This window comes from Sander vitreus, chromosome 23, assembly GCF_031162955.1.
Source record: "Sander vitreus isolate 19-12246 chromosome 23, sanVit1, whole genome shotgun sequence".
NCBI lineage: Eukaryota > Metazoa > Chordata > Actinopteri > Perciformes > Percidae > Sander > Sander vitreus.
Genome location: NC_135877.1, coordinates 16,546,144 through 16,618,232, shown reverse-complemented (window position 1 = coordinate 16,618,232; position 72,089 = coordinate 16,546,144). Strand labels below are relative to the sequence as shown.

Below are 72,089 nucleotides of genomic sequence, written 5' to 3'. Positions count from 1 at the left end.
TAGTACCGTGGCAGCTCCCTGTGCTCCGAGGCCAAACCCTGGCTGTGTGAATCCCAGCGGGACCCACACAAAGACGGCAGATACGGTGCTCACGGCTGGCTGCTGAGCTGGCACAGTTGCACCCCTCGGCCAGCCCAAGAGCCATTTTCACAATGACACAGACACTTCACATACCGGCGCAGTGCCTCTCAATGCGGGACGCATGAAAATCCACTTAAGGCGGACTATGAGCACAGCACACACTAAAGTTCAAAGTAGTAGTTATGAAGGCAACTTTTAGCTAACTGTGAGGAAAAACACGTCACATACTGAGCTGCAACAAAACTAATTCCAGGTATTTTGATAATGTATTCATTTTTTTCCAGTCATTTACTGTATCTAGCAAAGATGCCAATTATGAGAAATTAATCAGCAGATCAATCGATAATGGAGAAAAAAAAAAAATCAATTGAACCTTCAACCTTACTCATCTCAGTAAAAGTGTTATGTTGATAATTTTCCACACAAAAACTAAAAGAAAACTTCCAATTCATCATACTTTTCACTGAACTGGAGAGGAAATCCCCTCAAATTTAAGAAGATAATCCCAACTTTAAAAAGGCGTGCTAATTTTGATGACTTTTCAGTGAACTGCTGCTTAAGTTCAGTGGAATAGAATAATGAGGTTATGTCACATTGGTCGAGAAGTACTTGGATGTTTCACCATGTATCACGATTAAATACACAATGTATGATGAATCGTCGGAATCTACTGTAAATGTGAAAAGTTTGGTAGCAAGTTGTGTCAGAGAAATCTGCCATTACTGTTCATAGTGCAGACCCCTAACGGAAAGGCCAGTTGACAGAAACTGAAACCGGTAGCATAAGTGCTATGGTAATAAGCCTGCCTGTGACAAAGTGTTCCAATGGTCAACGTTGGATGAATACCATAAATGCAGCGTCTCAGTCTTCAGTACAATCAATGAGACGTGACCTCCGTGCTTATGTAAGTGACAGTGGCCTCTCTACACCAGTGATATCATTAGGGCGTGGATCTTGTTAAAGCATCTCGGCAGGAATACAAAACACAGTCGTCCTGATTTTGACTCACACACACAAAGACCTTTAAAGGGTTACATGTGCACCACAGGCCTGACCTATCAGTCCTCGTGCAGAGTCATGTTACACACCCACAGCTTTGATACACCCACCACAAAACTGCTAAAGACTCAAAACCACTGGAGCAGCTGGTTTCTGTTTGTAGCGATTCAAACTATTTTAGGAAAATCCAAGCTAACCCTTCCAGTGAAAATGCAGGGTTTTTTCTTCTTCTTCTTCTTCTTCTTCCACAGAGAACAGAGCCGTTTCTATCTACCAACTGCAACAACAAAAAAAAGAATTCTCTTGGAACTCCCTTCTGGTTGATGTTCGCAAGGCAGCGAGGATGAGGTCTTAGTATAATAATGACAGTATGGAGACAGATGTGATTAAAATGGCTTCCATGCCTGGGTCTTCTCCATTTATAGATTCACTAAGTCGCTGCTAATTCTCTTGGCGAATTAGCGATACGTGCTTGTGTGCCAACCAAAATTAAAAGTTAGCAAAAATGTCTCTTTTTCAGGCTCCAAATCCATGGCGTGAAGATACATTTGTGTGAGTCAGGAGGTTTACAGGGGCCAGGCAGCCAGCCCAACACGTCCCCTTTTAGGTGAACAGTCCAAGGACTGGAGGTGGTTTTGGCACAATGTGCTAACTACATTAGTGATGCCACATTAGCAGCATGAGCCTCTCTATGTTTTTAACTCTTATTCCGTCATACACATCCCTCTTCCTCTTTTACATTCTGTTCCGTACAGTTATTGTCCCATTATGATTTATTGTTCCTCTCATTCACTATCCTAATTCCTCTTTTTTTTTTTTCCCCTCTCCCTCTGGGGGGATTTAAGTATGAGTCACTCATGAAGGATTCCAGAAGCCTGCAAGCAGTGCTACCCGGGGAAATGACCAGAGGGATCGATCCGCCAACAAGTAGATCAATAGCTAAAAGATTGTTTCCCACACACACACACTGGCACAGTCTGATTTATTCACAGAGATGTCTAATGATGCTTACAACGATATTGGAATGCGAACAATTTAGCTACATCGTCCATGTTTATTGTGAGGGCCTCCCCGCCTATAAGATGAGTAACACGGCCATGCTGCACTGCATGTTTGGCAATGCTGGTTACATAATTAAAAAAATAAAATATGGCAACATTACAGAGAGAACAATGACAAATGTTAGAAAAAGGCTAAGGATTATTAATAAGAATCTTCCCACAGTTGCACGACAGCTTTAGAAAGAGTAATTAGGCTGAGGAGATTGTAATCTATTTTAGCATGTAGATATGAATAGTAGGATAATTGGGTCCTGGAGATGATGGAAAATATGTTCAGAGAGCCAGAAATATGTTCAGTTTTTATGGGGGGGGGGAAAAAAAAGTCCACAATGTCACTCTCTACAAAGACACCTGAGCCTGCCAGCTAGTTTGGATATGATGGTGTGCACACTGACTCACAAAGATTCAAATCATTTTCATGCAAATTGGAGGTTTTGACGTCAGCGTAATGATTTCTTGTCAGTGACAGGGAGTGGCCTGTGATTAACAGCACAGCGCTGGAGAACTAGGTGGTGACAACACGAACCTGCCACTCAACCAATCATCAGAGGTTTGCTGTATACACAAATATCGAAACATTTGGTAGGGGTCACATCCATGTGATACAAGCAGTAGATTTCTTCAAGTAGCTTGCAAACACACCTCTACAACCCTGCCAACCTTTTACTACCAAGCCACGTGTTTTGCCTACTTTTTCATCTATGTTGACAGGGTGTGTTTAGAGAAAAGTGTACTCCAGAATTGCTTGCGAATCAACAACTCCAAAACAGTATATTTTCAGGGACTGTAAATGCGCAAGGTAAACAACTCAAACTCCTAACTCAGGCGCCCCAGTCTCTCTGCAGCAGAGCTTTTTTTCATTTTTAATGCTTCAGTCATTAGTAGTGTTCTCATTTTACAGTCCCTCTTATCCTTTCTCCCAGCCTGTGCCACTTCAGGCAGTAACCTGAAGAGGCTGCCGCGCTGAATGAATCAAACACAAATGGCAGGAAACGGTGCCAAGGCAGCCACGCGTAGGGCCATACGGCCTGGCACACTACTGTCACGGGCGCAATACTACCGAAAACAGAGAGTGGTTCAACTAATGCCACACGGTTTGAGTCAAAGCAAAGGGTGATCAAAACGCATATTCCACCTAACAGAAGCATAGCAGAAACTTGACCTAACTTGCTCGCTTCAATCAGCAAGTCCCATCTGGCCTCCAAGCACCAGAGGAATGTGGTCTACCTTTAGCAAGAAAATATGTACGTCCTCGTTCAAGCAAAACAATTCTAACGTCACACAAAATGTTATATTATATAGAATTATAGCCTACATAAGATACGATTATGTCCTTTCAACATGTGATGCAATGTACACTAATGAGAATGTTAAAAAAAAAAAAGTGTTGTTAAATTATGCAAAGAACATGAGGACATGTTTATCTAGCTTTGGCTCACAAATCTGTTTCAAAATATTATTCTGTGTTTACCTGATACTGGTTTTGGCTTCAGATTTTGTGTCCTGGTAACCCACGTACCATGTGTGTGCATGTCAACATTTCCCAAAGCTAGCCACGTAAGGGCTTGATGGAAAAGTTTTTCACCTACAGTCTCTATTTATAAGAACAGTGTTTCCCCACATGTAAGAAATGCCATTCAATGACACATGGCTGCTTTCTAAATGCAAGCAGTTCACATAATTGTGCATGCAGGGTTGTCAAAAGGGCCAATGACGTGACAAAACACATGTAGCATAATAAATGCAAGAAATCACAATAATAAAAAAGGTATAAAAGACTTCTGTGCCATTCATAATACATTTTTGTAAAGGATATCAATTTAGCAAAAATAATATCCCATGGTGGATTCTCAAACACGCAATTTAAAATGGTTTGATACACAAAAGTCAGTCAAAATTGGCCACTGCTGAGAGTAATGAAAGGGTCATGAGGCAACTACAGCTACATCAGATCATAAAACTGCTTAGCTTTTGTTGACACTTTGGTTTAAATGGCCGTTATGTCAATCTCATGTTTATAAGGCTAAAGTACACTTCATTATTGTAATTTCCTGCGTTTGTTGCGCAAGATGTTAGCCCTTTTCAGACATCTCTGTATGTTTCTGAAGTTGTGATGAGAACAAGACAAGGCAAGGTGTGCATATCAAACACAAGAAAACTGTAGATAACACTACAAGAGAGAAAGGAATCCCTTCAGCCCGTCATTAGGCTCAACTTTGAGTTAGAAAACAGGGATAGGACCTTTAGACATCGTAAAATGACTAGACCCAAAGTTTTCAGTCACATTCAGTCAGGCCTGGGCCCCTGATGAGCCATAGGCCTATTTTCACTGCATTGTACTGGACTAGACGAGAGGAAATGTGCCATTGTTGAAAGGATTACAATACAAACGGTCTAACGTTACATAGATGGCTGAATGGATCTAATGTCAACAGCAGGGCAAAAGTAAAGAAACAAAAACTTGTCATGTATGTAATTCTGACTAAAACGGATTCAAACACAAATTAAACACAAATAGACGGTATGTTTTTGATAGTTTGGCCTGTAACGTTTGGGAATTGTTGCATTTAGTGACTAGAGTTGACAGTTGACGGCGAACTAAAGCTACCAAGGAGGGGAGGTTATGCTTGCGATGCGGAATTGAAACTCCGTAACACTTCACAACTGACACCACGTAAAACTGACAGTTAGCCAGAAAATGAACCAAAACTAATGTGTTTTTCGTGGCAGGGTGCGCTCCCCACTGTATACTACAGCTAACAACTGCTGTAGGCGAACGCACAGCGAAGTTCGTCCACCGACCGAGTCCCCCCATCTTCTTCTCCTTCCTTACCGAGCAGCAGCAGCTTGACCTCCCTGGCTGCCTTCTCTCCGTCGTCCCGCAGGTTCCTGTCGATCATTTTACTGCGCTCCACCGCCGCCTTGTCCTCTGTGCTCAGTGTGCATCCCATCCTCGACTGTGTCCTTCAGACCCAGATGGTGTAAAAAAAATGATCTAAAATACCATATATAACCACATTAAATGGTTAAAACTGCCTTCACTCCGCACACGCCCTTTTTTAAATGATGGCAATCGATCTGTTCGGAGGGGAGAAAAGGGAAGCGATTCGACTTTTCAAAAATAAGAGTGGCGTTTTTTCTGCCCGCTGTAATATTGTCGTGTTAAAAAATCCTCCTTGAATCCGAGAGAAAGATATTTCTATAGTGAAACAATTCCTTAGCGTTGTCTCTTCCACCCGTTCACCTCAAGTCGTTGCGGCGGCGAGTGCCAGTATTCAGCCTGGAGGGAGCTGCTCTGCTGTCTCTGTGTGTTGCGCAAACCGCAACAGCAACCACACTTTCGGTCTGATTCTTCACAATAAAAGTGTTATTTCCACAAACTTACTAAAAAACATTTACATGAACATTGTTTGCAATATTGTCTGTGGTAAAACAGTTATATACTATACTATACTATGCTAAAAGCCCATTTCTTCTCTAAAACCCAGAAAATGTTAAATACAAGAAAAATATAAAAAATACCCCTGCAGACCTGTAGTTTAGCAGTACAATAACATTTTAGACCATTATGGATGGATGGATGGATAGATTTACCATTATTTAAAGTTAAAAGTTTTTTTTTAAACACCAAAATGACTTAAATGGGGCCACATGCCTAGTATAACTGCTGTAATGTCACTGGCTTGATTCTGGTCAGGACCTATCATGCATGCCATTCTCCCTTTCCCTCTCCCTTCATTTTCTGTCAGCTATCTTCTGTCTCTTTGACAGTGTTGGGAAAAATACCGAAAAAGTATTGAATGAATGACTAATGGTGACTAAAATGTACAAGGTTTATGCTATTTCCCAAATGACCACTGGTCTTGCCAAATATGGCTTTTGGTCTCGACCGAGTCCAGGTGTCTTTATTATGTTTATAATAATATTGGAGGGAAAGTGAAACACTGACCACCTGATAACGAATCACACACTAGATTATCTTCACACACCCTGCATCTGCGTGCCCTGCTAACGTTATTGCCATTCATTTTCATTGATTCACACACACTGTAACAAACGAAGATGTCCGCCAATTCTGCCATAATCAAATTTGGTTATAGAAATCACCAATAGTTTCTCAGCACTACGCTTTTTTTCTGTCCTGGACTCGGTCTTGACTCGGACTCGAACCTTTTTGGACTCTGTCTTGACTTGGTCTCGACTAGTCCTGGTCTTGGACTTGGCTTGGACTCGACAAAGGTGGTCTTGACTACAGCCCTGCTGTATGCATTTGTCTTATAATGTCTCACATGAAAAGTATGGCTGACTTGAACAGCCTGGTATTTCATAATCAATCATAAATGTTTGACTCCTGAAGTGCAGGCCTGCATGAGTATAATAGCCTACATAATACATAAATACATTATATGTAAGATATTTAGAATGAAGGATGAATTGTTAACAGGGCTTTCAATGGATGATTTTAGTCTAATATGTGCAGTTCTTACAGGTAGAAAACAAACCCAAAACTTATTATTCTGACGCCTTTATTTTGGAAGTAAACGCCCAAACCGGAAACGTCTTGACAGCGGAACGCATTTCAAACCTGCGCACCCATAGCTTTACTCATAGTAGGCTACCATATCCTTTTCACTTTATTGTCTTCAGCATGTGCCTTTTATTTTGATATCAAATAAAGTTAATACATGTTTACTTAGTTAATAGCAAAACGTGGGTTTAACATAAAATTATTTAGATAGCCTGTATTAAAATAGGCTATATTATATTTATTTCCAGTAGGCCTATACACATAGGCCTATATTAACGCTTCTCTGATTATATTACTGTACTTGTATAAGCTATACTGTAACCTACATTTCAAGCATGTATTTTTCCCATTTGCATCAAACAACTAACTGTGGCAGTGTTATTTTTACCATTCAGCTGTACATATCCGTTGTTTGAGGTTTAAATAATTCAGCCTGTCGGACAAAGTCAAGTGTAAAAGTCTTCAAAGTCAACAGTCAGTCTTATGGTTGCTGTCGGTCGCTTCAAAATTTTCCACACAAATCCCCTCAGTAATAAACAACCCTGGCTTTCCATGCAATTTTCATTTCGAACGTGGCTTTTTGTGAGTACATGCAAATTGGTGGCGATGACCTTTCCATTCTAATTCTGTGCTGGCTGGAGGTTTCCCTCTTTGTCATCCGCTCTCCAGGTTTGAGATAACAACAACAACCAGAGGGTGTAGCCTATCACTCAGGCAAAAAAAGAAAAAGGTTATGCCATTTTATCTAACACAAAATATTCCACAAACATGGAGTGCATTCATGTTCTTTGAAAAGGACAATGTTAAAATATGAATGCCTACCTCTATATTATGAGTTTTACTGAGTCTGCTTTGGTAAACTGTATATTTAGTTTTTGTAACGCTATGAGTGCAAATGTAGGCCTACAGATTACATAAGAGGACATTTCAATATCTAGATGGGTATGTGCTGAACAGTTAAGCATACTGTTTATGTATTCAATCATATGAATAAATAAACCATTAAAAAAGATTGCATACTGTCTTTTGGTACAAAGTGACTGTTCCACACAAATAAGAAAACTGGTGTGTTAAACACACATTTAACCTGTAGGAGCAGAGATACAGGAACTAGTTTAATTTCGCAAAACACAACGTATTAAACTTATTTTAAACAGACTAAATATTAATATAAAACACTCTTAAACCCCAAATTAATCATTAGAATTGGAGACAATTTTCTTCTGTTTCAATAAAGGTGGTCAAAAGTACAGTTAGTTTTAGATGGGTGTGAAACAAAAGCAAAAAAAAAAAACCAGACAGATAAATGTAATTATTACGTGTTTTCAATAAAGACATTATGGCTGCTGGCAGAGAAACTGAAAGTCCTGATAGGTTCAGTCTATGGCCACACAAACTGAGATCTAATCCAAATGTTGAAGTTGTACTTGCAAGATCAACAATAAAGTCAGTCAGGTGAGATTGAAACTGTTTTGACAAGACTGTTTGTTTGAATAGACAGAGACAGGTCTTTGGCAGAGAGACTCAAATGAGATGACCCACATGGACAGGCCTGTGTAAACATGCAGTGAGGGAATGGTGGTGCTGCCCTCCAGTGGTGATAACATGTAACCTCACAGTGCTTGCATACCAGTAACTATGGGCTGGGAATACTATGTTCAACTATATAGCACAGCGTCAAACACTGTTAATGATAATAACAATAATCATAATAACTTTTATAAGGGAGGTTGTAGGCTGTGGTGAACAAGTGGTGTTTCAGGGATGTAGCATTTCGAATATCTGCAGGGAGGGTGTTCCAGAGGGATGGGGCTGCAACACTAAAGGCTCGGTCTCCAAAGGTCTCCAAAGGTACAGAGACTGGTGTGATGAATGGAGAGCAGGCCATGTCTGACGTGTTGTAGTGTTTTAAAAGGTTGCTATTTTAAAGGGGCACTCCGCAAGATTTTAACCATGAGGGTTTTCCCTAAAATGGCCACGCCCACACCTGGGATAAATCCATATGTGCCTTCTCTTGTACTGTGGTTCTCAAATACTGTCTTTTTTTATGTTTTAACTCCGCTTGATGTATCTCTGCTTACTTTTGTAGAATATGGGCGCCGTTGTGACTATGGCTACACAAATGGACAATGTGTGTGTGTATGCAGAACAATATGGAGAGAGGCTCTAGTATGTACTGTGAAGATGAAGGGGGGGGCAGTAGACTGGTCAGGACATTTTCCTGCTAAGAATAGATGGATGGCAATATATATATATATATTTATTTATTTTTTCTTTTCTTTTATCTATCTCTGTTACTGACATAATGGCAACATGTATAACTTGTGTTTCTGTTGAAAACCAATACAAATGTGTTACAAAAAAAAAAGAAACATGAGGGTGAGTTTACTTGTCACTTACAGGGAGTACAACACAGCTTGCAAAAGCAGTTGGATTATGTCTTCTGTCATTTTGGAGGAGCTTTGTGAAGTTGGATAAAATAACCACTGATGATGTCATAGTGATATCATGTCATGATCATCAGGGTTATTACGGTTTGGGCGTAAGACTTCAAATTTATAACAGAAAGCCTGTGTTGCAAACTGGGCATGTGGATTTTGAAAGACGTGTGCATTTACCAGGGAGGGGGGGTGTGTAAAGAAAAGTCACTATCCACTTGCATTATGGGAAGTGTAGGAAAAAGCATTTTGGAGCTTGACACAGAGGAACTAAACATTATGGAAGTGCTAAAGTACCTTTTTCAAGTATACCTACATCATAGCCACAACGACTCGCTGATCAGTCTAGTCCTATTTTGTACACTAGTTAAACCAAATGTTAGTGACTTTTGTGTGACACACATTTTTTTGTTTGTTTGGGTGAAGCGATACACAGCAGACAGTGGGATGGAAAAATGCCCCAAAAAATAATGCAAAACCTGAGTCTGGATCGTCACTTTAAATCTTGGCAACGAGTTCAAAAAAGCATTGTATCTATTACCTGATCACCACATGCACAACCAATGTTATGTTGTTGCTGATTAGGTTCCAAAAGCCCATGTGCAAGAAAATAATTTATGTCACAATAATTAATCCAGATAAGCATGGCGAAAATAACTGTAAGAGTGATAAAGAGCAATTTATTTTAATAATCCTAATAAAACACACCTACAATTACAAATAAGCGTGTTGTTCTTTTTTAGCTGACTGTACACAATGAGGATATACATAATCATTTACATGTTCCTGCTTCTCTGTCTCTTGTAAGTTTGGAGCAGAAATTGGAGAGGAGACAAGAGATGAATAGGTCAAGAAGGACGGATTAGAAACATAGCAGGAAAGAATAGAATAAGAATAAAATCTCTATGAAGGTTGTCACCTTCCAGGTTATTAAATATCTAGAGTTGATATCTCACGTCCTGATAAATCCTCTTGAATGAGGATTCAAGTCAATGGCAAATTCATCTTACTACTACTAGGTGTTAGAATCTAACAAAACGAACGAAACAAAACAGAATGACATGGTTCTAGGATCAGAGACAAACTTTATTTCATGCACAACCTAATTATGTACGTGTGCGTGTGTGCCAGCTTCTCTTTCCACCTTTCACCTAAGCTGATTGCAGCTTTTATCGTTTGGTCTGATAGCATTCACTGATACCTGCGGAGACAACTGTCAGCTGAACCTTAAACCTTTCTTGCCATTATATAACTTCATTTAAAGGAGGTCCCTGGGCGCCTTCCAGAGGTGTCTGTGGTGTTACAGTACCTGGCCTCGGGTGTTCTGTCAGCTTCTCTGATGGTACAGCCTGTCTGTGCCACTGCTGCTGCCACGGGGACACAAGCTGCACACACTAGCACAGACACAGAAGGAGAACAGACTGCAAGTCAGACAGACGGAAATACGCACTAACGGAGGGTAACGCACACCACCATGGGCTGCTGTAACAGAAGGTGCGGGCTGATAGCCGGAGCTGTGTTTGGGGCGGTGGTTGCCATCCTGGGAGGCATCCTTATCCCACTGGGAAACAGCGTCATTGAGGGAACAGTGAAAAAGGTATGGTTCTCAGTTTCATAGGGAGTGACAGAGTGTGTGTGTGTGTGTGTGTGTGTGTAGAGATCAAGGTGAATCAGGAGAAAGGAGAGGGAAGAGGCGTGTGTTTTTGGAAAGCTGCTTCAAATGGTAAACAAGAAACTGCAGAAAGCCAAGTGTGCCTTGTTGTTTTGTTTTTTTTGAAGATCAGCATCTATGATTTTATTAGACACTGTCGAGAAAAATTCCGCAGTTTAGACCTTTTTTTAACAGAGCATCCACCCTTTTCAGGTATCAGTGGGGCAGATGGCCTGCTAGCAGTTTTGAGCTATGTTAAAAATAGACTGTGTGTGTGTGTGTGTGTGTGTGTGTCTTCGGGGTTTAGGAAGCTGTCATTGAGCCTGGAACGACAGCTTATGACAACTGGGTGTCTACAGGGGGAATGGTATACAGGCAGTTCTGGTTTTTTGACGTGCAAAACGCCCAGGAGGTTATACAGAATGGAGCAAGTCCAATGGTTGTGGAAAAAGGACCTTATACATACAGGTAAGGTTGATATGTGTACGTCTTTTATAACATTTTGATGAAAAGCTTAAGAAAGTCACTTTATTAAGTCCTAAATTAACCCTTCATCACACTTATCTGGTGTAATATAATATACAAGAATTTCCTCTCTTCTAACAAAATTGAATGTCTAAGTAAGACCCGCTTCCCTTTCAGGACGAGATATCTTGCCAAAGAGAACATTACATTCCATCCCAATCAAACTGTCTCATTCCTGCTGCCTCTGGGCGCCATCTTTGAGCCATCCATGTCAGTGGGATCAGATCAAGACAAAGTCACCACCCTCAACCTGGCTGTAGCTGTAAGTGAGTGTCACCCCACTGTGTGGTGATTCCTGACATGACTCAGCGATACTGTTAATCGTGACTGTACTTCTGTTCCATGGCCAAGACAAGCAGTGCCAAATCAAGCTGTGCTGCCCAATGGTGGGTTGCTTTGGTCTACAGCCACTCGTTTTAGTAGAGGTTCCCAACCTTTTTCATAGTTTTGTCTTGGTAACCCACGTTGTTCCTATGAATATTTTTTTAATAGGGCTAAAAAAAACTATCCGTAATTTCACTAGAAAATCAAGGGGTTAAAGAATATTTTTACAATATACAGTAGACACTTAGTACAGCAGAAATGCAGAATGTTTTTTCTTCCTATCATCTTGTGACCCCTCAGATTTAACGTGTGACCCCATGGAAGGTCCTGATCACCAGGTTGGAAACCAGTGCACTATATCATAAAGAGTTTTTTTCAGAAGGAAATTAAAATAAAATAAAATTTGGCTTGGGCAAGTTAAGGTTTGAAGTGACAGTGGCGAGACAATATCATAGTTTTCGTACTGACGCTAATACTTTCTTTGATTCTATACTTTGAGTAATATAAACACGAGGGACAGGGACTTTCTGATCACAAAAAAGGTAAAAAGAGTACAAATCTGTCTGAGCAAGCAGGCTATTGGAACATGACATGCGAAAAGTAAGGTGTGATACCCAGCTCAATGGTGATGTGGTGTTAGAAGACCTGAGGCTAACATTCACATTGGCGCAAAGATGCTGCGTGAGTTTGGGAAACAAACTGCCAAGTCATAATTTTTCAATGGCAGTCTTTGTTCATGGGTACAGAGTATGGGCTTTCTCTTCTAACTTTGATAAGGCTCAAATGACAAGCATGACCCAGTCCAACTCTGCAAGTAATTGTGCAGTCATAAAAGACTCACTTTCTGGCTCATCTTCCAAGGCAACTGACGTCTATCATTATGGCATCTTTTATAATTGACACAATCACTGATCTTTTTTCAGATATAAAGATACATGTTTCTGATTTCTTTTCTTTTTTTGTCAGGGAGCTTATTCACTGATTCCAGAAGTGTTTCATGGTGTACTGGAAAATCGGATAAAGACAAGCAACTCCTCCTTGTTCCAGAACCGTACAGTCAACGAATTGCTGTGGGGTTACATAGACCCCATGTTGAAAGATAATGTGGGCCTATTTGCACCTGTAAGCAAACAGATATTACAGCCTTACACGTACACATAATTAGAAGAGACAAGATCGACCCAGTAACACCTCATAAATTCTATGATTTTATTAATGTATTAAATGATATGTTTTCCCTAGTACAACGGTACATATGATGGCTACTACAATGTCTACACTGGAAAGGAGGACATCTCAAAAGTGGGAACAATTGACCTGTGGCAAGGACATAAGTGAGTTTGATTATAAGAAAAGTGGAGAGGATTTAAATCCTTTAACTTTTAACACAGGTTCTGCAGATTTGGACAAGTGTGATCTTTTAGGCTGTTTAATCAAATCAGGTTAATCAGGCTGTACAGTTTCTGCAATGTGAGAATTCAGCTGTTATAATATAATAGAATTATTAAATCCAATAGTTTGTCTGACAAAGTGAATTTTGTCCAACAGGAGCTTACGTTTCTGGAACGATAAGTACTGTGACATGATCAACGGGACAGGTGTGGCTCATGCAGCAATGTGTTTTGTAAAAGAAAAAAAAAGGCTTTTTTCCTGAACTCATCTTATAACGCAGCTCTAAATGCAGACAAGTCACCTTCTGACCTCATTTCTTCTCCCCTCTTTCTTAGATGCTTCTTCATTCGCTCCCTTTATGGACAAGAAGAAGCCTCTCTATTTCTTCTCATCAGACATATGCAGGTGATGAAGAGTTTCACTTTGTGGGAGGAATTTCATCTGATGTAGTCCGGCTGTGCTTCGCTAACATTAAGCGGGGCAGTAAGTGTCAACGACGGGAGATTTAACATCTTAATTAAGAACCGCACCTTTGCAATTTCCTCTCAGTGACCACTAGAGGTCAGAGCTTTCCAATACCAAAACCACAGTCATGTTCTGGAGTCAGAACTGCACAATAGATTACTGGGTACATGATGTTTCAGTTTTTTTTTGTTTTCAGGTCTGTGTCAGCTGACTTTGAGGAGAGCATGGATCTAAAAGGGATTGAAGTGTACCGCTACACCCTCCACCCAAACACCCTGGCCTCCCCTACGGAAAACCCAGACAACCGATGTTTCTGCAAAAACTTTAAGACCACCAGGAATTGCAGCTTGGCTGGAGTACTGGACGTCAGCGCCTGTAAAGGCGGTCAGTTTGCATTCATTTTGTTGAGTGTAACATAAATTAAGGCACTTTCTTTGACTGTTTTATCATTCTGCTCAGCAGCTCGGTTATGTCTGTTTCTTTGCCATCTTAACAGGTCAACCTGTCTACATCTCTCTGCCCCACTTCCTCCATGGCAGTCCGTACCTAAGAGAGGATGTGCAAGGCCTCAATCCCAGTGAGGAGCACCATGCCACCTTCCTGGATGTGGAACCTGTACGAACTTCTATCATACATCTTTGTGATTTCTTCTATTTTTAGGGGCAGCAACTCTAATTGTTTTGTGCTATTTTTTTTCCAACAGACAACTGGGTTCACCTTGAGGTTTGCTAAGAGAATTCAAGCAAATATGCTTTATGGACCATCAAAGGTCATCACGTAAGTTCTGCTTCACCATTTTAAAGGAAAAGATTTGAGATAATATGCTTATTTGCTTTCTTCATGATAGTTAGATAAGATGATTGAGACCACTTTCAGGTCTGTATGGTAAATGTGAAGCTACAGCCAGCTTAGCTTAGTTTAGTGTAAAGAATGAGAGCGAGGGAAAAAAGCTCACCTGGCTCTGTTCAACCAGCTCCACCAAAGCTCTGTGATTAACCTGTCAAATATTGTTTATTAGGTTCATAAAAAAAACATTAAAAGGGGCTGTATTCGACATTCAGAATGGAAATATAGCAGCAAACAAGTATTTGCTATTTAAACATAGGCTATAGTGGAGTATTGGAGCCCTGAGCAGAGAATTAAATCACACTCCTTTTTGTGTGTTGTAATCCAAGCTTCTCTGTACTTTGTTTAGCAATAACAGGCACCTGGGTGTCTCACCTGCACCCATAGACAGAGGCTCAGTCCTCGCTGCAGCGGCTGCTGGTTCGGTTTCTGACCTGCGGCCCTTTGCTGCATGTCATTTCCCCTCGTTCTCCCCTTTCACCACTAACCCTAACCCCTAACACTAACCCAAAACAAACGCGTGTGCATATGGCCGTGAAAATATAGGTAGCCTATTTCACATAATGGGGAACGGTCTGTGAGAGCCGTGTGGAGGCAACTCCAGCCTGCTGTTTTTTTCCGTATTTCAAGTACAGCCCCTTTAGGTTTAAAAATGACAAGTTGGGGTTTTACTGAGGTTATATCCTTAACAATCTATTGGCTTTGTGTTCAAATAGCCGCTAAGCTATTGGCTCTAGCTTCATATTTACTGTACAGAAATGAATGTGGTCTCTATCTTTTCATATAACTCTCAGAGAGAAAGCGAATAGGAGTATTTTCTAAAATGTCAATCTATACCTTTAAGAAGGTTTAACATGTGGTGTTTGGCAGAGTGGTTGAGACACATAACACATGCATGCCACCTCCAATCTTTTCATCCCTGCATTTCCTCTCTGTGTCTGTACTGTCACTGTAAAAAAAACAAAAAAAAACAATAAAAAAAGTGTCATGCATTGAATACCAAGTCATCAACTCTTTCCCTGCAGGGTGCTTAAGAAAGTCAAGGATTATACAATATTCCCTATTGTTTGGCTGAATGAGGTAAGATTAAAAAAAACGGAGCCCTGCAGTCATGAATTGTAGAGACTGTTTGCTTGGGATGCATGATAATCAGTCACTATATTTTCCTCTGTCTCCATTCTCGAAACCAGACGGCTGCATTGGACGACGAAACAGCAGACATGTTTAAGAAGGAACTCTTCTCCCGTATCGAGATGTTGGATATTATACAGAAGGCGCTTATTGGCACAGGTGTGTGCATTTTCATCCTGTGTCTCATCTCCTACTGCGTGGTGAGGAGTAGTGATAACCGAAGCAAGCTTGGGTAAAAGAATCATGCAGAAGTGTCTGTTGAGTTGCAGAGCACAGTGCATTTAGGCTGCTATGGGACATCAACCCTTTTGATATAGACTTGCACTTTTTGGTAATTTCGGTGTTATTTATAATATCATGCTTCCTTTGATACCAGGGAGGGGCAATACTGTGATTTTGTAAAGCTCAAGAGATTTGCCATATATTATTTCAATTGCAAACACTGTAACATTACCTGAATCAGGGATCTTTAGAGGGAGACCAGATAGAGACTCCTCTTAACAGGTCAGGTTATTAATCTACATAGAGGAGAGATTGTTTGACATCCTTTAAAAGAAATGTACATGAATCTAATCCTTTGCTGAGCTAGTGTCTTCAAAATGAATAAAGGCTGAAAAGGCATTTCTCATTGGGTGTTTTATTACTGGGGTTGTTCCTACCCGGCAACAGTCTATCGAAATTGTCCTACATCCCTCTCGGCCCAAAATACAGCAGATGCTGTCCCCCTGCTGAAACAAACCTCCGCATTGTGCATGCTGAAGCAAAATTACTTGGTTTCCTCTTTACCTTGACTGGCCCATAAATCAAAAAGAGTAATACATATGGGCTGGGGAATGATTATACAGTACGTGTGGTTTTGAATGGTACTTGGGTTTGTTTGGTGAGAAAGCAATATTTCTGCTCAGCAGGAGGCCTCTCTTTGGTTTTATGGGTTTTAAATGACCCTCTGCAGCCTCCTGGGCGAATTTGATTATACTGAATCTTACATGACACACACATAAAGGAGTGTTTCATTTGGGATTAAAACAGGCACCTCTTGCAATTGGCAAAGTATTTTAGGTACAGTGTGCACTGGTCTTTGAATCTTTGGACACATGTTCCTGGTTGAAAAGCTGGACCCTCTTGAGCTTCCGCATAATATTAAACCCATACATTTTCCAGGTTGTCAGACGGGACAATCTTTTAAAGAATAGTTCCACATTGTAGGAAATACGCTCATTCACTTTTCTGTCAAGGGTTAAACGAGATGATCAATATCCCTCTCTGGACAGTGATGGGTTACTGGTCAAACTTTGTTACCTTCGGACAGAGCCAGAGTAGCTGTTTCCTGTCTTTGTGCTAAGCTATGCTAACCAGCTGGTGGCTGTAGCTTCATATGTAGCTTCTCTCCACACTCCACCTCTGGCTCCTCATGCCACCGTACCTACTCTGCTGTAGCGTTCCTTTTTACTACTGTTTAACTTATTTTATTATTTATTTACATTTCTTTTATCGTTATTTATACATACAGTGGATATGTTTATACTTATATTGTTTATATTCTTTTTATCCTTCTTATATTTGAGAATGTGTGACATGCACCAACAACACCATGGCAAATTCCTTGTATGTGCAAAAACATACGTGGCATATAATAACAACAATAACAATAATAATCTTGGCAATAAAGCCCTTACTGATTTTGATTCTGATATTTACCATGCAGACATACTGTTAGTGGTATCGACTTTTTCCTTTACCTCTCGGCAAGTGCGCAAATATGAATATTTCCCCAAATCACATTATGACAACAGTGTGACTGTTCCTTAAAAACAATATAATAAGCTATCATATGCACCACCATCGAATCCATTAAAGCTTTAGTGCGTAACTTTTTAGGCTACAACATTTTTTGTCACATACAGCAAACATCTTCTCACTAATCCTCCGTGTCCTCCTTGGCTACAAGCAACTGTGTGGAGGAGGGGTGGAGCCTGTGCGCGATCACGGAAGGCTTGTATCATGTGGACAGTTTTGTTGTCATTACTTACAATTCCTCACGGGGGAGACAGAAACTACGCACTATAGCTTTAAGTAGACAGAGGGATTATGTATTGGCCCATGACAGAATGATAAGGTTCACATTTTGATAAATGATTCTAATAAAAAAGTCTAACAATAAAATGCATGATCGTTCTGTAAAATTGAGATTCATCTGAACAGATTTATTCAGGCTATCATGACATTAATAAATAGAAATACATTTTTCATAACACTGAAATTACACTGAGTTGACATAATGCTGGCACTCAGATTTATTAAATGTGGAGCAGAGATCTGTTTAGAGGAAAGGTACAACTAGAGTCTTTTCTCAAAATGAAAATAATACTGTATGTCTCTGCAATTTGCAGATACAGTCATAGCTGGTGAAATATATTGAAATTATATACACATTTTGACAACAAATCTGCACATTAAATTAAAAGGATAAAACAAACAAAAATATATTCTGTACACAAGCAACAAATAATCTCTATCTACATTAACTACGCTATTAAAAGTCTATTCACATGTCAATGCATTACTATTTCTGAAGTGTCCACTTTGCTGTAGACAATGTGGAAAATGTGAATCCAAAGAAGGATATTGTCACGTTTAGGCATCTACCTTTTGATGTAAAGTATTCTGTTAAACTAAAATGTGTGTATCTGCTAGTTACTCAAATCTAATTCAGGCAAGGAATAAGATACCTCTACATTACTGATACATTTCTATAAACATGCTTCTGTGCTAGAAACAAGAGACATATGATACGATATGCAGCTGAATTACAGTGAGGCAGATTCTTTTAGATGTACGTCTGAGTAATAGGAATAAATACAGGAGAGCTCATGTAGCTCACATCAAATGGTATATGCTAATCAGTATTTTACTACAATTTCTGTTTAGGTAACATCTGCACTGGATGTTACGTTTCCCCATTTTAACTAATTCCTTTCTTTAAACTTACAGCGCTGTAATATAACACTTTTTATTAGGACCATGAGAAAAAATACATTTTCTTCTCACAAATTGACTTTTTAATCGCCCTATGTGTGCCCACAAAGTCATTTTACTGAACAGAGACAATTTTGTTAGCTTAAAGTAAATATAGAAATGTGAGTAGAATCTAATAAAATACTAATATTAAACTTTGAGAGGGCGCTCACTTCCAAGCATGCATCTTTCTCCCTTTCGTCCCTTTTCAATCTCCCCTATTTATCATCATTTTATATTATATTTTACAATCATAATTTCAAATGATCCCCATTTTTGGTGAACAAAGAACAAATTCATTGTGAGCCAATATCCAGCCAGTCCAAATTCCCCCTCTAATATCTAAAATATGATAAGATCATTGACCATAGCTGCATCTCAAGGTGTATTATCATGAGCAATATCAGCTTAGACCCCAGTTTATTAGTTAGCACTCTTAACAGGGCTACAGTCCATGTTGTAACTGCGACAGCAAATTAATTGCTCGTGGGTGCCTGTGCGTGTGTTTTAGTGTATGTCACAGCCATCTGGTCAAAGTACCTCATGCAAGAAAAAGAGATATTGCCGAATAACAACTCCCCACACCCACCTCCTCGTTTGCTGTACAGCCACAGTGAAGCTCTGCAGTTTGAGATGAGAGTTTGGAAAATGAGGGTCTGGGTATAGAAAACAGAGGAAGGTGTTTGTGTCAGTTCCTGCACCTTCCTGTGTCAGACCTCTGGGAGGTGATTGCGGCGGTTGCGGCTCTTCCTCCGGTCCAGCAGGGGCTTCAGTTTGGCCAGGTCCCCCCTGAGTGGTCCAGGTGGCTGAGGCTGCTGCTGCTTCTGCTGGAGGGTCTGGAGCTGCTTCCTTTCTTTGCAGTATTGTTGTACAGCCAGGCTCTCCGCTGGACTGAAGGCTGACAGTAGTTCCTTGGGATGCAACGAGCTGGCCCAGGCCCACGGCGACTGCTGTTTGTCTGTCAGCACGCCCACCATGGCCTCGCTCAGCACTCGCAGGCGGATCTTGGCGACGGTGCGTTTGAAGCTGTTCTCGGTGGTCAGGCAGTAGTAAAGGCCCTGGTCCGACAGCTGGACGGAGCGGATAAGGAGGCCGTGCTCCGTTGAGACAACACGGTCGCTCAGCTTCACCTGGGGTTGGCACAATTAGGTTGTGTCATAACCACATCTACATGGTGTGTAGCAAAGAATTGGAGAATCTATCTATGCAGTAACTATACGTTACAGACCAAAGGGAAAACCTTAAATACTAAATGGAGATTGAAGGGGTCACTTTATAATTATTTGTTATGGTATGACCTTTGCAGTCACCAGATTTCAACCCATTTGAACACCTATGAGAGATGTGTTAAAGGGGTGATAGAATGCAAAACCGATTTTACGTTGTCATAGTTGAATAACGACAGTTTGGTGGGTAGAACCTCAAAATCCCATTGACACCTCTTTCCTCTGCAAATCTCAAAATTTGAAACTGCCTCTGAAAACAAAGCTAAAAGTTGACGTCAATTCCTCAACTCATACCTTATTTGACTCTACCTTCTATCTTTGTAACGCCCCAAAATTTACATAGGCTACACCACTGACCTGAGGTCAGCTTAGTCTTCTGAATCTAGGTTGCGCAGATCTCAGAAATTTTATACATTATTCGTCTAGTATTTAATTACTAAATTCACTTCTGAGACTTTTTTATGTGAGAAATCAACTATGTAGAGGTCAAATATGGGCCGTTTTATGAAAATTGATGGCTAATTGCAAATTTTGTCCGACTGTGTGTCGCAGTTCAGCGGCTGGTGCTGCTGAGGGTTGCTGCCTCGCCGCCTGGAGCTCTATCACGGCCGGCAGCCCGCGGCACTCTATACCCGCGCAAAGTCACCGTTTCTGGATTACTGGACTTCCAAATGCCGAGACCCTGACGGAGCTCCAGGGCCTGCAGCTCGCTGCTCTCCCTCCTCTCTCCTGCTAAATGGCCGGTGTGTGTGAGTGAGAGTGCGGTCAGCGAGCTTGTTACGCCCGCAATCCCTTACCACAGGTCCCAGTTAATCTTATAATGGATATGTGTGTTGAGTTATTTAAACAAACAATCGGGAGTGAGCTGAATGGAGCTTATCAATGAGAGCTAGCTAGCCTCCTCCTAACGGGACCTCTGAATTTCACAAAAATGCATTAAATTGAAATCGGAAAAGTGTAAGCTAAGCTTTGTAAGACCTTAGGGTAGCTGTGATATACATGCCGTGACGAAATTAAAAGTGTAAATATACTATAGTTATGCCGGCAGCTGGAGCTCCGAGCCCCGGTAGTCCTGTAACCCAGAAACGGTGACTTTGCCCTGGGTATGGAGCACAGCGGGCTCGTCAGACTGTGTGGAGCTTCTGAAGTCCGACACGTCTTACCAAATTTGCAATTAGCCATCAATTTTCGTAAAACGGCCTATATTTGAGCTTTATATAGTTGATGTCTCACATAAAAAAAGTATCAGAAGTGAATTTAGTAACGAAAAAGCAAACTAACAATGTATAACATTGCAGTGTCTGAAATATGAGAACTGCTGTCTCGTCTTCAATGTATGTGTATGTGGTTCACTCAACCAATCAGCGTGCAGCTCATCTAAATATTCATGAGCAGAACATATAAGGCAGAAAAGCTTTCGTTTCAATCCAGGCCCATTTAACAGGGTAACATTAGGGCCAAAAGAACAGCAAAAGGGACATTTTCAGCCAAACAAATGTTACATATTAGGAGACCTTAATGAACAGTGTGAAATACCCTATATAACCATTCTATCACCCCTTTAAGACAGTGCTCTCCATCGCAATCATCATAACACCAAATGAGGGAATGTCCTTTGGAGAATGGTCCTCATCCCTCTAGTATAGTTACACTTCATGTTGATTGGAAAAAAGGCAAGATGGACTGTCTTCTTTTGTAGGTTAAAATTACATATGCCTAACTGGGAACAGATTTTGAGTGAAATTGTACATATATTTTGCTGCTGAAAATGTGAAACATTTGAAATATTGATATACTTCAAGTGTAGTAGTAATAGCAGTGAAGTTGAAATGGCAGTCAAAGTGAAGGTGCTGAAAGAAGAGAGACTTTTCCACTGATTACTTTAAAATCAGCCAGGCCTTAGTTTGGATAAGATTTCAATGTTTACACACCATGAAACTAAAGTGATTTATTCTAAGGCCAACTTTTATTCTCATGGGGAAACGGCTATAAAATGGCCATTACTCTGAGTCTACTCCACTGAGGTGAGCGCCTAATCTATAAAAGATTTTTCATGCAGATGCTCTCTTCCCCAGCTTTATTTAATCTTTCATAGCCTTTCAAGGGGTTAAAGGGGTGTCAAAAATGTGTAAACCGTTCTCCCCTCTGAGAATCCAGCCAGTCATTAGTCAAGGTACACATCATGTTTGAGCTGTATCACTGCTCATTATGATTCTCCATGTTCACCGTGTCATTATATAGGTGATACAAGTCCTGATCAAGCATGTGAGCTCATATGATTGCTATGACATGTTTAACGTCTGATGTTATATTTAACTTAGGGTATCAAAATAACGTTAATTTCGATTAATTAATCTGAGAACAAATAACGCGTTAAAAAAAATAACGCAGATTAATCCATTCCATATTGAACTTTGACCCAGAGCCCGTTCTAGCCACCATTCGACTGTAAAATGAAGGAGGGAGACGAGAATGGGCTGCCTGGATCATTAATTGGAACATTTACTTATAAAAATCTTCTTCCTGAATAGGGTTGGGTACCGAAATCCGGTGCTAATACAGCACAGGTGCCGTCACGATCAGTAACTACCAGACTGAATAGCAACGCAGATTTCGGCGCCTCATTTCGGTGCCATTGATATGTCTGCGCTGCTCTCGGATGCGCTGAAACAGACGTTACAGGCAACAGAAACATTGCTGCACGTGACGCTAGTTAACACTATACTCGACAGCAGCTAATGTTAGCCTACCGCTAGCTAGAAGCTGGATTAAACACGGTTACAATGCTGACAGTTGCCAACTGTTGTTTAGTACCCTTCTTTTTTTTCTTCTTTTTTTAACTTTCTTAAAAAGTATTGGTTAAGGCACCGGGTAAAAATTATGTATGCGATTAATTTAGATTAATTAATCACAGAGTATGTAATTAATTAGATTAATTAGTTTAAATGATTGACAGCCCTAATTTAACTATGTGACCAAAACACCAGAGCAGGAAAAGGACATTTATTAAGTTATCTCAATATTGCGTCCTTTGCATCACATCAGCGTGTTACATACAAACAAGGCTGTGATGTTGACCTTTGACCTCTCTACATGTCAAACTGACCTCTTTCCTCCTGTCATTGTCCCTGTGAATGAGCCAGCGGATAGAGGCCTGAGGAGACTTGGGAAGACACTCCAGGAAGGTGGTGTTGTTTTTCACGCCGTACTGCGTCATCTCCACAGCGTTTCTGTAGGCTAACACACGCACGCACGCACGCACACACGCGCACACACACACACACACACACACACACACACACACACACACACACCAGACGTCACTTGCTGACAGACACAAAGCCCATAGATGGACATCAAATCTGTCTCAAGTCCCAACTGTGAGAGGGAAATGTTGACACAAAGCTTAGTTCGACACCTGCAGCGCAGCCAAACTCCACCCAGACTTCTTCAGTTTCTACAGACAAAAGAACCATCAATGCATCGGGGGCAACTCCGTTTCGTCTCATTTACTGTATTGTTTTGTGTTGCAGCTAAATGGTTCATCGCTCAGCTGAATGTGTAACAGGGTTGTGTCTAATTAGTGGTAATGGCCATATGGTTTGTTACCCAAGCTCGTTTTAATTTAGAGATGTAAAACACTGATGGAAACGGGAAACTCTGGGGAGCAAATGTTCTCCTCTCATTAAGCAGCACCCTGCTAGTACTACTGGGTGAATCTTTTGTGAGGGATGTTGGAGTACCTGGACTCACAAACAAGCCCAAACAAAACGTTTTGCCATCAAATATGGATTTTTACATTTGTGAATATGAATCAGTTGTGAAAGTATCTTTGACATGACAACTGTCCCTTTACAAATACATACAATAGGTAAATAATTGTAGCTGCATTCTTGGACACTGACCTTAAAAACAAGCTGAAAACACAACATTAGCATATTATGACCTTATAAATTTGCTAAGGCTAACATGCTGATTACCAGTTACCTATTTATATCCTGCTAACATGTAGCATTAGCATTTATTTGGAGTTGTGTTTCTGTCCACCTGCTGATTGTAAGTTGAGTGTTAACTCTGTTTTGCTTTCCGCTAACTCCTGAGAAGAATATCTGGTTTTATAGCTGCTAGCTGCTTTTTTTCTCCAGCTACTTGCTAATTTTGTCTGCTGCTAAAATCTAAACAATAAGTTTAAAGAGGCTAAGCTCTGTAGAGCTGAGGGAAAATGCAAAGTTGGGTGAAAATGATCTGTGGGTTTGTCCCTATGAGTGACACCTTTCACTTTACACATAATCATTTGGTCCTTTGTTAATATAAAAATATTGATTAGTGCAGCTTTAAATACCTTTTAGATTGAATCCTCTGCATTGCGTGAGTGGATTTCCATGCATAATGTCCTGCCTTCTGCTTCTCCTAAAAAAGGAAAGGAAAAAAATAGAAATTAGTATAAATACACTTTAGCTAAATACAGAAAAAAATACACAACCTTTCTCTTTACGTGTTTATCTCATATTGAAACAGTGGAAGGAGCCGTCAGTGCCAAAACAATATAAGAAAAATCATCTGACTGTTATTCTACTCAGTGGTGCACACTCATATGTAACAGCTTGAGGAAAAGAGCCTGTAAACAGCTGACACATTTCAGACACATTTTCTGCACAAAAACAGGGGGCTGTGCTTTTGTTCTGCGACCAAACTAAACTTGACCTGCGTCTGACAGGAATGTCAAGAGACACACAGTCGGTGGAGCAGTATCGGTTTAGAGGCGATGTCTCGCTCATACCTCCTTGTCTGTGTTATGTCTAGACAGACGGAGGGAAACAACAAAGGCAGAATTAGTGACATACTTACACTGCACTGAAGGAATCCAGTCATTTGATCTTTTTGCTCTCACAACTTGTGAGCAGCTCCTTTCTGTTCTTGTTTAACATATTGTTGTACATCATCTGTTATCCACATTCAATATGGCTGGGTGTGGTACATTATTGACATCATATTTGTTGTATAACTGATGAATACTACTTTGGTTGACTATTGGAAGCCCAAAGCCTTACTAGATTCTTATGGCAAATTGGGCAAAAGTGAACACAAGTGAACACAAGTGAACAGAAATAACTGTATACTAATCAAAACTCTACACTATGCTAATGTTTATTTAACACTTGTGAAAGTTTTGAATAGCTGCCTCCATGAATGGGCTCCCTAATCAACACTAACTCTGCATGAACCCTAAAGCTGTAAACCTTTGTGTACCTTTTGCCGGTGGGATAGAAGCGAGAGCAGCTGAGTCCGTCCCAGGCGCAGTAGGGGTCTCTGGCGAGGCAGCAGTCAGCGCATGCCGAGCCGTAAGCGTGACAACGGTGCAGGGAGACCTGTGAGACCCCGAACTCCGAGCTGACGTACAGCTGTTGCTGTAAAGTAAACAGTTCAAATGTCAGCCGCCCTGTTTGTCTTAATAAGTGGCTGGCTGACAGGAAAATGAGGCAGAGCGCAGAAACAATTATGGCTTATTATTTCCTTGCCTTTGGGAGGCTTATTATGCCCAGGAGATTTCTGTCTCGTGCATTACATAGTAGCCGCAGACAATGAATAACATATTAAAACAATAAAACTGAACTTATGTGAGGTATGCAAAGTTTAAAAGGACACTTACTTTTTTTGAGGATATTCTCAAGTTTGTAACAGGAGCTTGATTCTGAAAAATTAGCACATAGAGCAAAGTTGAGAGCTTTTAGACATTGTTCACAGTTATTTATTAAAATCTTAAAAGAGTAGTTGGGAACATGTTGGGGAAATAAGCAGAGAACTGCTGATCAGACTTTTCTTTAATAAAAAAAGCAGTCATAGCAGAGCCGGTAGCCATCGAGGATCAGCTTCTGGCCAGAAAAAAATATATTCTTTTCAGAATAAATGTCCTCTGATTGAATGACTTCAATAGGTGCAGTTAAAGATCAAAGCAGCCAAGGCCTTTACATGTGATCATAGGTTGATCACACTTTAGATACATAGATAAATCAGCATGTGCGAAGGTTCACTCGGGGCAACAACCAGACTCTTGCGGTATGTTAGCATGTTTCCCATCACTCTGCTGCAGTAGACTGCAGAACATCCATCTCCTGAATGCCACCCTGCCTCTTTCTGTCTGCCCTTGGCCTTTATGTTGTGGCCAAGCGCTCCCTCTTCCCCCCTGCTTTTGATTTTGGGAAAGAAAAGGGATGAAAGTAAGAGCATAATGAAAGGAATGGTACTGTAGAAAAACAGACAACTGACCTTAAACACTTCCAGCTCCTCCAGGATCAGATCTTCATGCAGGGATTGATTGCTTGGCAGCACAATCACCTTCTGTACTGTACCTTTGTCTGAGGGCAAAAAGCAGACATGTCATAAGTGACACACACACACACACACACACACACACACACACACACACACACACACACGTCAGACGTCACTTGCTGACAGACACAAAGCCCACAGACAGATATGGCTACTAACTCAACTAAGAATGCCAGTGAAACTAAACCAACTAACGCTTGTGAAAAAAATAAACTCAGAGTCTGTTTTCCTTTGCCCATGTTTGCTTTTGAATTAGGCATGAGAGCCACGACCAGTTTTCATAGCAAAATCAACTGTGGCAGGGGTGGGAATGGAAGCTCCTAAGCCTGCCAAAGGGTGGACAAGGGCCACGAAAAGGGCAAACTGCAACACAACCATCATCAATATGGATGTTTTGTCCTGGGAGTTGGAGCAGCAGAGCAGAGAGAAGGGGTTACAGTAACAGCTCCTGGAAACGCCTGATAAGAGCCTCTCCCTCATCCTTGAGACAAAGCAGCATTTCGGGACTCAGATATGGTAAGACAGCACTGGCTTTTCTTCAAGAATCTAGGCAGGAGGAACAGAATGGAGAGGCTGCCTGATAAACACAAGCAGCTGTGAGAGTCCCAGAGCTGCTTGCTGAATGCCAACATGTGCACAAGTGGCCCTGCACGAGCGTGAATGCACGCATAATTATGTACGCACACACACACACACACACACACACACACATTATTCTGTACAATATATATTTTATACTTGTGCTCTCTGTAACATTTAGTCTCATAATCAGTCTCAAAGCTTCTCTCTGCGTTGTGAGATAATACATTTGTGTGTTCCAGGTAGTTTCTAAAAAACACAACATGGCATCATGACTTTGCGTAAACATACACGCCACTTTCCTAAAGCCAAATGGCGTGTTATCTGTATGCATTTTGAGCTATCTACGTGTATGTCTACGCTGTATACAGCAGATGTAAACATACACATCACGTGGTGTTGCCAAACGGCGTTGATAAACACGCTAAAAAACGATTATGCGTCTTGATAACACGTCAAAATGGCATATGAATTGGCGTGTCATACATACGCCACTTAGTGAGATCAGTCTAAAAAAACAAGTGACAATATCAAGTTGATTAAAACGTGATAGAGACAAGTGAAATGATCTCAACCCACCCACAAGTTCTCTCACCTGATTTGATAAAAGGAACACCAGACGTAGTCAAAGTCCTCTCCTAAAGGACCTTGTCTTATCACCCGGTCTATGACCTATTTAAGACATAATTTATGCTTCATGTCTGTGTTTTCAAATTTGTGTCCACAGCCACAGTGCACTGTCCCCTCTGTTATCTGTTTATCTGATTACTCGCTGTTGCAATGGGACTCCGCTCAACAATCATTTACTCATAAAACGGACAGCTCACATGAGAGATGGATTGTGTTATTGCTTCTTTCCGTAATTTCACTGTAAATTGGTTTGCTTCTAACTGATCTTCCTGGTTACAGGATTGAGGTGAGTGTGCCATCACATGCTCATTAGAGCTACACTGATAAATCATCCATGCCAATAGTAGATCATAACTGATGCATCTGTAGCAGTGTATGCATCAGCTGATAAGTAGCAGGAAATTGCAGTAGAAAAATTGCAGATATAAAATAAATATCCTGCCTAGCACATATTTAGTCCCAATTCTTTAAAAAAAAGTTGAAGGCATTCTTATCAAACATTTTGTTGTAAAATGACATAATATAGTGACATATTAATGACATATTATATATAATATATAATATTAGCTGATATGTCATTATGATATTCTTTACTTTACACTTATACTTTCAATTATTGATATTAGAGTCAGCCTCAAATATCCATTGACCTTAAAATACAGTATAAAACATAATGCAGCTGTTGTTATAGCCATAAGAAACAATCTCTACATAAAGCTTGCAAGGTTAAAAAAAAACAACAACTCAAAGCTGGCTTGTACTTTAGTAGAATCTGCAGGTCGTTTCTACATTCATACCTGTGCCTAGAAAAAGCACTTGGTAGTTGCCGTCGGCAGCCATAACCTGGTCCACTGCCACTGATGTGTATTTGTAGTCAGCGTTGGTCCGAACCACCAGAGGTCTCCTCCCTACTGGGTAGATGGGGTTGAACATGACTGGGTGGTTCCGTACGAAAGTCACCACGTCGTCTGGGAACTCCTTTGTAGTATGGATGTCAGGTGTGAAGGCTCCACCGGGACACTGGAGAAACAAAAGTAAACAACAGTATTGTATTAAAAAGACAGTACATGTTTTACTTTATGGGGCTTAGTTTATATACTGTAAGTTCTTATTAAGATAATAGACAACAATATGTACAGTTTGCTGATAACTGATCTGAATGCACGAAAGTTAAATATGGAGTGCTACAAGGCTCCACATTGGGGCTTTGTTATTTTATGCATTTCTTTTGTTTGATACTTTCATTTGTTAAGTGCCAATGATGTTGCAGTTTAATACATTTGCAGATGGTAAAACACATTTTCCTTTTCTTTTGGTTATAACATTTACTGACAAGTAAAAAATAAGGCTTTTTTTCTCCTTTTTATGGCTTAAAATGTGTAAAGACATATGATTAAGAGGAATATGTTATGTTAAATTTTTTTTTAGAATCATGCACGGAAATAACCAACAAATGAATGAATGAATGAAAGAATGTTCTGAAAATGAACTCACAGTTCCTGGTCTTGGGTAAGGGATGCGCCCCTGGAAGGCCACCCACTGAAAGTTGGGCCCCTCTCTATGAGCAAAGGGCCCATTGAAGACGGTAAGGATGTCGGCCATGTTGTACACACACACTGCCGAGCCTTTAAACACGGAGCTGAGGAAATAGGATGCATACTTTCAATGAAACACAACAGTGGGAACCTACTACACTCATACACACATTTCTAAGGATGTAATGCAGTCTGGGTGGAACCAAGGCCAATCTCCAGTGGGGACAGCTCACCTATTTCCCCCTCATTGATACTGATACGATTTGGCTAAGTCATTTAAAACCACACTACTTCACACATAAAAGAGTCTTTGTTGAAAAGGGGAGCAGACGCATATTGTGCAAAGTGGAGATCGAGGAAGAATCCCAGTGTGGAGAAAGGAAAGGAATAACATTGAGGTAAGAGACCTCAAGGACTTCACTGTTTAGTTTGGCTGTGTTCTTTGAGCCAGGATAGTCTACTGTAACCTTTCTATGATCCTGAGGTAACAAGTAGATCGAGGGCCTGTGGCAGGGTCACCCTGGGTTAACCAGACAAAGGTTAACAATTAGAGATCAGAACACATGGATCAAGTAACCATTCCTTTAAAGCGCCAAATTTGCTGTGCAACCCTGCTGACTGTGACTTTCGGCTAAATGAGAGAAGTTTATTCAGTGTGGTTTTCTTCAATTACCACAGAGGTTTAGACAGTGTGGTAATCTTTTCTTACCTTTGTTTTACAGTATACAGTGGGGCAAAAAAGTATTTAGTCAGCCACCAATTGTGCAAGTTCTCCCACTTTATTGTGATCATTTTCACCCCACGGGGTGAGATCTTGCGTGGAGCCCCAGATCGAGGGAGATTATTAGTGGTCTTGTATGTCTTCCATTTTCTTATAATTGCTCCCACAGTTGATTTCTTCACACCAAGCTGCTTACCTATTGCAGATTCAGTCTTCCCAGCCTGGTGCACGTCTACAATTTTGTTTCTGGTGTCCTTTGACAGCTCTTTGGTCTTGGCCATAGTGGAGTTTGGAATGTGACTGTTTGAGGTTGTGGACAGGTGTCTTTTATACTGATAACATGTTCAAACAGGTGCCATTAATACAGGTAAGTGGAGGACAGAGGAGCCTCTTAAAGAAGAAGTTACAGGTCTGTGAGAGCCAGAAATCTTGCTTGTTTGTAGGTGACCAAATACTTATTTTCCCGAGGAATTTGCAAATAAATTCATAACAAATCCTACAATGTGATTTTCTGGATTTTTTTTTCTCATTTTGTCAGGCCTCTCTCATCTTTTTAAGTGGGAGAACTTGCACAATTGGTGGCTGACTAAATACTTTTTTGCCCCACTGTACATATCATACTAAGGGTGGGTAGGATTCTAAGATACGATTAAAAGAAAAATGGTGACCATATTCCTCCCTTTATTTTCTCTAAAATCTGTGAAAAAGGTTCAGGTTTCACCTCTCTGAAAAATGCAGTAATTTAATTCTCTCTGCACTCAAACATGCTGCTGTGTACTATTACTCCCTGTAACAATACATATCATGTAATACAAATTATGTATCAATGCTTACCAGAAATATATCTCTTGCACTCGGTCAGCGAAATAGCGCACTGCTGCTTACGATCATAAGGACAAAACATCAAAACGAAGGCCATATAGTGAAGCTACCAGGATGTTGTAATTGATAGTTCAACCTCTGACTAAGCTGTTTTGCAACGTGACACATGATGTCTCTATGTAACAGGCCCTTTAACAAGCACATCCCCTACCGCTGATATCCAGTCTGTGATTAACATAACCACTGAGGCCAGCAGGAATGTTACAGTTGGCTTCAACGCCATCAGTCTTACCTTGTAGATGTGAAGACTCCAAACACCAACAGGCCCTTGGGCTGATCGGTGTCCAGCAAAAACACATTTTCTGTAAGGGAAAACACACGTGCACACATGCAGGCAAATGTGTAATACCTTCAACAAATTCCACATAACCCATATCACTTTATCCTGCAGGTGAGATTGCCAAAAAGTGAAGAATGCATGAATGAATAACTGCACATGTTGACAGATTGACTGGTCAGATGAGCAACGTGGAAAAGCAGGTTTAAAATGTTTTGAGCTGGTGTTTGTAGTTTTCAAAGCTGAGGCTCAGGAAGGACTGGAATATAATGCTCATAAATGAATACAAGGTAACCAAAAACAACAGAACAATGGTTATGAAAGTTGATAAAGGGCTACAGCCCTAATCCAGACCAAACAAAGGAAGTTCAATGGATTGTTTATGGAGAAAGCAATCACTGGAAACCTTGGAACAAAAATAGCGAGCTTTCGGGAATTAGGATGATCTCGTATTTTCTGAAATACAGAGTTTGTTTTAAACTTGTTTCATGGACCGTGAAAATAAAATAGAGCTTGGAAGTCAGTCAACAAATAAAGGAAATATATAACATGTAAAAATGCCACAATAATGTTCCTGTTCCTTCATTTTACTCACCCAGTTCGTCAAAGTGAGTTTCGGTGCCGTCTTCCTCCAGAACGGAACACACCATCCTGGCCTTAAGGAAGGTGGTCCATTTGTTCACCAGGCTCCGCTGTCCTCCGATGTCACTCTGCAGACAGAAGCTGCACATAGCAAATCGAAACCACAAAACATACACTATTGATTTATGAAGGCACAGTCACTTACTGGACACACTCTGGCCACCATAGTGTGGATATTTTTAGTATTTCCACTGTTATCTGTCAGCCTCTCACGGAAGAAAAAATACAATTTGGCATCGTTGGGATCTGTTCCGTCTGGTATCAGGTGGGCGTCAATGAAGATTGGCTCTGAATGAAAAAAGGGATACATTGACACTTTGACAATAAATAAATTAAAAAATAAAAATAAAATGTGTAAATATATATATTTATATATATATTCAAAATCTTTAGAGACTGTTTGTGTGCTCACCACTAAGCCATTTAGAGTTGTGCTGGTCTGTTCGCACTGCATTTCTCTTGGTCAGGCTCCTGAAGATGGCAGCATCTGTCCCCATGAAGTCAATGTACATGCCTGAGAACAGCTCCTGGTCTAAAGGAAACAATCAACAATATGCTCACATATTTTGTAGAGCCAAAAAACAACAACAATATACTCTAAAGTGCTTCTAGAAACCAAGAAAAGACTGAAACAGCCTCAGACATTTAAGATAATATGGATACAATACACCGATATTTTATTCTTTGACTGATAAATAATGTTGCATTTATTGGTTTACAGTCTGTGTTCTGCTGCTAACACGAGACTTTGTGCTCTCCACAGCCTCCAGAGCTTCATGCTCTTTATCATTCCTTTACTCTCACTTCATCATGCATCAGTTCCAGACCATGTGTTTTGGAGGATGTGGGGCAAGTTAGATGAGGATTAGGGGTATGTGGCCCGCATCCAAGCTGGCTTGCTAAGGAGCGAGTGTTGACAGCACTCAGAAAGCCACAGAGGGTCCAAAACATGAGGATGGGGAGATGAAGCGCCGACACTGCCTTTGATTCTCTGAGTGCTGCATCACTGTCTCCACAGCCTTGTCCTTGACCTCAACTCTATTAGGCAGAGCACTTTCCTTCCTACCCCTTTAGGTTATTCCAGCCTCCCCTTTTGGCTCCCCCCCTGGGCAACTCTGAAGCCGCTCACTAGCTGGCAAAGTTGCTGCTGACATGCTCAGGTGTCAGAAAGCAGAGCTGAGGGTGCAATGTGTCGCCTTTAGCCGTGTCAACAGCAACCCAACACCCCTCGACCAATCAGAGATCAAAGGAGAGAGAGGGTGCAGCCTGGCCTGAAGGAGGTACTGCTTTAGCCTCTGGTGGTTTGATGTGTAAGCAGAGCTGATATTTGAATTCTGCTCACTTTATGTGCAACGACATTTAAACTATATTGTTATTGACTGACATTTGACGACTGGCGTTGCTAGGAGACGCACTACTGACTGGGACACACAGATACCGCACCATTCAAATTACAGTACCAACATTGTCACTCAGAAACAACACTTCATGCCCCCTTGAGAACACGGACGAAGGGGGCTCAGTTACTATAGAAAAACAAACAAAACCTTAATTTCTTCTTTTTTGTAAAAAAAAAGTTTTCAGTTTTTTTTTTGGCAGAAGTCATGAAGGTGGATGTAGGAAGCACCTACTAAGCATAACGGAGACTGTATTCACTTGAGGGTTGAAGGAACACCTCCCTTTTCCAGATTCGGTCCTCGAGTCGATGTGAAATACTTGTTCCTGTGACAGAAAAAAGAGGAAGTCAGGGATTGTGGAGACAGTTTTATATGATAAGCTATTCCGTCTCTACCACAATAAAACTGTATATATGAGCGTACCAAATGTACCACAAGGTAGCCCTGCTCACGTTTCTTTCCTTTTTGGTTTTAAACACAGAAATGGTCCTGGCCTGGTCTTCCTTAACTGGCCCGTGTGGGACAGTAAATAGAACATTCCCTTCCTTGTGGTGGACTGGATGGTCCAAACGCCTTTTATTGTAACCTGGGTAAATTATAGAGCTTCCTGTCCCATCATATTTAGGTCTGGTCATTCAAGGAAGCACTATTCCTTGAATGGGGATGCAAGTGACGTCATTTTCCAGGAAAATATGTCTGTTCGCCAAGAGGTTCTGGAGGTGGACTCCATCTGGTAGGCTGTGTCGTTAACCTCTACACTGCAAAAAGTATCCATTTTAACAAGTCATTTGATGTTGCAATGAACCAATAAAGCTCCCCATGCACTCAAAATTGGTTGGTTCTCTTGAATGTTTCTGTAAAGAAGTGATAACTGTACTGATAAATGTTTCTGAGGAATTCCTGATACACTAATTGAGTCAGTAATATGGACATTTAATGCAGCGTATAATTCCCTACCAACTTGAGTAGCACTTACTATTGACACAGGCAAATACCTTTCTGTTGCAGCCATCCCATCAAGTTTCAAAACAACATAATAGTCTGGGTTCTGTTCTTGGGGGCAAAGGTCCAAACTCTGTGCGCTTGCTGTCAACTTCCCACTACGGCAGCTTGTTATACTTACAGATCCCTTTTCTTGAGACACTGACATGTTTGAGTTGCAAACAGAGCAGTCTGCCTTTTAAACAAAACCCCCAAATGACAAAAGGCACCGACGTGTGGAAAGAGCCTGGTTGGGAGCTGACTCGCTCTGCTTATTAGTGTTTGGCAGCAGTCGGCAGTCTGGGGCTAAATGTTGTTCACTCAGTGAGCATTTCTCCCCTGGAGGGCTTCCCCACTCTTACTTCCAGAGCTGTGCGGTCGGAGATGAGAGTGCAGCTCTCCATGTCTGACACTACAGCTCCATTTTTTCCATCTTATCCTCAGCATCTCCTCTCATGTGGCTCAAATTGAGTGCATGAAAACTTTGCTCATGTTAACGTTATGGAGTCTTTCTTATCATGTGGCAACACTTCTAAATTCCTAGTAGACCAGTGAAAGAATATGCTATTGTTAGAAACAATCGCTATCTGATGCCGGCATGAATTTAATTTCAGGCAAATATAAACTGTGATGAGATTATAGCAATTCCATATGCGCTGGTTGTCATCCACTTAATAGATTTCCAGTACTGACTCTGAATTATAGTTGTTCTACTAAAACTAGTAGTGAGTGTTGTAAAGACATTCTATTTCATATTATTGCAGCGATTAATTTATATACATACATATTTTGTTTTGAACTTTTAAATAATTAGATAAAATCTGATTCATCAAAAGATAAATATTTCTCGTCCACATCCCTTGAGGCTTTTATGATCTCTTTTCAAGAAAATTGTTTTTGTTTACTTGCTCTGGTTGTCAGGACTGTATTACCACTCACCCCTCGGTAAGGGTTGACATTAACAGCCTATTTTTAGGGAATAAAAGAAAAAGAGAGTTATGAATTACTAGTCTCAACTGAGTAATAAGCACATTAATTGCACTAACTCAATTGAGTTAATATAATCAGTTGTTTTTTTTTTTTAAATATCCACAGGGGAACCTCTGCATGTTCTTCTTTAACTCCTTATTTCTAAATGTTCCACCACCAAACTCCCCTTTGGATCTTTTGTACAATTTTAAGTATAAATGCTTACAATTTAGGATTAGAGGTACCAGAGGTTCTTGTTTGTGTGTAGTATAAGTCAGCAGCCTGCAGTGTATCTTATTTCAATGGACAACCAGTGTGAATAATCTACCAAACACATGGGCAGTTTTGGTCTCTAGCTTCTCAACAGTTACTGTAATGGATGTGTTGACCACCAAGCCAATGTCCCCAAAAATGGCTTATTCCCCTTAAGAGTTTGTATATTTAGTGAAGCGAATCTGTCATCGTGTTCCTACCTCTGGTCTGCGGCCCCTGTTGATGTACACACAGACGGGACTGTACGCTCCGCTGCCACACATGAACAGATGAGTTCTGTTATAAGGCTGCACCACCCGGATGAAGTTCCCACAGCCATGCTGGAAAGTACAGATAAACATAAAAAAGTTCAGTAGGTGAGAAACATTAAAAATAAAAAAACGTTGCTCATATTAATTCCCATGAAATGTTAAACTCAAAGTTAATTGTAATAAGTAATCTTTAATAAGATGATTGTTGCATTAGACTTTAAAGCGAGACTGGAGCTTTTGAGAGAAGAAATAACACACTGTTACTTATGCAAATGAAAATTTTAATTCATAGGCGATAAAACGTACCATCGTACAATTCAATACACTTGCTGCTACAGCCTTGGTGGGTCTTGTATGACCAGTACCTTATGGTGGCCAGTAATTTAGCATTTAGCTTACATTTTTTTGTAACCACTGTGGTCACTGTTCAAAGATTATAGTGTTGCTTTAAAGGTCCCATACCATGCACATTTTAGGTTCATACTTGTAATTTGGGTTTCTACTAAAACATGTTTACATTCTTCAATGTTCAAAAAACATTATTTCTCTCAAACTGTCTGTCTGAATATACCTGTATTCACTCTCTGCCTGAAACGTTCTATTTTAGCGCCTGTCTCTTTAAGGTTTCCTCCCGAACAAGCCCGGTCATCTCTGACTGGTCAACGTTTCCAGGTCTTCTCCATCTGCGCTCTCGGCATCTCTGCACCGTCACTGCAGCCGGGGAATGACTCTAACGACCCTGTAGCGGCACTTTCTACCTATATATAGTGTAGTTGTGAGATCACAACCGTACGGACGTCCTGACGGCTCGTTTTAAAGGCACTGATCCTGAATAAGGGCTGTATGCATTTCTGTGGATTGAGCGTTTTGATACTTTCACATTATTTACATAGCACCGCAACCTGCTTTATAATAGAAAAAGACATGAAAATCCCACTTTTTACAATATGAGACCTTTACTGTTAATTAACCTTTAATAAACCTACAATAAAATAACAAATGAATAGCAGTTGGCAACACTCTTCCAATCCATTCACTGTAAAAAATAATAAAAATTACTTTAATCTCAGCTATGACACAATACACTGAAACAGACATAACAGAGGATTGTGTCTATTTCCTGGTACACAGCCAAGGTGAATACCAAATCCAGAACTTGTTTATCTCTCCTGAAGTATCCTATTCCATAGGAGGCAGTAATTCAAACGTATCTCACTTCTTATGGCAGTTATACAATCACATGCTGCACCATCAAACAATCCCACAGCTCACTGGTCTGGTATTAAGGCCAGTGGAAAAAATGTGTCAGTGGTATATGTGATATATCTAGGTAAGGCAGATTACTGATCTCCCTCCATCTCTTCTTTCACTTCCCAAACCCAGCAGCGGGAGTGCTGGACTTTGTGGCTCATTAAACCTGAGCTAGCAGAAAATGAGTGGAGAAAGGAAGAGAGAGCAGAAAGAAGTGGGGAGGAGAGGAACACATATCCAGGGAGCCGTCAAGAACTTGGCCATGGCTGCAGGAATGGCAGCTGCTGCAGCTCGCGATCGGTGCGCAGCTCCACTTGGAGCAAAAAAACAACTACATTTTTACCGTTACACACCCATCTCTGTTATTTATCCTTCTTCTCTATACAGAATCTCTTTCCCAGTCTGTCTTTTTCCTCACTTTTATCCCCCTTTAATCTCATCACACCCTCGTTCAACCCTCACTGGGCCTGGGTCCTGCACCCATATCTGATGTTGAGTTTCGCAGAGCCACACATACGTAGCCGCATCCTGTTTTATTGTCATCTCCAGTTTCCTCTTCGTACGCACGCAGCCTTCGTGACCGTGCCAGATAAACTGCATCCAGCTTTACAGCCTCAAATTCAAGTGGTGATACCATTTAGTTTTAAATGGAGGCTTTTGAGCTAGCAGCAAACAGACTAAATCAACCTGGTCGGTCTATATTTCTCCTTCTGTGCCACCCTCCGGCGCAAACATGCAGTCGCTCTCTGGAGCCCCTCTTGACCACAGTTCTATCGGAGAAGAGAAACTTAATATATACAGATGTGTAGGGTAAACCATAACAGAGGGATGTGGGCTCTGATTTACATGAAGAAACCCATGAGAAAGGAGAGCAGCATTATGGAAAAGAGAAAATGAGATATACTGCGGTAGAGGAGAAAGAGAGTTGGAAAAAGTGACCAAGAAAAGTTGAAAAAATAGTAAGACTGAAAGAGAAACTTTTAGCAGAGAAACTGGCAGAGTTGTGAGCAAAAAAGAGATGACAAAAGGAAGAAAGGGCCACTGAGTGGCTCCACACGAAGATGGCTCCCCCAGATATTTGTGGGAGCCTGTCTGCAGCCAGCGGGCTGTGACTCAGAGCAGCACAAATCACCCACTGACGGAAACAGCTTCTTCTCTATTTCTGCAACAGCATGTTTTACAAAACCCTGGCTCCATTACCCCAGCAGCTGTCAGTGAATGGACAGATGATGGAGAATGTGGGAAAAACATGGTAACTTGTACCGTTACTTAGAAAATTAGGGTTCCAATTTATTTACAAAGTTGCTTGGGAGGTTTCTTCTTTAAAAACATATCTTTCTATCTCCCTGTACTCTGCACTGCGGTGTCTAACTGTGCATGTATTCCAGACCAACCCAATTAGAGTAAAACAGAGGCGGAGGAGGAATCATTCTTCTGAGTGCTATGCCTTCATTAAATCTTGTTGCAGCTAACAAGTGCTGCTGAGAATCAGGCCGGGGTTATGAAATCTCTGCATCAATGAGCTGTGTCCCATTTGCGAGGTTTGATTCTGGTTTATTTTTTTACAACGCTCCGTGGCCCTTGATCCTCCCACGCCTCACTCTCATTCCTGACAAACTGTGCCAATGCCAGGAGGACTCCGGGCCAGTCGGTGACCCTGCAGACATCTGCAGCCTGCTTCACATGTGGTTGGACCTGACACAAGCTCACAGAGGGAGAGGGAAATCCCAGGAGTGCACAGTTCCGCAGTAGACCCACTTGGAGGAAGGGATCAGGGAACAGCTGACAAAACCTTTATTCTAGATCTTGAACATCTTGGCAGATGAGGGCTAGTCGGATATACTGGTCGCGTTCTTCTGTAACTCATTAGGTTAGCTACCATTAGCAACTTCAGTATTAGCTACTATTTGTTACCAGTGTTGGGAGTGACGCATTACAAAGGTAATGCAATTACAGTAATGTATTCATTTTGTCTATAAGGCAGTAATATAACGCATTCCTAATAATATTTCGGTAATATTATACCCATTACAATCTCAGTAACGCGCGTTACAATGCATTTTAACCCGAAATTTTGTGGCGTTTTGTTTTTTTAAGAATTCACAAACGTTGCGAAACATTTCAGCACAGAAAAAAAAAGTCTGTGAGTGTTATTTCCTGTTGCTGGAATTCGAGGGTTGAGAGATGACTGCCGAGACTGATTCTACATTTGCGAGATGGACATACTCCCATTATTTTCAGGAGTTATTACTGCTGTCTCGTCACTGTTCCCGTGGTCGGAGCCAGAACCAGAGACGGTACGAACAACATCTGCGCCCCAACAGGTCAGCGCGGTCAGCAGTGTGTCCGAGCAGCTGACAGATATAAACATGTCGGGAATTAATGTTTAGGCTGGTTACCACATAAGCATTAGCATAGCATTACATTTTATCAGCAGTGGAAAGTAACTATACCGTACTTCAATACAATTCAAATTTCTCCTACTTTATACTTCTACTCCACTACAAGTCAGTCAAGTAGGCCTAGCATGGGCGTCAGTTTGGTTTGAAATGTGCTGGGGACAGAGACGCATTCGGAAGCACATTTCCAGAAGTGCTGGGTACAATGACGCATTCATTTTATTTTCTCTTTTGCGCAGGTCATGTTTTGAAAGACGCTGTCCTGTAGCTTACTAATGAATAAAAACGTGGTTTAATGTACGTAAACAATGATCAATGATTACAAAATTTCTCAAAGTCCAATTATTATGGACGTTATCTGACATTAAGCGCTGTGGGTGGACTCCCCACGGTTCTCATGGGGTTTATAAGTCATAACGTAAAAAGCCCTGCAGATTTTGACCAGCTCACCCGGAGACTGAAGGCAGGACACATTCAGAAACCGTATGTCACTCAAAACAAGTTTGTATGCGTGTGGAAGTACCAGAGACAGAAAATAACACCCCAAATCCCAGAAAAGTGATTTTTTCATAATATGGGCACTTTAAAGCATTTTAAGATATTCACTGTTGGCACAGTTACTATTATCATTATTATATTTTATTGGCTAACCAATAAAAGGCCCCAAGGAATCCAAAGATGAGGGTTTTGAGGGTCCTTACCGTAGGGTCCTTTCCTGCCATTTGGCATTCCTCTATCTTGCTTGTAGACGCAGGCCAAAACACCTGGTGGGGAAAAAAAAACAGCACAGCATTTAAATTATTGATAAGTGGGGAAGTGAACCCAGGAAGCCAGTAACAGACTGAGAGAGACATGAATATACCCATGTTGATCTTTGATCATATCCTGTTTACACGGACATAAATCCCAGGGAACATTTGTGGGAAATTAACATAACAAATGTTGGAAAAAAACATCCAGTTTCGATAGAAGTTTCTGTGTCAGTGATTACAGCCAGCTACCGTCTGTGGAAAATGTGTGCGTTGTCAAACCCGGGAGTGGTGCTTGAAGGTCTAGCTCAATGAATATATCAAGCAATTTACTTGGAAAAATGGATGCGGTGCAGCACTCCCAGGGGGAACCTAAATGCTTTCCCATCTGTTTATGCACTTCATGCCTGTCAATTACGCGGAAGATAACGCCTTCACTGCATACAGAATCAGTTATCAGAGAACTCCAGCATTTTCATACCTCTTTTGAATAACCCTTAAATTATTCTGATCGTGCAAATGTATGGTAGTTTCATATCATTGCACAGATTAGAATAATACCAGTGCAGCAGTTTTATGATGTATCTGACACACTGTTAAATTGAACTAAAAATGTATTTCCTCCTTTGTTGTGGCGAGAGAAAAGAAATGCTAATGCCAGCATTGCATCAGAACCAAATGTTAACCACAGACCCTAATAAGAAGCATCTGCTGACCTTAAGTGTGCCATGGGTGACGTTGTTAATGTCCATGGAGAGGACATGGTCTTTGCAGCCCACATACATCCTGTCCTGGTCCTCGTCCATCTGCAGGATCCTGTAGTCCATGGCCTTGTCTGATATACTGTAGTGTTCAAAGGACTGGGAGGCCTGCAGGTCTGAAAGAGACAGAAAAAAAAGCTTAGGAAAACACACAAATAAGCTTGTTTTCACGCTGAGATGTGAAGTTCTCTCCTTCTTCTGCTTAATTAAACAGAAGAAGGCAATGTAGGTAAACATGGTGGATGTAGAGAGCGAAGAATCGTGGGAAACTCTCCCGTGACTGAAGTGGTTAACTTGTCTTTATTTAAAGTTAAACACGCCAGTTTTTAAAGAGAAAAAGCTACATACAAGCCCACGTTAATCTCTCTCTGATCAGATCTCAAAATGAGGTCCGTGTGCATGAGTCAATAGGTTTTAAAAGAGATCTCAAAAGAAAACTCTTTTGGATTTGGATGCTGCTCTTCAGACGTGTGTCTCTTCTGTTGCCATTTCATATGAAGGGTAACTGAAGATTTTAGCTTTGTGCAATAGTACAGTTGATTATCATTATATCCTAAGGTTGGTATCAAACCTCAACAGTTTTGGTAACAACCGAAATTAATCTGAAACTCAAGAGTATCCAGAACTGTCGAGAAACAATATTTTGCATTCAATTCCTGGTCATATTTGTAGCCTTTTCTTAGTAGTTTCCTTAGTTTGCAGTTTATGTATTTTTTGATTGTTCTTGATTTAAATCATAATTTTCAAAGTGTATTTTATTGAACCTATGTTCTTTTATGGTGACTTAGTTTTAGATATGTTAGATATATGTGATAGATGTATCACACCTACTGTAGATCCAATGTGTCTCCAGACTCCATGTGAAATCCTCATTGCTCTTATATGTGGTCACAAAATTATGAGATAAAAGCAGATAACGCTGAATCATCAGAAATAGTTATCTGAATGACTCTGAATCATCAACATTATCACACTGGATGATACACAGAATAAATTGCCCCTGGAGTTGATCTCACAGTGATTTGTTGCTAAAGATTATTCACCGTTCACTTAACTTTCATCCAGTCAATCAAAGCTGTGACTACAGAGTACTTCAGGGGAGATACTGTATGAAAAAGTCTCCCTGCAGAGTCTCTTCTACTCATTAAAAGTGCACAATGTTCACACACACCAACTAAACATTCTCAGACAGTTATTTTCAGCCTATTTGCTCCAGAGATAGAGAACTCTCAATCATACCATCAAAGGCCTTCACTGTCGAAACCAAACTCATGCATATTTATCACTTTTTCAATCTGTGCTGAGAGCAGGGGGTGTGGGAGGCAATGTAGATCTACACCCTCCATTTCCTCCCCTCCATTGACCCTCTCTCGGCTCTCTTTGTATTCCCTCCTCTAATCAACAAACAGGTTGCCTGTGCTTTGCTTCTACGCCTTGGGCTAAAGTCACATTTTCATTATTGTGCGACATACGCTTTTGAGGCTGGGGCCTTTTATCTCCAAGGAAAGTGGCTTTTCTGTGGCACCCCTCACTCTGATCACAGGCTGTTGTTTGGGGCGTTCGCCTCGTAAAAACTGGTGTGTTTAACTTTAAATAAAGACAAGTTAACCACTTCAGTCACAGGAGAGTTTCCCACGATTCTTCGCTCTCTACATCCACCATGTTTACCTACATTGCCTTATATGGTTAATGTCTTGAAGTAAGTGTTTTTGAACGTTGTATCATCAGAGGCGAGAGCATCATCTGGTGTCTAATGAAGAACATACACACAAATACGACTCTGTTTTTACCTAATTTGCCAGGAACAAAATTAAAGCTGAATGTGTCCTGTCAAGCAGATGTGTGTTTAATAGAGAAGAGAAACGTACATAAATAAAGATCGCATCACCTTCATGCTTCGAAGCTGAAGAGATAGCATCACAGAGAGCTCTGCGCAGAGGCTGAAAAAGGTTAAAGATGTTACACGCCTTGCTCTGCCAGAGTGCACCAAGGGTGAAAGAATCACTAACAGTTAATTAAAAACATGCAGGGCTCAAAATTCTGCCAAAACACACATCTTCCTAAAATACAGTATTGGAGGTGATTCAGGAAAACCTTTTTAGACCACGATATTGTAACTAATTTTTACACATGGAAGTAAATCTTAATTTAAACACTATTCTAGTTGATTTCTCTGGAGCTTAAGATGGCAGCTGTCAATAAACATACAGCTGTTTATATAACATACGGTCTGAGCAGGAGTTTTACAATCGTATATTATAGCGTATACAGGCTCAGTGGTTGAGTTAAACCTAAGTGGGTAGAAGCCAAACAACCACAGCTTTTTAAAATGTGTATGATTGGGGTGAAGAAAAAGGCAAAAGGTGAAAGAAGAGGTATCTGTTATGAAGCATTCTTTCTACTAACTACAAAATGCAGAGCAGCTATATCAAGTTTTCTAGCCCTAGTTCTAGCCAAGCGATGCCTTATATACAGTATATATATATATATATATATATATATATATATATATAAAAAACAAACAAATACAAATTTAAAAAGGAACTACGCCCATTTTCAAAATTCACACGTTATCCATATATGGTCTAAGACGCTCCAAAAATATTAATGATAGTGAAAACATGAAAAGATCCTCCAAATCCAAAAACTAGAGTGCTAAAACTCAAATGGGTGATGTCAGTGGAACTGCTCTATAGACAAAAAAATTGGGAAAGATGTTATAAATGACTATGTGGGTACATTTTCTGTTTCATATCTGAGAACACTATAATAGCATAAAGCTCATTTGGGTATAAAAAAGAAATGAAAAACTTCTCTAACTTCTCTGGTTCTCTGGCTTTGAGAGAGAGTATCTCATCTTCACAAATGTTGATTTTCTAGGCAATGCAAATAACATGTAAAGTGGTAATTTAGGTGGTATTCCCTTTTAAGAAAATGTCTGCAGTCTCTATAATATGTCAATGAGTATTGAAAGGATTACGATGATTTAGTGATTTTTTTTTAAACATTATCTGGAAAATAATGTTACAAATCTGTAGTAATTATGGTTGCTAATAGACAGGTGAGCAGCTACTGTTAATTGACCCGGACATTATGGTAAACACCTGTCTTTTTAGCTCTAATTCTGACAGCATCCCTCCGAAACACACAAGGGGAACAAATTGTTCAGAGGGGTGTGGTGCGGGGTGAAATAACGGTTTAATATTATGGTGAACTTTGTATTGTTTTCTCAGTGGGGGGAAATAGGAGACATACATTTTTTCGTGAGGGTGGAAGGCCAGTTAAGTCTGGTGCTGGGATGGGATGCGGCAGGGGTGTGTCACATGGATCCGGCTTATTCACTGAGAGACAACGGAAACTCTCTGGAGCCCACATACCGTCGGATCCAGTATCTTCTCAGCTCTGCTTTCAATCTCAACAAACATATGAGTCATGCCTGCACTGCTGCAGCATTGTAGACCACTATCAAAAGTTCACAGATGGTGCACGCACCTGCTCCATCGGGGAGAGGGGGGCTGCTCTGAACAATCGTCAAGGTTTTCCAGTCATTCAATATATGCACTGGGACCATGTGTTTACAGACTCATTGCCAGCTCATAACCTTCGTATGACGTCTTTGTAGACCGAAACTGCTACTAGTGTTCCCTCCAAAACTTGCATCTAAGTTTTTTTGGCACCACAACCTCACAGTTTGTACACATTTTCATAATTAGATCAAAACAGAAAAAAACTAAAAGTTTGAGCACAATTGTTTTTCGTGTCTGTGATGAAGAAATCCTCTGGACCACATGTAGTTTGTTAGTCTTGAGTTTATATGCGTTCCTCACTGTTGAGATCACATAACTTTCCCAAGAGGGAAGAGTGTCAAAAGTGTTTCTCGACATCATTACTCAGACGAGCGGCTTGTTGCGGACAGCATTGTTTTTGGGGATGCTAAAGGACAGAACAATAGATCTTAGAATAACACACTTGTCCTGCTTTGCGAAAAGAACATGGATCTGCAGTTTTACGGATGCTATTTTGTGCAAAGACACAAAGGTGGGGACCTGACAAAGTAGGATTGGGAAAAGCTGAGGTAATGTGAGTGATGAAATGTCTTATTGTGTGTTGTTTTGTCTTTCTCGATGCTGTTGTCATTGGAGGAGAAGAGAGAAAGAAACTGAAAAAAGAGAGATAAAGGAAAGCAGGGTTTGAGAGTTGACAGTTGGTGGGTTTTCTATTATGCATGTGGGCAGGTGGGCCTCACTCCTCCCTGCGGACCTCACTGCAGTCCCCAGCGTCCTGCCTTTGAGCTTTGACCCATAGTGCCCCATTGGTCGGATGGCAGAGCAATGGTGATATAATCCACTCCAATCCATGTGATGGACAGTGGGGTTAGCATTAAGGGCAAGGTGGCGACTAGAGAGCTGAGACTTTCTCTCTCTTTGATGTGTTTTTTGTGTGAAGTGGTCAAGCGGAAGCAGCACAAAAGCCTTTTGTTGAGAAGGGAAACGACAGCGGTCATTCAATATTAAACAGCAGGTTGCTTTCTTTGCTGCAGAGGAGATCCTATTAGCCGAAAACTTTCCCCCTCTCATGTTGGAGGATGGGCTACAATGCAAATGAATAAAAAAGAGCTAGTAGTAGTAGTTGTAAGTTTTCCTGAAATGGTTAGTTAATCAATCAATTAAATCCAACTATTTTAATAATGGATTTGATCTTTTATTGCTTTTTATCTGAATGGTGAACAGCCACCTCTTTCAACCCTCACACCACCAGGTTGTAATGAACGGTTCACTCTTTTCCATTTGCTAATTTTCTTTGTTTCATATCATTGTAAATAAAATATCTAAACTAAATATGACAACGTCACCACAATGACCATTAGTAGCTGTTCTGGAGCTTTCAATCGTATAACATGACCTTCCTCAGCAGATGGAGTGTGCACGGTTGCAATAGAATTGTAAAATGTCTTCCTGTAGGCTTAAAAGAGAAAAAGATTAGTAGATATTGTTGGGTTTCGGACTGGTGGTCGGCCAAAAGCAAATGCAATGGTCATTTTTCAGTAGTTTTTTAATTTAATCGATTACATTTATTTATTTTTTTAAAGATTATTTTTTATTATTATTATTTATACATGAAAGGGGAGAGAGAGGGGGAATGACACGCAGCAAGGGGTCGCAGGGCGGAGTAAACCTCTACATATGGGCGCCTGCTCTACCAGGTGAGCAACCCAAGTGCCCTTAATCGATTAAATTATGCATGAAAATAATCAATGGTTGCAGCCCAAGGTTACTGTTAGATCTGCCGAGATGTTGTGACTGGTGGCCTGATGAATGCCATGTCAATTGATCGCAGGCTGACATCCTTTGTGGAGTTGAAAAATGAAATACAGCCCTTTCGATCATTACAGCAGGCCGTACTTTTCCTTTGTGCCGTCACTACAGCCTTGAAAAAAGGATATCTAAAGAAACTACAAGCTGTGATCATTGTAACGGGTAATTCTGCCTTCTGTAATCCATAGGAGAATTGATTGTTCATGGTCACAGACTCCAGGGTATAACCCAGAGAGGCAACAAGCCACAAAGATTCACAGAGCAAAATACAAAACATGCTCTTTTCCAAGTTGAAGCCAAGTTGAAATACAAAAAGAAAAAAAGTTGTGGGCAAAAGAAAGGGACTTGTTTTTGTGCCCCTGTTTGTATGGCAGCAATTAAAGTGCAGAAGAGATCACAGTGCTCACTTAGCAGACTTTTTTGTTGTTGTGATTACTGTATATAGCCAGGAGTGGGAAGGCAACAACAACCACAAGGAAGCTTTAGTCAGGTTTTTTTATTTTAACTTTTAGATTATTTTTTAGGCATTTTAGGCCTTTATTTGACAGGACAGATGAAGACATGAAAGGGGAGAGAGAAGGGGAATGACAAGGTTGGAGTTGAACCCCGCACCGCTGCGTCGAGGACTAAACCTCTATATATGTGCGCCAGCTCTACCAACTGAGCTATGTGGGTGCACACCCAGGTTTTTAACCCATAAGACTTTCGGACAGACTTGGTTATTTGATCATGCAAACAACCTCTGGGTTTTACAGCAGTAAACAACGCTTCCATGGTTCTGGTTTGGGATGTCCATACAAGAAGGGTTTTGTTGTAAAAAATTAAGAGATTCACTGTCGCTGGAAAGTATGTGGGATCTTTATGACAGAGGCGATTGTAGTTTTGGACTGCTCAGCACTGAGGTTTTAGGAGCCGGTGCCAACTGACTGAGCTGGTGTCACTTCAACAGCCTTTAGGCTCTTCTTCCAATTTGATGGGAGTACAAAATAGGTGAAAGAACACGAACGGAAACAGTGTGGCATCGTGGTTAATTTTGTAGGGCTATGTGGTGGGGAAAAAAGTGGTTAAGACTGAAAAACATAGCTGTGGATTATAAGATTCACCTGATGAAATATATCAGCGGAGACTTTTCTGTCTACATAACAAGGTGATAAAATCAGTATACTGTCAAGAATGTGGTATTATTTTGTCAAAACATTAGCTTAACCCTTGTGAAGCAGGGATGAGCAGCTTTACGCAAATTGACTGTGTGAAGTGTTGAGTTTTTTTATTAACACCAGTGTCTGAACGCAAGCCAAAAAGGTCCCTGCACCTAATTAACACTTCAGGGTTAGACAGTAGACCAATTACAAACAAACCTTGGTGTCTCCCATGCAAAAACAGCTCTCATCAGTTGGCTTTCTACCTGAAAGGCCAGTATGAATACATTTACTCCATGCTAATGAGGCATGCTTTCTATTCAGTTCTAGAAGAGAATAGAATAGTGGTTGTCAGGGGCAGCCGGTGGGAGGACCCCAATCACCCATCTTGATAAATATTGAAGCAGGGGCTTATACCGCCCCCTTGCAATTCATCTCTCCTCACAAGATGGAGTGGGTTTCATCACGAAGGCCTGACTTCAAACCTGGTGCCAAATACCATTGCGCTTTGTCCGGACAATGCTAAGAGCTCTTCTGGTTCAGTTCTGGATGGCTGCACTTACCTAACACAGTGCTGGCCCACTCACACATACTGCACCAGTAAAAGACTTTATCCCGGCAACTGACGGGCCCCTCTAGAGATAAGTAATGGCTGTTGCCCGACTGAGACGGCCTTCCATTCTCCTTTGGGAGCAGCCTGATGGTATACAGTAATGACTGGTGGCGTATACATATGGCAGAGGGAAAGTTAAGGTGTCGTTCCACTGCGGGGAGACCACCCAGGACGTCTGGCCGACAGAGTCGTCCGATTGTCTGTCTAAGAGGCATACTCCACATTCTCAAACAGGCTGTGCTCAGCACTCAAAACGCAAACAGCATGCACAAACTTACTGTTCGCAACTACTTGTCATGGATAGAAGCCAGCGTTGGCTCAAGATAGGAAAGACTATATATCTACTACGTCTCATTCATTTTCCGATTGTTGTCTGTCGCCAATTATCTATATCCAGAGGTTTGTAATGGGAATCATATGACTGGAGAGAATTCCTGAGCTCTTATGTATGCTTTCTCTCACTTTGGCTTCCCAAAGCAGACGCCACATCTAAATATGACATGTGAGCCTGGAGTGTATTTTTTCCCTTGGCTAAGTGTGTGTGTGTGTGTGTGTGTGTGTGTGTTTGTATGGAGTGATGTTATCCAGCACCAATGTCAACTGCTGGTTTCACTGCACGGCTGACCTGCTAAGGTGTTGGCTAATATTCCCTGTAGGAGCCGAAACTTGAGATGACAACCTGTCCGTCATGCTGCCCCGACAGCCAGCTAGTTTGCGTTCCCAGTGCTCCAATTAGCACCTGACCTCCCCTTCACATGTCACAGACGACTGCTCCTTCGCACAGAACCAACCCGTACCACCAGCCACCTCGTCTCCTAGCCGTGACCTCTCACCTGCCCACACTGGGAGCCTTTGGTTACTGCTCACCTCCAGCAGACAGTAAATCTCAGTGATTTTACTGTCGTAGGCTCTCGCAGAGACTCTCAGAGCGAGGGGAGGCATGCAGGAGATACGGGTCAGAGGATCCTCAGAGTTGATGTGTTTACTAGTCATGGAGGACGGCCAAAGGAAAAAGGAAAAGGCTCAACCAGGTGGGACTCCTCTCTGCCATCTTTAAGGCTGAAGCTGTGTCAGGTCTAAAAGGCTATATTTCCTCAGTGACATGATGTCACTGAGGTCCAGGGGTTGTTTCTGTGGTGTTGAGTGAAGGTAAAGATTTGCTGTGAGGGCAACAATGACAAATGCACCTGTTAAAGCTTTTGCAGTTGGCTGTAGACTCCAGGAAAAGGTTATTTACCTTCTCCATGTGCTTAAAGAAGAAACCCATCCATTAATTTTCTTAAGCCTTAAGAGAAAGTGATTTCATTCCATTTATTATACAGGAACGTTTTTAAAAGTAACAATAAGTTACAATACAAATGGGCCTGACTCAGTTTAAAAACTGATTTGAACATAGTTATGGACGACAATACAGACAGACATATTACGACAATACAGACAGTGCAAACAAGACTTTTTACTTCTAAAGCATATTAAAGGAGTATTAACAAATGTGCATAAACAGTTTCATAAGAATAGGTCATTGATTTGTGATAATGCCAACCTCCGACTCAAGGATTTTCCAGTTGACCTGGGCTATCCCTGAAGAGATACTGTCTTTGTTCGTATTGATGGCCATTGATTACCTTTCAACATGTTTCCGTGGAGGAATAATAAAACATTCAACAGGGCTAGCAAGGTCAGACGCAGGAATGGCTAAACAGAGAGAGACGGGCAGAGAAAGACAGGCTGACAGAGGAGCTGTCAAACATCTCACACGCTGTCAGCCCCAAGGCGGTGCAAGCTGGAGCTCACCTCACTCCCTTGCCCTCCTGCAGGAAATTTCCATGCTGCAACTTGGGCAATTAGATAAACATCTATAGGACATGAGTCTGGGGGGACATGCATACACACACAAAGAAATAGCTCTCTTCATGCCATGAATACACCAGTATTCAGGCTCAGAGACACATGCAATGCTAACCTATAGCTATTTGTAGCATGTCTCCAACAGCTTTGACAGGCCTATGCTTTGCCCTGCCAGAAATTCGCTATAATCACAGAGCATCACTGATTTGACTTCACAGGCTTTATTATGTTCACCACAGGAAATATGCTAATGTGCTGGTCTAATGTAAAACAGAGACAGGAAGCTGTCCTACGTTAGCAAAGAATTAAACCTTTAGGCACAGACATAGACATCCTGGCCTGCTTCTGGCTACTTGTCAGCATTGATCTTTGACATTTTGAGCTTTTAACCCCAAAAGACAACACATGCCGTTAGTCACCCAAGTCTGGTGTATGCATCACTGGATGATCATGATGTTCATTTAACAGGCCGTTTAAAGACATTTCCATAATATCCATAAAAAAGTGAGATGATTTATCATAAGCAGTTAAACCTCAGGTAAAAGAAGACCCTGAGCAGAGCGTCAAATTATTCTTCCTTCCACTCCTATTGGATTTAAATCTGACACATTACTTTACAAGAGGTTAATATAATACAGGCTACCCGGCAGATCTTCTCTCGAAGGAATTCAGAAAACACAGATTAATGAAAGTCTTAAAATAGTCCTGGTTCTCTTGGGCTTCAAATATTTGAGGTATCCACTTAGCAAAATACCTTTTAGATTTCCTTTCATAACTCGCAAAGCTGTAGAAAACCACATAGTTTTAACAACGATTCAGCAGAAAGTTTTGCCACTGAAATGCAATAAAGTCGAAGGAATGCACATCCAGCCAAACACCACGGACAAACATACACTCTTTCTTAAACAGAGTGACACACATACTTCTGCAAACCCTCACCACCAAGAAAACATTCTTAACAGACTGACATCCACATACAGTGTATGAGCAGTATCATTGCTGTATAGATAATGGGGGGTGAGGGGAGGTAGTAATGAGGCATGATAAAAGCGAGGAGTAATCTGTGGAGGCAGAGGGATCCGGTATATCCACTCCCTGATGCCTGCTTCCTGATCTCCCCGCCTGGTTCTGTTCAGGCTGTGAATGATGCCCATGTGGCTCTTACCAGTGTGAGGGAGCGCTCATTAAACTACAGACATCATCTTAATCAATCTCTCCGATGTCTCAGCCAGGCTCTCTGCCAAACATGTGTGTGCAAAATCTAAATTATCCACACGAAAGCATGCTCAGACTGGCTGACTTTCAAATAAACATCTTTCATGGTTTGACATACATACTGTAAGTGTTTCAAAGGTAATATACTGTATTGAATACTGGAGTTTTGCCAGAACAGGGTGAGACCGCTGATGAGGTTAAATGATCCTGATCATAAACGCAGACCACCGCACCAACTGCCAACTGAAGGGATGAATGAGGCTGAAGTTTTGATCCTACCATTCCTAGAATGGCATTTTGGCAACAGTAAGGCCAACCTCTGATACAGTAGCAGAACCAGTAAGAAACATATTAAACGTGTTGTGTTTCCATCAGCCTATTCTGAACAATACTCTTTTTTTCAGTTTACAGCAAATGAAAGCAATGTGAGCGCGCCACACAATAGAATAGCTTGTTCTACATTACAGTACATTAACTTCCTTGATTTAGTGTTTTGTCTGTGCAAGTTTTACATTAATTGAAACAATATCCATTCTCTGGAAGCTGCTCCACAATATCTAAAACTGACAGCAGAAAAGTATTAATCCTATCTGACATTTCAACACATCAAAAAGGTAGACACAACTCACGATCAGTGCTATTTAGCTAGAACATTTTGATTACTAGTGCCACTGCCAATACGATACCGGAGTTTCGGTACCGATACAAAACATTTTCTGATACCTAACATTTGAGGAAAGCAAGCCGTTTTTCAGCAAAAAAACTTTTTTTCATTTAAAAAAGAAGCCAAATATGAAATACTGTCTAAACACAAGCAGCCGTACAATACCTTTGCCCAAATCAAATTTTTTATTTAAATCAGTTAATATTACACCATAGACAAAATTACAAACGTCTCCCAAAATTTGAGGACAGTTTTTGATACATTTTGGAAGGTACAAAACAAGTATTAGGGTTCAATATCAAGTCCCTACTTCTACTTTTGCAAACACATTATAGAGAAAAAAGCGAGCCATGCTCAACAGATGATCATGACAACAAATCATCTGAGTAGTAATTGTTGGAAGCATTTTGCATTTGACACCATGGCTGAAAACATTGTCTATAAAGATAAAACCGTTTGATAACTTCATAAAAAAACTTCTGCCGTACAGTAATGTTAGCTTGTTCCTCAAGTGAGGCAGCAGAGACACCATGAATGAAAGTCAATTCTACAACATAGTTTAGGTTTAGGCTACATGTGTCCGAATAAGTCACCTGATAAGACAGCCGGAATTGATTCAGACTTTTTTGAAAGACTTACTTATTAAATACTTTATAAAGAAGATTGAAGGGCTGTTTTATTTACAAAACAAGTCAGGCTTCTTGGAAATACTGGGATTTCATTTAAAAAAACTATCACTTTTAATGTATTTTGGTGTGATAAAACCAAATCTTGTATACCAATGATGGTAGTTTTCCACAAATGTGGATAGTAAAGTATTTCTGAAGTTTCTAAAAAACTAAACTATCTCTGCTGTAGACATTGATAAGAACGTTGTTACCTTTCTGTGAACAGTTGCAATCAAACGTTCTCTTTCAGATCAGTGTACTGTTTGCATTTCAGCCTCCATCTGATCACAAATACATAAAAACAAAGTAAACATTGAGAGGATCAGAGATATTTAATTAAGATTATTTTTTGGGGGGCATTTTAGGCCTTTAATTCCACAGGACAAACGAAGACATGAAAGGGGAGAGAGAAGGGGAATAACATGTAGCACACGGCCGCAGGTCGGAGTTGAACCCGCGGCCGCTGAGTAAACCTCTACATATGTGTACTTGCTCTACCAACTGAGCTAACCCAGCTACAGGACCAGAGATATTTAAAGCAAATGTAGAGGAGTAATTACTGTATCTTTTATCACACCGAGTATCCCTAAATAGTTTTTGCTTTATGGCAGGGGGCCTGTGTTTATTATCCGAGGCACGGAAGAGATAGGCACCGCTTGAGGGTTTATTATTTGGGTTAGCTGCATTTTTCACTGTTTATTATGCGGTTTTAATTTGGGGTCTGGCTGTGCTTTCCTGAGGAACACAAGAGTAAGCAGAGTGAGGGAGAGAGGAATGTCAGAGACAGCAACTTCTCTGCAGGATGCGAGGCTGCGCTGGGAGTCCCGTGAACCTGCCGTACCCCTGGATTGGATTTCAGCAGTGACATGAGGAGGAAAAGGGGGAGGATATTCAAGCGTCCAGATCTATGCACAACCTGAACGTCTCACTCACTGGTTTATTTTCTTGATTGAGTCTGTTCCAGCTTGTAATAATTAACAGGTTTTCACATGTGGGAGCAGAAAAATCCAGACTAACCTTTTGTTCAACCAGCAGGTGCCAAACCACCTGTGCCTTCTTCCCCATCCCCTCAGAGACACCACTCTTCCAGTCTTCTTCAATAACTCTTCATTCATCTTTCTGGCTGCTTTGGATGGAGCCCAAACTCCCTGAATTCTTTGCTCGGTGAGGGATTCCAGTGTTTATGGGAGAAATGAGCCTCCACCTTGGGCCTAAGAGTCTCCCTACATCTGGTGCTCACCCCTGTCCAACTTTCCCCTGCAGCTGAGCTTATGACCCTAACCTTCTAGTTTAAAATGATTTCTCACTCAAAAACAAAGGTGTATCTACTCAAAGCTCCCTCGTGTTGTGTTGTGTTTTAGGCGTATAGGTGCTAAATCAAAGCTGGAATGTAAACTCAAACCTAAAGTTGGCTGCTTAGCTTTGAACAAATATCCTCCTGCTTCCTTGTAAATTCACCTAAATGTATCCCAAGGTAATTATAGGACAGCAAAACACACAGATTTGCCTCATCATACAGATAAACACTCATTAAGAATAAAGTCCAGAGTCTCTTTAGTGCACTGCAAAGTCAAACTCTCCATTTATGGTCCTCCCTGTAGCGAATACAACTAACACACATCACATCTAATCCGCACTCTGAAAAGGGAATCAAGAGCTCCAGGATTACAGGGATTGGCTCATTTTTCAACATGGCCACCTCTGACCTTTTAAGCTGGCTATTTGGAAACACTCGAGAAGTGAGTGAATAATGTGACTTGAGTGGTCAAAACCAAAGATAGTGATAGTGATGGTTTTTTTGTACCCATATTCAGTCATTAGTTTGGCTTTTGTTCAAGTTGACTGCCCTATTTAATAACTAAAACAATGTGCAGAGCAGAAACAGACTGCGGTCTGGTTCAGGTATTTGGAATGAAACAATCAGAGAAACTAGAAAGTACGGAAAGGGAAGAAAGACAGAAAAGGAATGAAAGTGAAAGAAAAATATGGGACCAAATTGGGAAAAGATGTGGCACATGTAAGTAACATGTTTAGTCTGAGAGAGAAACTAAACAAAACAATACTACTGCTTCAGCCTCACACTGTAAGGCTTTTTTGTTGTTGTCTGAGTGCAGAAATCTTGCTGACGGACAGCCTCAGCTGCTCTGTGCTGCCTAATCCACAGCGAGAGGTAGTGAAAGGTGATCAAACGTCTCCTTCAGCCCCGGCACACTATCCAGCCACTGAGGAAAGGTTACTGCACCGCTCATGGCTCAGGCCATGAGTGATCGGCCAGCTCATCCACACTGACTCATGCAAGCATGCAAAGCTAAACCTGCCTACCCCTACAGTACACTCTACTTTCAAGGGAACATCAAAAATTCACAAAATAATCTATGTCAAAGAAATTAAATAAAACAACAGAATCAAACCCAGAGGCAGGAGTAATGCCCACAGGCCTTTAGTATGGAGGAGTGTGATTACATTTTAACCACGAACAGATTAATGGTAGGTCTGACAAGCAGTGCCACCTCCTGCAGAGGTCTGACCTTTTGCTGACACACAGCAGGACTATACAGGGACAAGGATTGTCCAAGAACGGAGCTTCAACGCCTAAAGTAACAGGCCTAAGTAAAATGAAGGCCCAAGTGAAACACTATCAAAGATTAAACTGATCCAAAACAACAGCATAGTTGCACAAGACCTGGAAAGTCTAGGTAATCCGTGTACTACAGCCCCAAGCTAGCCTTGATTATCAACCATTTGTTCAGCATTAGCTCACTAAACGCATGGCATCAGTGCAACCTCATTACATCTGCAGAGAAACACAACAAGTTCCAAGTTAATGGTTTACATTCATTTTGGCGTTGCAAGCTTGTTATTTGTTCTTACCTTCAAAGGAGAGGAAGACTCTTGGCAGAGGCTGTGGGAGGCTGGAGACCCCTGTGAAGAGGAGAGAGAGAGCCAGGAGCGCCATAGCTAGCACCAGAGGTGGCCTGGCCAACCCCTCCGGCCTGCCCATGACTACACCACTCAGGAACCCCGACCAGTCACCACTGCCTGTTGGTAGTGTTTGAAAGAGAACAAAAAAAAGATAGAGTTTTCCTTTATTTGAAAAAAAAAAGTTAAGTTTTTGGGCTTTTGTCTCTTCCACCATCTTAGCTATCATTGGTAAAGCTAACTAGCCACTTTGGTTGTTCATATTCCCAATAAACTGCAATTTCTGCTGCTGGAAATGTAACACACATCACTGCTTGTTTACCAGAATTAGTGTTGTGAAAAGAAATTTGCCTTAAAAGATGTGTAAAACAAAATGTGGGTATTTCTTTTTAGCTATCTGACATAAATATAGTTTGAACAGCATTTAGCACGGCCACACTACATGTTGGAAATACAGGAAGTTAAAGCAATATGAAATTACTTTTTTTGGCCACTTGGGGGCATCGGAAAAAAACTGTAAACACATTGCCAAGGACAAGGACCCATTAACACCCAAGTTAACATGGGTAATGTGTTAGCATATTTTACACTTCTGACAGATAAAGTGCAACATTAGCATTCATTTGGAGTCATGTTTCTTGACACCTGGTGAATAATAGTCCAATAGCCTACTCACTGTCCCTTTAGCTCTGGGTTAATCTCCACTATTTCCTGATGGAAATATCTGTCTCTTTAGCAGCTAAATGCTCAACTATGCTCACCAGCTAGTCGCTTACTATAGCTACATGCTGAACTGCTAAAAAGCTCCATAAAGCTGAGCAACGGATGATAGTTTCCTGTGAGCAACACCTTTCGCATTACAAATTTGATGCTTTGTTAATGTAAAAATATTGACTAGTGAAGTTTTAAATGTAGTTTAAATGATCATATTTATGAACATCTTAAAACTTTCGTACTCAAATTTAGCCCAGTTAAATGTAGTGTAGGATTTAAATAATTTGAATCGGTGGCACCCAGTGGGGGTATAAACAAAGTGTGAAGGGTGAAAGTAAACAGGCTACATTCATTTTACACCTTAAAAAATAATTAAAATTTAAATAATTAAGAACTATTGATTGTATAAAAGTTCTATAAACAGTGGCTTTCATGTCCGTGTCTTTTGATCTGTAAATCACCAAATCTATGCTTACCGGGATGCAGTGGTTTCAAAACACAATGTCTCTGATCATACTAAATTTAAATCCAGTACTATCCGTTGCTATGAGGATAATTCTTTAAGAGAAAACAGAAATAACACAGAACACACATGACTGTTATTATCGTTACATTTATTTGTTAAATCATCAGTCTGACAGGTCCAGAAACGCTGATTTATAAAGTAAATCACAGCATTAACGACACTGAATGAAGACATGGATGAGAGCACAACATGTCAGATAAATCCCATCACTTACTATATCCTTGCAGATGTACATCTCTTAAATATGGATGAGTTAAATCTGCACAAAAGAGCTGCCAGAGAAATGCTCCCCTCAGCCATCACTTGTTCCTTTTCCATAACAGGACAAGAGCAGCTCAATTATTGATAGAGGCAGGTACTGTACTGCCTGCCTGCGGGACACTTACTCCTGCAATGCAAAACTCAACTGCTGGAGAAAGACTTGGCTGTTTTAACCACCCAAACTGGCTGTTACACGACCTGTGTGCACAAAACACATTGCACTAGATAAAGAGAATGTCCCTTTTACATGCAAAAAGAAAACACAAGGGGGGGGTGGATCTCTGCTCTCATAGCTTAAAGATGTGCAATGAAAAATTGATGGCCAGGAGATAGAAAAGCTGCATGATTGCTATGAAAATTTCAGTTTGGGGTGTAGTGTACAAATAGGTTGAGATATGGGTGTGTGTGGTGGAGTGAAGCATGACTGATATGTAGCTGAGGTGGAATTCTACAGTTCAGGTGCATAAGGATAACAGATGGAAAACTGCACTGGAGAGAAATAAAACAGCATGGGGCTTATCCAGGCGGCCTGGCCACGGTAGTGCTGCAGGCCCTCTCCTGCTGCATCATCCACACTCCCTCCCCCAGAGCCTGCTTCATATCGGGTGTCTTCCACAACTTTAGCCTCCAGGCGGATGGCTCTGACCCTGTACTGAGGCTCAGCTCTTGACCTGCTCTAAGGAAAAGTCAATTGCAGTCAACTGCAAGACTTTCAAATCTCTGAATATTGTGACCATGAAAATGAAATTTTTTTTCAAAGCTGTGTTAATAGCTGAGGCATTTTCAAGGTATATGGCCATGCAAGACCCTCAAGAGTTAACCAGCTCAAAACTTTCATGTTTTTGCTTTTACGTCTCACAGCAGCCAGGTCCAAGTCAAGTCTCAAGCTCTCCTTTTCATGATTTAAATCAAAGTTCTATTTCTACAGCTTTGAGAATAGGGAGACCTTCTTAGATGCAAAGTAGTTTCAATGTAAACTGCTGATGTCTGCGGATTATCCACAGTAAGGGGGATCTCAGTTTCTGGACAAGACAATTTTGTAAAAAAAAATAAAAAAAAATAAATAAAAAAGAAGTAATTTTTAAATGCTGTGACACAACACAAACAAAATTATGTTTTGCATTTGTGTGAGTGCAGAAATATCAAAACTTGGGCCAAAAAACAACTAAAAAGAACAAGATACCAAGCACAGTTTCCTAGAAATTATGCCCATATTGTATAATTCCGCATGCTGTGATCTTTATGTCACGAGGCTGAAAGTAGGGTGTGTGGAGCTCAGTGGAAGGGGGTGAAGCACATCTGACTTTCCTGCAAAAGACTGGAGTTTGTGCCCCATCGCAGACCAATTAACAAATGCCTTTTTATTAGCCTTAAACACTGTTTTTCCCTAACTTTAACACATTAGTTTTATTGTCTAAACTTAACCTTACAACCTTAGTTTATTGCCATAACCATAGTCTATCCTTAACCTAAACCATACTGTCGTTGCCATGAGCAGTAATTAAAGAAAGTGAGAGTTTTAAAAAGCATTGGACTTAAAAATGTTGTCATTGAATGTAATGCGTTTTAAGAATTGTCTCAATACTGGCATTCTTGTTTGGCGTTATAGTTGAGTTACCACTAAGTGAGAATAATTCTTTTTTTGTCATTTAAGTGACCCCTTTAAACTGTTGAACAGCCACACCTATCCCTACCAGGGAGAGGCTCTGGCATGGAAACGGTCTCACAGCTGCTAAACTCATTGTCAGGGGAGTTAGTCTCCTCCTGAGCATCCTATGACATCCCACCAGGTCAGGTCCAGACACTTCCTTCCATTCTTCCTTTGATGATCGCCACACTGACACATGAATGAGCTCACTACCAGCCTTGCTCACACTTGTGGAGCGACGTAACGCTCAACTGGATTAACGGGGCTCCCAATAAAAGGCGCATTAATGTTTGTTGCCATGAACAAAAATAATAAATACTTCAATTAATTATGTTGAGCTCTTCAAAGTCCAGAAATTCCAGTGCTGAGAGTCAGCCAGGAATCTCTGCGATGGCAATTAAATGCCTCCACAAAAGGAGGCCAGCCTGAGTGAGTGGAGAGTTATATTTCCAGTGGGGTGTAATGATAATTGTGTTTATTGTGCATTCCTTGGCTAACAGCCTAATGAATTTTCCATCTCGCTATTTCAGATGCACTACTGCTCAAAAAACAATGTTGATGAAAGCAGAAAACTGCATAGCTGTACAAGCAAATAGTCTTGTTTTCCATCTTCCAAACTGGGTCTGTGATTGTTTGGCTCGCATCTGGTCCTGTTAATGCTTTAAACACATGAACACTATTTAACTACGAGAAATTCAGGCTAGAAATCTTTCCATCTGGATTCACATTTGATAGATTTAATAGTATTTTAGTCAAAATTTTTCTTGACTGGAGAACAAGAATTGAAATGGTAAACAACTTGCATGTTGCTCCGGCTGTCCCGGCTCTAACAGGACAGTGTGTGTTCATACCACACCCTTTCATTCAGTTGTCAGCGGCTCTGTTACAACCACACGTTCCTTCACTCACACTCACACTCACACACATCTAGCAGGCGCAGCTATGAACAGCAAAATGTGTGTATTTCAAGTATTTAAACTTCAGACCTACTGAATAACTAATATGAATCTTGTGATCACAGCAGTTAGACCCTGTGACTCTAGACAATCTTCACATTGTCAAATAAGAGCTTTTTTTACAGTAATAAAGAAACATTTTCTGGTATAATAAAGTTATATAAAAATACTAACCTAACCAAATAACCATTTGTAAAAGCTAATTTTCTGTTTTTAGCTTCAGGGTAATACAGAAACTGCAACAAAGTCGTGACTCATATTCTGGAAATGTATACTGTATCTAAAATAGACAGCACACCCAAAGCATGTGAGAGAAATACAGCATGTCATAGTAGTCTGATGTAATATTACACAAGATTTAGAAGGAGCAGCAAGTTAAATTTGTTAAATTTGTCAGACTCTACAACAGTCAGATTGAGTTTACTTCCAGCTATTCTCACTGGTGGGACTCTGCACCTGTTAGTCTTCTGCCCACCACCTCCTCTCTGCATCCATTGTGTGATCTGCTCCACTACAGTACGGTGCAGTACAGCAGGTAGACCCTCTACCCACAGAGACAGGATCCAGATCAATCCCTGGTCCAGGAACTCACCTTTCAGGAGCTTCCTCCAGGGCTGGTCCCACTTGAACAAGCTAGTTACCAAACCAGATCTGGGTCTTATGTATCCCCCTTAAAACACCTTGTTTCCAGTTTCCACCAGTGACACCAAAGAGGAAAAATGCTGCTATTCCATCTAAGTGCTCACAGAGCAGGCTTGACTAAGAGAGCACAGGACAGAGGAGAGGAGAGAGGGAGGAGAGCGAAAAGACAGAGAGGGCTGGTGTCCTATTACACTCTCTCCACTGAAGTCCCCCTCCCCCTTCCCCTCCTCCTCCTCCTCACCCCTCCCTTCCACGATCTTTCCCCTTCCCTCCCTCTGTTAACTAGACAGCCAACTTTAACATGTACAGCTCAACACATCAGAGAAGTGGGGGGGGACTCGTCCCTCACACGGAGAGGGTGAAGCTGGAAAAGGTCAGACACATTCAGGACAAAAGCTGCTTTTCATCTGTGGATGATCAAATAGCACTTACAAAAATATAAAATGTGCCCTACATTATATGAAAAATGTTACATTTTCCATTTTCATCCGCATATTAAGTATCAACGTTTCCACAATAATCAGTTCAGTTTTATTTATATAGCAAAGTTTTAAAAAAACATAGTTGACCAAAGTGCTTAACAAGCTAAAAAAAATTAATCAGTTTGTAAGTGTGTGCTCGGACCATTTTAACAACCAAGTTATATCAAAGTAACCCTGCACGGCAGCTGGATTCTCGCCGGATCAAACAAAAATCTAAAAATGTGTATTTTAGTGTGTTAGCATGCTAACATTTGCTAATTAGCACTAAACACAAAATACAGCTGAGGTTGATGGAATATCAAAGATTTTCACCATGAATGTACTTCATTTGATGGAAATCTATCCAATAGTTGTTGAGATGTTTCAGTCTGGACCAAAGTAATGACATTCCGGTAACACTGCTGAAAACAGTTGAGTTATTCCTTTTTCCTTTGCTGATGGATTCTTTCCTAAACTGCCTTCACCATTCAATAAATTAAATATCCTCCTTTGAGTAATCTTGCCACATAAGTAATGGATTTCATCATCATAATAGATGGTGAAGTAAAGTAATAACATAGGACATTTTTCATCCGATGTGGTCAGCCAAAAAAAAAAAGAAAAAGATGAGGATGCTTTTGGTGAGCGAAGCACGCTCCGTTTCAAACCAGGAGCACGAAAACCCCAACTTGGTCGAGAAGAAGAAACTTTCAGTTAACACAATCGCTTTTAATGGGCTCATTGGGGAAAGCTTGCGCAGCACAGGTACCTAAAAATGCTATGTTGAAGGTCCAAGCCATGCCAAACGCTGCATCAATACTAACACTTATCCCAGGACAGATTTGTAGCAACACAAGCCCAAACCAGCGGAGTCATGAGTCTGGAAAGACTTGGGTGCGTTAGCCACTAGCAACATGTATTAGAGTTAACTATTTCCATACTGAGCTCCAGAGAGAGAATCTATGCTCCGTTTGCATTTTCATGAATGGATGCATTTGGGTTGTCACTTTACTGTAGGTATGAGCCAGGATGTGAAGGATTCTACACTTTTACACGTTGGCTTTGAGGTAGAATTAGAGTGAGTAGAATTAGAGTGTATTGCTAAAATCCCCACTCAGGAAAGAAAGGAAAGGGAGTGTGTCAGCTAGGTCTCTGATGAAAGCGTCTGACATGCAGAGAAAGTGAAATGGGGGAGGAAAGAAAGGAATCTCTGGTGGCTCAGACAGGAGGAAATAATTACCCTTCTCCCTGACAATGGAGCCTGATTTACGCCTCTCCAATTAAAGTGTCAGGATAGTCCACCAGAGCCATGCAGGTTTTTCATTGGGCCCGATTGCACGCTCATCATTGGTGGAGAAGAAGAAGAAGAAGAATGGAAAGAGGTGTGTGAGAGCAAAATAGAGACGAGGCGTTTACTATCCCCACGACAGAGCTTCAGCAGTGAATGAACTTAATGAGTGTGATGAGCCAAAGAGAGCGTGACTGGTGACAAACACCACGTAGGTGTAATGTCTGACAGGAGACATGATTATAGGGAACTATGTCTTACCGTAAGCGATCATAAATCATAAAAAAAACACAAAAAAAAACATGTGTGGCTTATTCCACAAATGAGGTTTGTCTCTGACCAGAAAAAAAAGTCAGGTCAAGCAACATCTGTTACACAATTCACAGGTGGCAAGGCTTAAGGTGTTGGCGGGTGCTGCGCATGCAATGCTCCTCTCTCGCTTGAGCTGTTGGCCATGCGCACACACACATCCTGTCCCTTGTTAGCACTGCAGATGTTACGCTGATTTGTCACACTGACGTTAAATGCGCAGGCCAAGGTCAGGTGAGGCCCTCCCGTGATGCCCGCCATATCACATGTACTGTATGCACTTGGTAAGATCACAGGCTTCAACTGTAGCATGCTAATACACTATCACCACTGCTGTAGTATTTTACTATGGGTAACTGCTCACATTTCTTTTATGGTTTTGCTCTTTCCTGTGCACCTAAAGCCCCTGACACACCAACCTGACAGCTGACCGTCGGCAGAAAAGGCAGTCGGACTGATCAGTCGGCTCCCCCAGGTCCAAAAAGTGCCTTGGAACACACCGAAGCCACGCCGTCTTGAGCATACGTTGTATATGAAAACTGGAAATGACAACGCGTCACGTGGGTCTGGCTTCTCCAGCCGATAGTAATGACGGCTTGTTCAAAATACGATCTCGTATTTTACGAACATAGTTCACTGAACGTATTTCTAAGAACATTTTAAGCGAGAAATAGGTCATACAGTTGTCTTCATTTCAGATCGACAAAGATCAGTTTAAAAGATTTTCATCAGATTTTGAGAGGCCACCAATCAGATTGGTGGAGTGAGTCCGACTGCCCGCCCTCCGACCCAGCAAGTCAGGTCGGCCAAAATGAAGGCCGACAGCTCGGAAAACACACCGAACAGACTCCAGTCACTGACCTCGCCAGACTGTCCAACAGCCGATTATCGGGTTGGTGTGTCAGGGCCATAAGACAGAGAAACATGATCAGCTCAACACAAGAAATCCATGTATTTCCTATAAAGCTGAACAACCAGGAAATCTCACAAGAAAAGTGTTCTTCTGTGGTTTGCATGTTTCTTTGCCTACCAATAGTTTAGATAGATAGTTTCCCAAAATTGGTGGGAAAATGATCACAGGCATTTGAAGCTTTGGTGAAGCTGAAACTAATTATTGTATTCAACAATTAATCTGTAATTAAATCTATTGTCATAATTTACTGATTATTTAGACTATAAAATGTCAGAAAATAGCCCAAAATCATAATTTTTCAGAGCACAAGGCGATGTCTTCTTTAGAGTTATATAAAACAGGAAAGCACAGAAAAATAAAATGCTCAGTCATACACATTTCAGTCAATGTAATACAGCAAAAAAAGACATCCCAATTAGCTGGTTGACAATTTCTTGGTAATGGTTATTGAAATATCAAGGAGACTAGCAGCTTGTCATTTTCCAGCCTGATGCGTGATTGAACCTCTAACTTATTGGTGTGCTGCACATATTGTTTCTAGGATTTTTGCCATCAGGGCCGCTGAGATGATTTAACACATGTTTATTCCATCTGTGCAGCCAGTGCATACTTGTGGCTGACACTTCTATAAGCCCGTGAAAGTGTAGAAAAACAAAAAAAGGCAGAGACGTGAATAATGGGATCGCTAATTAGCTTGCAAGGCACTAAAGGGCAGATCTGATTAATGCTAAAGAGGAATAGGCCCCGCCCTTCACTTTCAACCGTTCACTCTGAGAGATTAATAGAGAGGTTAAGCCACCCCTGCAAAAAGAAGTGAGGAATTCTGCCAGAGTCACGCTCCGTGTCAAAAAAGCTTGAGAGAAATCTCCCTGCACCTCTTTCTCAGTGTCTGAATTCATCAGCTGGAATCCATACATTACTGTACATGCTGTGTGCTGCACCGCTCTCTGCTCTCTAATGTGGAGTGACTGCGGCAAAAAAATGAGATGGAGTGTGACTTTCTCTGTGAGAGGGTCATTTCCATAATAGGAGGACATCAGCAGTGCACAATATCACGCTGCAGATGAAACAAAAAGGTCCAGCACCATAGGCTATAGCAGACTGGCACAGAGGGGAGGGAATACGGAAAGGATAAATCACCTGATGAGCTACAGAAAGGAAACATTTAGTGAACTCATTGCAGTGATTCATTTGTCCACAAATTTTTGTTCCAATGGAACACAACCAGACCCACATGTTGTCGCTGTTAGGTATGGACCCAGTTTTTGAGGGTGTAAGATGGCGTTTCGGAGTAGCTTAGGGACCAACAACAACAACAACAGTGATGCCTAAACATAACAACAACAACCGCTAAAAAAGCCACGACCTCGCGATCCTCTGTACCTGACTGACAGCGACCCTTTTTCGGTTCTACTACTTTCTAGACCCAGTTGTAGGCCTATATACAAATTTAACATGTAGCCTTTCTTCCATCTGTCTAAGTTTATGTGTAGATGGAAAAAAAAACATTTGTTGTTGCATGATCTACAAAATAATTTACTAAAAGTTGTATGTTTATACACTGTACATTAGACATTATGGTTGCATGTCAGTTTGTAATGAAGTGGGAATCATCTTACTGTCCAACATATCATAGCCGTGAAGCTGGCGAATGGTAACGTTAGCCACAAGATTCCATATTCCATAACCTAATACACCATACACTGCAGAGCGACCTGTGGAGAACGTAAGCTATGTCCTAATTCAACAATTGAGGCTCACGGTTGCTTAGCTTGCCCGGTCCTCCACTAACGTTAGCAGTTAGTGTGTGTTAGCATGGCAGCGTTAGCTAGCACCAGTCAAGATCACTTAACCGGCTGTGTCTCAATTCTTTTGCGAGTAACTAACTTGAGTACTCTATATAGCCTAATTTGCTGCGAGCACAACATTTTTGTTAATAAATGTTTATTTATAAATAAATTAGCGTAAAGCTTAATGCTTACCTGTTAAGGAGGAAATTAGCCAACTCAGCGTCCTTTTGGGCTCAAAGCTGGCTCCATCTTTTAAATGCATCTCCAATATTTACCTGTGTTTTACCTTAACTGTTTAAAAGATGCAGAGTTTTTTTTAGGTTGGGTGAAATTAATCTCTGTTGATCCATTTCATTTAGGTGCTGCAGCACAATGTTTTTTGCACGTTTGCGTTTCATGTCTGGCAACCCGGATGTCAAAATGGGCAGTTGACAACAACACACAGGCCAAAACTAAAACAACAATTTCAAAGGAGAAAACTGGCTTTACCATTGTTGTCAGAGAAGATAGTATTTCAACTTAACTTGTTTCCTTAATATCTGACGACATATTGTTGCCATGTTTTGATTTAATACTGTAAATATGTTACATGTTGGCCCTTTAAACAAACAAAAGCCTCATAGACAGCAAAGATTCCACTAATCCCACACAGAAATCCCTTCATGATCAAACAGCAGCTTTAAATCACTTATGGTCAAAACCACCCACATATCAGCACGGGTGAAACAATTAAAGCTGCCAAGTCAGTCGGCAATATTACATTTTAACCTAAGCTTTAAGATATATAGTAATTAGTAATGTATAGTGACTCTACACCTTACATTCAGGTAAGCGTTACTCTCTGGGCTGGAAGTAAAACCAATACAAAGAAAGGAATCCTCTGTCCCCCCCCCCCTTCCCTAAGTCCCACCTGGTACAGTCCTGATTGCCTGGACAATCAGGAAAATTGCCAGCACATGTTCATGAACGCATCATCCAAATTAAAGCAAACAAAACACTAAAAAAGGAACAAAAAAGGCTAACTGAAATCATCATTGTATGACTCTAATTTTGCATCTATAAAATGCAAATGCAATGTGGGATTGTAAGCAGAGAGTCCTTTTAAAAAAATAAATACTTTTTTGTCTTTTGAGCTCCGATCTTTTCGTCCACCTTCTTCCAGTTTTGTTGTTGCAGTCAGTGGCTAGTGACCATCACCACCAGCTCACCACGGCAACATGATGTATGTCCACAGCAAATGCCCCAACATGTCCCCAGTATTAGTGAAAAATAAATTTCAGGCACTTTTAATGATTATGGGCACGTACATGCAGGTTAACATGCATACAGTGATCTGCATTCCTGTTGTGAACCTTTGCATACCTACGTCTTTAAAATGTTTCTTTTCTGTAGACTGGAGATGGGTGAGATTTGACTACGCTTCAATACAAAAAAATGGCAGGAAATAGGAAAAGTGAATTAGAGTTACATACACATATTGTCAGATTTAACACTTATACACACGCAGCACAGTGCCACTGTCTTTAGCAGAAAGGAAGAGCACATTTCTACATGATTTTGTGCCACTTTTGAATACAAAATCGAGTGCTGTATGAAATGGCCGTTGAGGAGCCCATCTGTCCCTGTTCTACCTGACACACTATACTGGTGATCTGTGTCTTCTTTACCATCATTGCACATCATTTCCTGTCCTCCACACTTCCACCTCAGTGGGTGGGAGGGACATAATAAATCAAATTAAAAGTTCTCTACTTGAGGCATTAACTTCCACAGGGGAACTAATGGAATCTGGTTGTGATTTATCCCACTTCCTGCTTCTTGTGTAGCTGCTGTACTGCATGTGATACAGAGCTCCACACTTACATCTTAACAGATTTAATAGAAAAAGCCATCCATAAGTTTATTGGTCTGTCTAATAAACGTACTTACACGTTAAACAGTCAATGTTACAGTAGTTGTGGTTTTCAGAGGCAGCTTTACAAGCCTTGTGTGAGATGTATGTTGTTTTCTGGTTTCTTAGTAATTTTCCAGATATCAAAAGCTCCATATCAGGACAGAGCAGTGTTCTGTGTTGATCATTTCTTGATGCATGCTTCTGATTTCCTGATACACATTGTAATACTTTAAATGATACGTATCTGTCTTTAGGGATCAGCAAGATTACTTCCAGAAGATGACATCTAATACATTTAGGTTTCCCCTCAAGTAGCTTCCAATTTTCTTCAGACTGTATGGCAGTGGCAGTGACATATGTGTATTCCACATCTGTTTGTTTCAAGGCTTGATTGGAGCTATGTCATGCCTGCATGAAGTGAAGTTATTCAAATTCATGATTAAATCACAAAAGGTCTAGGTGTCCTGTACACCTGTTTGCTCTTGTTAAGTGTGACATATTTGGTGCTTTTTGAATGTTGAATGGAGTTGAAAATTAAGTTAATTGGGATTAAATGATAGACCTACTGGTGGTTCTGGGGAAGATTTTCATTTACACTTAGCAAACCTGAATAAGTGGGCAACTCGCCCAAGGGTGTGGATTGTCTTCTATCATCCACACTTTGTCAGATAAATTATAACAGAATATACAAAATAATGTGAAAAATGTACGGAGATTATGAAACAGTGTGAACATGGGCATATACTTTATAATTGTTTAGCATCTTTTTGTTGTTGTTTTGTGTCTGTTTGTAGTTGCTTAGTATCTATTTGTAGTAATTTTGTGTCTCTCTGTAGTTGTTTTGCCCCTTTCAATAGTTTTGAATCCCATTGCGTCTCTCTGCAGCTGTTTTGCATCTCTTTTAGTTGTTTTGCCAGGGGTCCCCTGACACTTTGGGCCCCTGGGCCTGCAACCGGTAAACCCATTCAGTAACCATCTATGAGTGTGAAGAGTGAATATTCAATGTAAAATACAATAGGTTGCTAAAATGAAGCCCTGGTTTCATGGGGTAACATAAATGAAAATATGAAACACAGCATATTTTTGACAAAATGGCTTTTCAAAGGGCTGGACAACATTCATATGAGTAACACAATAACATGCCTGGGTGGCAAAGAGTTGTTTAGTAACAGTGTAATGAGAAGACTGGGTATGTGAATATTTGGCTCTTAGTCTGGACAATCACTTTGGGATCCGACAAGATGAGACAATCGGCCCCAGAGACTCCGATTTTTGGATTGAGTGGATGTATTCAGAACGAGTGACAGCTAGTGGGAGGAGAGTCCTGGAAGCAGATTCTGGAAAAATGGGCTTTCTGGAGGGAGGAGAGGTTGTAAGAATGATAGGTTTGGGAGAGCTGTTGGCCACCAAGCTGGACTCTAGTGTTGGGGATTCCACGCTGGAAGCAACTGGTGGCCAGAGAAATTGCTTGATTGGGAGGCTGACAGTGTTGGATACCATTGAGGTGGTTCAATATCTGATGTTTGATCTAGTCTCTGAAGTGGGTCTGAAGATGAGGGCTGAAACAAGAGCTTAGAAGGGACTGTGTGCAGAGGGGATTTTTAAGAAGAGGGCAGTGGCAATACCCCAGTGAAATCTGGGAAGAAAAATTGTCTACAGGGAGTAATGGAAATTTGGAAGTGTGAAATACAGCGCAATTGGCAAGCTGAGACAATGACGGTGAAGTCCAGATTGTCACTCGAGGAAGCTTGTCCTGCCAGGTAATCTTGGAAGACAGAAGTATGCTTGGAGAATATGGGGCTGGCATATGTTCTGGAGGATGCAATAAGCAGCAGGTCTTTGGAGAGGAATGGTGTTTATATTTATTTCATGAAAATACTTTAGAGCATTTCAAGGCAGCCTGGTAAGAGGACAGCATGGACTGAGTGATGGTGAAGAGGATAGGTCTAGATTGGTGGAATTAAATTGAGGTCATGGTTTATGGAAGGAAAGAGTGGGGAGTGGAGCCAGCCTTCTGGGCTCTAGAACTAGAAGGGCACTTGGAGAGTGCAGACCTCTGCCAAGGGCTATCTGGCAATGGTAACAAAAGTTAAAACTAATATGTGTCTAATATGTCTTCCCCATTTTTCAGATCTGCACAGAAATGAAATGGGTTCTTCCTTGGTCCATGCTACACTCTTCCACTAAGTTTCATGGAAATTGTGTCAGTAGTTTTTCTGTTATTCTGCTGACAAACATAACATAACCTTTTTGGCGGAGGTAATGAGAAGTTACTTCATCAAAGGATAATGTCTTGGCCAGAAAAGAGGAAGCAGTTGACCCGTTTTTCGGGAGCCCCAAAAGTTAGCTGGAAGTGCCTGTGCAGAAAATAGGCAGTTATTCTGTAGGTCTTGAGGTTACACCTGGGCCATCCAGTTGATGTGTTCATCCAGATTGTCAAAACAAGTCAAGATTGAAGACTTGACCTCATTGATGTAGGAGAAGACAGGAACCATTTTTTCTCCATGTTGTTATAATAGATGTTAAGGCCTTTCAGGATTTCTTGAGCAAGGAGATGAAATCAGGAAAAAGCTTTGGAATCAGCGAAATGAGGTCCAGCAGCTCTGCGATAAATTTGGTTACTGTATATACACATCCACTCTGGGTTAAAAAACAAAAACTCACCCAGTCTAACTTGAGAAAATGTAGATTGATTATACATATGTTTCTGGTAGAATTTTTTTGTATGTATGCATGCAAGTGTGGAGTGGGGTTATCTCCACATCTATGAACTCATTTAGTTCTTCATATCCCTCCAAGCTTCTCATTGTGAAAGACTGCTATTCACAGTGCAAACACATTATACACCACGCAGATGCTATCAGCTAAATAAGTTATTTTAATGATGAGCATGCCGGACAAAGACAAAGACACACTTGAAGACTGAGCAGCATAAGATGGTACATTATGCTACACACAAAATACTTCCACCCGTCTTGCTACATTGTCATTCGACATCATCATCACAAATCCATTTTGGCCTGTCAGCTACAGCTCATTAACTTGCCATGCCAGGTCCCATCTTCTTACTGGGCCTTCTGCTGTAGTTTATTGAATTCCATCCCTCATTGTCACTGTGTCTATCTTTTATTCAGACATGTACCCTACAACTGCAAATGGTTTGGGATGCAATACATGCCTGCCTTCTGTCTTAAACTCAAGCACAATTCACAACAATAACAAAAAGCGAGCACAAAAGATCGTGCTTGGAAACCTAATAATGGGTAAATCTAATATGTACCTAACTGTTTGACCCTCCAAAAATAGCTTGGAGCAAAATCAACTGATAGGAAAAGTTGTTTTTCTTATCAGTTGATTTTCCTTTCTCACGTGTCAGAAACACGTTGCTTTAACCTCCAGTTAAACTCTCAGATCAGCAGTGTGACTGATTTACTCAAACTTTGATAAGATCTACAGTGATTCATTTAACAGTAAACACCCTCCGTGATTGATACTGATGAGATACTACATATCAATCGGAGACAATCCTGTAAAGGAAAAGCCTGTTGCAACAAGCACATTCCTCCCCAGTGCAATTTATCATTATTTACATGACTTAGGTGAATACTTTAGGATGGAGACAGAGATAAAAGTATTTCTGCATTCCTGTAATTTGACTGTCACTGTGGATCACTGCTGTGACTTCAGATCTCCATGCAGCGCTTCCACAAGGAATTTCAATCAGGTGGAGAGGGGATTCTCCCTGGGGATTTTCCTTTCAATCTGCTGAGAGCTACAAGGTCACTTAATAGTTGCCATTGTGTTCAATGCAGTTGTTGGCAATATATATATACTGTGGACATTTCTAGCTTTAAGAAAGATCATGTCAGCGCAATTCTGGAGGGTCATGATTGTCCGATTGAGCCTTCATTGAAGGTTAGGGGTCACCTGTTTATCCCGGTCCTGGTGTCAATCACAGGCTGACCTCTCTGACCGAGTCGAGAAATGGAGAAGATGCAGATTTTCTGCTGTCGCTGTAATTCCTTCTACAAGTCAAAACACAGGAGAAGTAGTAAAGGAAGTAAGTCAAGGAACCATAAAAGAGTACTCCATCGATTTAGCATTACACTCCGTTGGATTAGATTCAGCTCCTATGACATTGTCGGGCTCAAGATGTGCAGTTAAGAGAACTATAAAAATGTATGCAGCTGAGGCAGAGATGTCTCTTTATTCCACACATTCTTCTTCTTTGTCAACCTGGCGCCTACATTACCCACAATGCAACTTAACCAACGACAGTTCGGTCAGAGTTCTGGTAAACACTTTCCCACATACAAACTCATCTCACCTTGAGATTTTTTTCAGACAGATATTCCCTCTAATTTCCGATCACAGGTACGTGGCTAGCTTGAGTGATTCACAGGCTTCACAGCTTCTAATCTCAGTTACTTACTCTTCTTTTTATCTTTAGCTGAACTATGATGTCAACACAGTTACACGCCAAGGCCATGCCCTATCATGCAATGTTAACGAAAGTGAAAAACAATTTGTGCCCAAAATGTAATGGGTTCTTCCTTGGCCGATGCTACACCCTTCCACCAAATTTCATGAAAATTCGTAATCCAGCTGACAAAGAGACTGGTGTGGTAGCACTATGAGAGCAAATGGAAGTCTTGCATGAGAGATAGCCAAACAAAAAGTGACATGTCCACAGAGTGTTTAAGCTAAAGGGAGCTAGCGTCATCCGTCTCAGACAATGTAAACACCTGAAGTTCCCTAAAGGCTCCTTTTCACAATCATTTTAAACACCAGCGGACAGCTAAATGGGAAACTTTGCAACAATTATGGCATTGTTTGAAGTGTAAAGATGGATGGATACTTTATGCATCAACGGGCAAAAATAAACCCCTCTAGTGTTGCTGTTTTCTACTATCTCTTGGTGCATCTCATCGAGATGCTTTTGGATTTTTCAAAGTTCAGAGGTGAGTACTCTGCCTCAGAAACTCAAAGGATATACAACCTCATTAGGCTGAGAGCCAGGGTCTCTCTCGAAGCACATGGCTCAACTGCCATCAATTTCTATACATCAGCAGATTGTTCGGATTCACAGAAGCCACAGCCCCCACACGCTACCTGCATTATGAACAGATGTGCCAGGAGCTGCAGCCCTTGATCCAGCGATGCATGACGAATGGCTGAATTTCACCAAAGGCCAAGGGTCAAGTCGTATCCCTTACCCGACCCTGGCATTAGACACAGATGCATGATGTCAGTTCCCATGTGTTGGGACTGGAAGGTGACTACAAACCCTTTGACACGCCTTAGACTTCCCCACGGAGCTGCAATCCCAGCAACCACTGCACCATGAACCGTGAACTTTCAGTTCCAATATACCCACCTCAAATTATCTAGTCCCAGAGGAGCTGAGCGCTTTCTTCAATTCACCTTCACCCACCATTCCCCCTCAACCAACCAGCCCCCAGACACCCACCAAAGCCATTCACCTGTGGAAGGAAGCACATTGTAAAAGAAAAGGTTCAAATTATGTGTCAGCTTGTAGGTCAGAGTTTCAGTGTGTCCTGGCCTTGTAACTCCTGGTTGACAGCACCTTCTTTTTTCATTATTTATTGAACACTACACAGATCCCCGACTTAGTGAATACTCTCCTAAAAAATGCACCCCTGCACTCGTCCTTCCACCAGGAATATATGTTCACAGTAAAATGGAAGAACTAATTCAGCAACTACTGATATTTTGCGCCAGCTCAGAAGGAAGACATTTTTTGCATTTAGCAGAGATGCTCACAAGTCTCTGAGCTAGAGTCCAAGTCAAGTCCGAAGCCTCTGAGCTAGAGTCTAAGTCCAAAGTCTCTGAGCTAGAGTCTAAGTAAGAAGTCTTTGAGCTAGAGTCCAAGTCAAGTCTCTGAACTAGAGTCCACATATTTTGCATACAGCACTTCTTTTGTTTGGGCCTTGTTGTGTAAAATTCTAAAGCCAAAGCTTCTGATGAATGGCA

The 72,089-nt window shown here is 41.0% G+C and overlaps 3 protein-coding genes across 3 annotated transcripts in view; 1 reads left to right on the top strand and 2 right to left on the bottom strand.

Annotated features, from left to right (window-relative positions):
- The window catches only part of gnai1 (guanine nucleotide binding protein (G protein), alpha inhibiting activity polypeptide 1), a 16,990-nt gene extending 11,546 nt beyond the window's left edge, over nt 1-5,444 (bottom strand). The window contains exon 1 of the mRNA XM_078281501.1: nt 4,975-5,444. Within this exon, the coding sequence (XP_078137627.1) occupies nt 4,975-5,092 (118 nt within the window). The 5' untranslated portion in view covers nt 5,093-5,444. The remainder of the gene's footprint in view (nt 1-4,974) is intronic.
- Nucleotides 5,445-10,581: 5,137 nt separating this feature from the next.
- cd36 (CD36 molecule (CD36 blood group)) lies at nt 10,582-15,677 on the top strand. Its single transcript, XM_078243222.1, has 12 exons — nt 10,582-10,704; nt 11,066-11,226; nt 11,401-11,545; nt 12,574-12,729; nt 12,850-12,941; nt 13,156-13,205; nt 13,335-13,404; nt 13,661-13,848; nt 13,961-14,079; nt 14,168-14,241; nt 15,336-15,390; nt 15,501-15,677. Exons 1-12 carry the CDS (start codon nt 10,582-10,584, stop codon nt 15,675-15,677), a joined length of 1,410 nt encoding a protein of 469 aa, XP_078099348.1.
- A 2,811-nt stretch (nt 15,678-18,488) lies between these two features.
- Nucleotides 18,489-59,566, bottom strand: sema3c (sema domain, immunoglobulin domain (Ig), short basic domain, secreted, (semaphorin) 3C). Its single transcript, XM_078242985.1, has 18 exons — nt 59,391-59,566; nt 54,646-54,813; nt 40,268-40,428; nt 39,504-39,566; nt 35,102-35,221; nt 32,913-33,003; nt 31,694-31,813; nt 31,427-31,569; nt 31,235-31,349; nt 30,595-30,664; nt 28,719-28,863; nt 28,022-28,244; nt 25,950-26,038; nt 25,333-25,374; nt 24,933-25,090; nt 24,025-24,092; nt 22,789-22,919; nt 18,489-19,586 (listed from the first exon to the last, which is right to left on the bottom strand). Exons 2-18 carry the CDS (start codon nt 54,773-54,775, stop codon nt 19,167-19,169), a joined length of 2,289 nt encoding a protein of 762 aa, XP_078099111.1. The 5' UTR covers nt 54,776-54,813; nt 59,391-59,566; the 3' UTR covers nt 18,489-19,166.
- Nucleotides 59,567-72,089: the final 12,523 nt, after the last annotated feature.

What these genes read in the sequence shown, in the direction of transcription:
- cd36 (XM_078243222.1), top strand. Translation starts at nt 10,582, where the DNA reads ATGGGCTGCTGTAACAGAAGGTGCGGGCTGATAGCCGGAGCTGTGTTT. An exon ending in TGACATGATCAACGGGACAG is followed by an intron (nt 13,206 to 13,334) that starts GTGTGGCTCATG and finishes CCTCTTTCTTAG; the next exon opens with ATGCTTCTTCATTCGCTCCC. An exon ending in CCTTCCTGGATGTGGAACCT is followed by an intron (nt 14,080 to 14,167) that starts GTACGAACTTCT and finishes TTTTTCCAACAG; the next exon opens with ACAACTGGGTTCACCTTGAG.
- sema3c (XM_078242985.1), bottom strand. Translation starts at nt 54,775, where the DNA reads ATGGGCAGGCCGGAGGGGTTGGCCAGGCCACCTCTGGTGCTAGCTATG. An exon ending in AGTCTTCCTCTCCTTTGAAG is followed by an intron (nt 40,429 to 54,645) that starts GTAAGAACAAAT and finishes TGTCTCTTTCAG; the next exon opens with ACCTGCAGGCCTCCCAGTCC. An exon ending in AACTCACTTTGACGAACTGG is followed by an intron (nt 30,665 to 31,234) that starts GTGAGTAAAATG and finishes TTTCCCTTACAG; the next exon opens with AAAATGTGTTTTTGCTGGAC.